This window comes from Diospyros lotus, chromosome 2, assembly GCF_014633365.1.
Source record: "Diospyros lotus cultivar Yz01 chromosome 2, ASM1463336v1, whole genome shotgun sequence".
NCBI lineage: Eukaryota > Viridiplantae > Streptophyta > Magnoliopsida > Ericales > Ebenaceae > Diospyros > Diospyros lotus.
In genome coordinates this window covers 24,060,991-24,133,079 of record NC_068339.1, presented here as the reverse complement: position 1 = coordinate 24,133,079, position 72,089 = coordinate 24,060,991, and the positions used below count along the sequence as shown (strand labels likewise).

Below are 72,089 nucleotides of genomic sequence, written 5' to 3'. Positions count from 1 at the left end.
TCTCTCTCTCTCTCTCCCTCCTTTTTTTTTTTTTTTTCTTCGAGTAGAAGGGCATGAAAGATCTCAAATGTTGGGTTCATTTTAGGGCAACCCAACTCCTGTCACCGTGTCACGTTTAGGGACAGTAATTTTAACATGGCTTAACGACTAAATTTTATTATTTAACATGTACGTATGATATTTAAAAGAGGATAAAGTGTATAGTTAAAAGATTTAAGAGAATTTTCTAACCATGATCTTTATGTAGGTATATTTAATTCTAACATTTTCATGCATATGACTACATGTAGATACTTATTATAAACTATTTTTATTAACACTACTTTTTTTTTTTAAGAAATAAAAGACTATTACATGAAATTATCCTAATTCCTAACAATACAAGATTTAACCTACTTTTGTGAGTTTTCTAGTATATTGAGTATGCATGTTGTTTTATGGTTTGTGTTTAATGCTTGTCTCATGGCAACTAAAAGTCAGTTTTGTCTCTCATCATCTGTTTGAATCTAAAAGTTATCGCATTAGAGTATTCAGTGGTCCGATGACACTAATAAAAAGGTTAGGATGATGTGTCGAACATACACACACACACACACACACTAGCCACTAAGCTACCATCTACATGAAAGTCGTAAGAAAATGCTTTTCGCGGGGGGTGTGGGGGGCGGGGCCAGGTAACTTGGTTACACGACAGTGCTTGATTAGCATGAAATGGTGGGCAGGGCAAAGATGTTGGGGGTGGTTAAGAATCATTGGATATGCTGCTGCTGCTGCTGCTGCTGCGTGGTTTGGAGATTTTCTTCATTGATTTCGATTACATTACATTACAATCATTTGATATGCTGAAAAGTTAGATGTGGACCAGTTTGGTCCCAATCCGCCACTCAATTAGTCAAACGCCGCCGTCTGGGTATGTATAAAATGCTAAATATAAATACTTAAGATATCGATAAAGTTCTCGTTTGGAAATAATTTATTTTTTTTAAAGAAAATGTTTAGAATATGTTGGGTTGTTTATTTTTTAGCTCTAATTTCATAATCAAACATATCTTAATGTGTTATATTTCATAATCTAATAGTACAGTTTTTTTTGATATTTTCTAATTCATAATATAACCTAATAGTTTTCATGCTAATTGCCAATTCGCAATTTGATATTTATAATGACATATTAGTTATCATATAAATCTATATGAGGGACAAATTAATATTACTTTGGATGGGATTTTTATGGCATTGTGAAAGGTAAAGTTGGATGTCCAAACGATGGTATCTGTGTATTATTTGAGATTGTTAACTCACTGCCCAATAATACTCTATTTGGAATATTATCAAAAAAGTTGAATGATAATATCATTCATTCACTGTAGTGTAGTGTAGCATCGTTTATGGCATTCATCCTCTAAACACATCTAATCTCAACAATGGTGGAGAGTGCAATGAGATTTAATGAGAGGAGGAGGAAGACTTTCTAATACTCAAATGCTTAAGAGTTTTCTTTAACACACAAAAGCCATCAATCATGATATTTTTTTATAGTAGTTTTTAGAGAAACATTTTGAGCAATCCATTAGAGTGTTTCTCTGATGGATTAGAGTGTTTCTCTGATGGATAATATTAAGTAATAATTGATAATAATATTATTAGTTATATAGCGTCTTTTTATTAAAAAAGTTAAAAAATTATGTATTATTTTTTTTATTTAATATCTCTTTTAATAAAGATGTAATATATAATTAATAATATTATTATTAATCATGAATTTTATTTTTTTTATCTTAAGTGTTTGGATTTTCCTTATCTAATTTTGGAGAAGACTGATTTTTTTTTCTCTAATTTGAATTTCAATAAATTACATACGATAGCAAATATATATACTTTTAAGTCCACATGCAATTAATTTTTATTAAATAAAATATTTTTAACTTCACCAAATATTGATGCGCTCTCACTCTCAAAAATACTTAGGAGTTTTACTTATTTTTACCATTAATTAATCTAAGGATGCTTCGAACTTAAAAGATTCGAAGCCACGAGGGGCATTTATTTTACGGGCGGTAATCCCCATTCATTCATTAATTTTCATTTACTTTCACCAGCCCAAGTAGTACCGCCTACAGCCACAGCCTTCTTCTCTCACTCGCCCATTAATGTCTCTGACATCAGATTTTCACTTCGGCGTCCAACCATGAGAGGTCAGTGCCTAAGGATTCTTCTTCATCTCACTAACCCATTAATCTTTCTTTATTACTGTAATTAACAAAGCCCTCTCTGAATTCCCTCATTTACTTTCCAGTATTGTAAGTGATTGTTTCAAAGTTTGAATTGTTTTGTCGTCTTTCCCACACGACCCTCATTTATGGAAATGGTTCTGAGAATGGTCGATGCAAAAGCATTGGTTTTAGTGCATCAGAGTTCGAAATAATGTTATCTTTTTGTGGATTTCCTCTTAATCCTTTCAAATTTTCTATGGATTGAGGTTGTGTAAATGTGTATCCGTATTTATTGCGTGAGTTGGTCCAAGGAGGAAGCGAGTTACAGATATGGTGAGTTTTCAAAGCGTGTATGATATTAGGGAAAATTTCTGTCCTCGCTAGTTTTTCCTGTTTGCGTTGCAGTACAAATGCTTAAGAAAATGCGTCATAGAAAGTGATGGCTTTTCCATTGCAAAGGTTTTCTGCGAAGATAAAGGGAATTGGAGAGGCAAGTTCTTGAAGGTTGAAAGGCAAAGGCTAAGAGAGAGAGAGAGAGAGAGAGAAGATGCCAGCGGTTTGGTTTGCCTTAAAGAGATCACTACAGTGCAGATCACAGCCATCAGATGTCTATGATCCAAGGGCTAATGGGAATCTTAGCAACATATTGACAAAGAAAACAGGCAGGTCTGGGTGTTCAAGGTCTATTTCAAATCTCAGAGATGTCATCCATGGAAGCAAGAGGTATGTGGAAAAACCACCAAGCTGTAGTCCAAGATCCATTGGGAGTAGCGAATTTCTAAACCCAATAACCCATGAAGTAGTCTTCAGTGATTCCACCTGTGAAATTAAGATAACTGGGGTTGGTGCTTTTCAAGAAAACAATGGCACTGGAATTGGTGGCGGTGGCAGTGGCAGTGGCAGTGGTGGTGGAAATGGCTCAACCTTTCTGGGTTCCCTCAGGCCTGGTACCCCTGGCCCTGGAGGGCACCATCTGGTGCCCCAGCACAACCCTAGGCTCTCCTCCACCCTTCCCAGAAACACACCTAAAAGTTTTTCTAGGAGGGAAGGCTCTGGATTCAATGGTATTCCTCCAAACCCTAGGGTTTCTTTTGCAAAAGATTCCCTTGGTTCTTCAACTTTGACTTGCCATAAATGTGGTGAACAATTTGCGAAGTGGGAGGCTGTTGAAGCACACCATCTCTCCAAACATGCTGGTAAGAGGAACCTTCATTGATACCCTGCTTTTCTTTTCCCTTTTATTAATTACATGAACTAATAGATTTAACTACTTGTTCTTATGTTGTTTCTTGAATTGATAGCCATGTCATCGTTTTCTCTGATTTATCTGGCCTACTTTATATTTTCATATGTATTTTGACTAGCATGACAGGTTAGGCAAAAGATTTTTAAGCGCAAAAATGTTCGTTTCATTTTAGTTTGTCCTTTCTTTTAGTACTGGAAATCAACTTGTTGCAGTGGTCAATTTAAACCTTTTTGATACTTGATACTGTCATTCCACATAATAGAGAGAGGCTTTTCTGTTTGATACTGTCATTCCACATAACTTTCTAGCTTGCTCATCTTTGTTGGATTTCGTTTTGGATTAGTTCTCTAGTTCAAACTTAGATTGCCTTTTGGGATTGTTTTCTTATCTAAGGGACCTCATATATGTCCTCTTTTCTTTTGTGCAGTCACTGAACTTACTGAAGGAGACTCATCTAGGAAGATTGTAGAGATGATCTGCCGGACTGGGTGGTTGAAGTCCGACGGCAATTCTGGCCACATTGAGAGAATTTTGAAGGTCCATAATATGCAAAAAACAATTGCTCAATTTGAAGAATACAGAGAAACAGTGAAGATCAAAGCTAGCAAACTGCAAAAGAAACATCCCCGTTGCCTAGCCGATGGGAACGAGCTCTTAAGGTTCCATGGCACAACTGTTGAATGTTCTCTTGGTGTAAATGGCTCATCTAGCCTTTGCACATCGGATAGATGCAATGTGTGTCAAATTCTAAGACGTGGGTTTTCAGCAAAGAAGGAACTCAAAGGAGGTATAGGCGTCTTCACTACCTCTACAAGTGGGAAAGCACTGGAATCTATCCAAGTATTTGATGACAATTCATCGGTAAGGAAGGCTCTAATAGTATGTAGAGTGATCGCCGGTAGAGTCCACAGACCCTTGGAGAATTTTCAAGAAATTGCTGGTCAATCAGGATTCGACTCTGTCGCTGGAAACATGGGTATTTATTCCAACATTGAGGAACTCTTTTTGCTGAATCCCAGGGCCCTCCTTCCTTGCTTTGTGGTAATTTTCAAACCATGAAACTGCAAAAATCCAAGTGCTTATTATCAGTTGGAAGACATGATCAAGTAGCTAGTCATTTTTCTTCTTCCAAATTTCCACTAGAATAGTTCCTGAAAATTTCTGGTCTCTCTCCCCACTCTAACAAGAGGATTTCCCTCTTCATCACCCTTTCATTTTGCTCGAGAATTGTGCAGTAACCCAAAAATTTTCTAGGGAAAGGTCAACTTCAAACTTAGCCAATGAATTAGGGAAGTGCCTATTTGTGGAAGATGAGTTATGGGTGCTTGTGGGGATATTACCGTCGTGGAGTTGAAGACAAAAAATGGATTGGATGGCCATTTCCATTGCTTAGCAGAAAGGAGCATGTGGTCCTAGATGTTGTTGGGTCATTTCATTTTCTTTGGGTACTTTAGGTAAACAACCATTTGAATCAATGTGAGGAAGATGGTGATCTCTGTTCTTGCTGTGTGCATATATCTATATATATTTGTCTTTTGCATACATGGAGGATGATTGAAAGCTTTATGTCCCCATCTTCATTCGGATTTCAAATTTTTATGCCCCAAAAATTGTTTGTTGTGATGGCCAAGGGCCAGAAGCGGTCTCTGTCCAGGCTGGACTGGCTCTGCTGCAGCCTCCATAACTGGGACACATCAGGGACCCCTTTCTTTCCTTTTCACCCTCTGTGAAGTCACCTTCATTGGCCCCTCTCTATGAGAGTTTTGTAACTGCAAGCACATGTATGTATTCATATCATCGCCTTTTTGTTTTATGCACTTTGGCCTACAAAATCAATCAATCTGATCCACCCTGGTTCTATCCTTGTTCATAAATTCCTTGAGAGTGACATAAACGTTTAAATTTCTCTTTCTTTTGACACTTTTACTTAAAACAGTCATATAAAGATTTGATATGCTATCATTGCTATAGCACCATTAATTCAATTTAACAAAGTTAGAAAAAGGAAAACGTTAATGAAAGAGAAAGATTACATTGTGAACTCTCTCTTAAAAAGGATTTAGTAACAGTAGTTTTTATTGGTCTAACTAAAAAAAAAAAAAAAAATCCTTTTAACTTGTGTGTTCCAAAATCATAAAATATGGTAAATCATTATTTTATTTTTCTTTCCTTATTTTGAATATTCTCTATGATTCAGTTCTTATTATTTCTCTTATTTTGAATAAATTCTCTTAAAGGCTTCTGAATTTTTTCTATCACATCCATGCCCTAGTCTTTGATTAAAAGAAGTGACTGTGCCCTAGTCCACTACATGACATGTGGATATGTGGTTAAAGTGCCGTTAGTTTCAATGTAGACTGTTTTATATAAAAACATTAATTTTATATAAAATATTTTACACAATTATTTTTCATCTTTTTTTTTAGTATTTGGCTTATATTTAAAAGAAGACTTTTTGATGAAAACTTATATTCTAAAAAAGTTAATAAACAAGAAAAACATAACCTCAAATAAAGGCAAATGTTAGTTTTGCATTTTTATATTAGATATATACATTGAAACTATATATTTTAGATATTATTTGGGAAAATATTTTACTTGCAAAATATGATCTTAAATAGAAAAAAATTTATCTTATTTGGCAGTAGATTTTTTGTTTTCTAGAAAACACTAAAAAATTTGATATTGTTTTATTTGCAATACATTTATGTCAAACAAGTTGGGTTGGGTCGGGTCTGTCTGACTTGTCGTTACCTGGGCCAACGCAGAATTGACCCATATGTTATGAGAGAGGCCTGGCCCAATCCATGAGTCCACATTTGTTGGGTCGAACTGGGCAGTTGCTCATGGGCCTTGAAAAGTTGAGTCCGTCAAGCTGGTTTGTTTTTCAATATTTTTATTTTTAAGATACTTTCAACTTTTACAAATTACATCATATTTTAAAGTTTCAAATGCTTTATAATTTGACCTAGAAATGGCAAAATGGGCTTGGCCTGACGGGCTGGCCCGTTGGGGCCTGGCCTGGCACCGGGCTAGGGCCAGCATTTTGCTGGCCCATTTAAGGCCGGGCCGATTTGGCCCGGCCCACTTGGCCCGCTAATCGGCCACACAACCCCCCCCCCCAAAACAGCCCTCGCTCGTCCTCGCTCACCGGTCGCCGCCCTCGCTCGCCCTCTGTCTCGCCCTCACCCTCGTCTAGCCCTCGCCCTCACCTCGCCCTCTATCTCGCCCTCTGTCTCACCCTCGCCCTCTGTCGCCCTCGCCCTCACCCTCGTCTCGCCTTCGCCCTTACCTCGCCCTCTGTCTCGCCCTCGCCCTCGCCCTCGTCTCGCCCTTGCCTGCGCCCCTCGCTCTCGCCCTCTGTCTCGCCCGCGCCCCTCGCTCTCAGTCTTTGGGTTGGGCCGTTTGGCCCGCGGGCTCGTGTAGGGCCGGGCTAGGGCCAGCAATCTGCTGGCCCGTTTTTAAGCGGGCCAATTTGGCCCGGCCCGCTTGGCTCGCAGGCCACTTGGTGGTGGGCCGGGCTCGGCCCGTTTGCCATCTCTAATTTGACCTATCTATACATATGTAACTATGAAATTGAAATATGAAATAATTTAGAGTGTAAAAAAAAAAAAAAAAAAGCCTTCAAGAGGCTTGCTCCTTTAAAATATAGATATTTGGAAATTTGTTTTAGGCCATGAGGAGATGTTAGCTTTGTGAAGTGGGTGAATTTTGAACTTTGGGCAGTGAATAGTTAAATAATTAATGGAAAGAAAGATGATATTTTATATTTAAAAATAAGGGCTAATAATATGAAAAAATTAAATATTTTTGTGTTTTTACGATTTTATTCAAACATTTCAATTTTGATAATAGACACTTGATTTAGTCGATTAGTTACAATTTTAGCCACGACTTGAATCTGATTCGAAAAGCATGCACGCTTGCTAATGTGGCACGCCACCTGATATTTTAAAATATTTTGAGTGGACTCCACATTGACACGTGTGAAAAAAAATAAAAAAATAGACATATATATGTGTTATATATATACACACACACAGAAGGAATCTAGGTGGAGGATGAAAACAGTGACGAAGGAGGACAGTAGAAGCTGATCTAAAAGCTGGAGGCGACAATGGAGGCCAATCTAGAATTTGAAAATTTGATGGTTGATCGTTGACGTCGATGGGACTAGCTTAAGTGACTGATGGTAAGGGCGAGGCGGCCGTCAAAGGATGTCATTGGTCGGTAAGAGCAGAGAGCCGTCAGTCGTTTTTTGTGAAGAGACTGTGAGTAAGAGGAAGCCCAAATCGATCGTCAATCTAGTTTTCAGATCAATCATTGTCGCCATGAGCAAGAGGAAGCCTAGATCGATCGCTGCCTCTAGCTTTCAGATCAATCGTTGCCATTGCCATCCTCCGCATGCTTCTCTCTCTCTCTCTCTATATATATGTATGTATGTATGTTAAATATCTATATTTAATATAATTTTTTTTTTTTGGAACTCATTCAAAATTTTTTAAAACGTCAGGTGACATGCCACGTCAGTAGGCACACATGTCTCTCGAATCATATTCGAGTCATAACTAAAATTGCAACCAATTGATCAAATCCGGCATCTATTGACAAGATCCAAACGCTTAGATAAAATCACAAAAATATAAAAATATTTATTTTGTTCATGTTAATAGTCCTAAAAATAAAAAGGCATGCAAAATGCCAAATATTAAAAAAAAAAGTGTTAAATGTTTTAAAGTGTGTCTGCGCAGTCGAACCAACCAAACCAAATCAACCAATCAACAAGGACAGAAAATCAAATGATTTTCACTTTTTTGTTTTTGTGATTGAATGCAAATCCATGTTGATTTTCAGTTAGGAGAGATTCCATGAACTGAACTACTGGATGGCTCATTGCAACAGCAACCCATCTCTCTCTCTCTCTCTCTCTCTCTCTCATGCTAGAAGTGAGCCTTTCAACATCCATATAGAAGCTGTGATGAATAATGTCAAAGTTGTTAAGCTTTCTAACAAACTGCGACAAGAAGATTCCACTCTCTTTCTCTCTCTCTCCAAACAACTATATCGTGAGAAACTGCTTTATTACCAAATCATTCTGAACCCACAAACCAAATTAATAGCAGCATCTCCTTCATTCTCAGAAGAAGCTGAATTCATGGATCCATACATGGATCAGGAAGCAAACAACAATAGTGGCAGGAGGAGGCAGATTGACGACGATGATGATGACGAGGAGGAGGAGGAGGAGGAGGAGGAAGAGGAAGAGGAGGAGGCTGCAGGCTACAGATCCAAGAACCTCGATGCAGAGAGACGCCGCCGCCGTAGAATCAACGACGGGCTTCTCGAGCTCCGGGCGTTGGTTCCGATCATCACAAATGCAATCTCTCAAAACCCTTCATCTCCATCTCTCGATCTCTCTCCCCCCCCTCTCTCTCTATATCTTCCTCTCAGTTTCCAGTACTCTTTTAACAATTACTACTTGTTGGATCAGGATCATATCAATTGTTCTGATTAATTTCAGATGAAAAAAGCAACCATAATTAGCGATGCAATCGCGTACATTGAGCAGCTGCAGACGTACGTGGGAGATCTCAGCACCCAACTTCTTGAAATGGGGGCAGCTTTTGCAGAGGAATCGAAAGATGGGCCAATGGATGCCATTGATGCTGCGGAGGAGACAACGATGAAATGGGGGATAGAGGTTAGTTGATGGCATGTGTGTTTGTGTGTATATATATATATATATATTAATTATATATATATAGGATATCAGAATTTAATTGTTTCATAATCGATCTAGCTAGCATGCAGACGTCTTAATTCTTCAAATTATGTGGATAATGATAATTAATTAACTAGATTTGGTGTTAATAATTTGTTGCTGTTTCATATATAGCCAGAAGTTAAGGTGGGTAAGATCGAGAAGAATAAGGTTTGGATCAAACTAGTTTGTGAGAAGAAAAGGCGAGGATTCAGCAAGCTGATGGAAGCCCTCAGTGTTGCTGGCTATGCGTTCACTGATATCACTCTCACTACATTCCAAACGGCAATTCTTGTCACTGCCTCTTTGACGGTAATTATATAAGATTGGAATTTGGATGAACAACCCCTCGATCGACCATTAAAAGTGTTAATTTGTTTACTCAACCACACATACATTAATGCCGATAAACTATGTACTGATTTGATGAGATTTAACTGGTTTAGGCTTGCCATGGCGGACTGGTTGAGGCTGAGCAGATCAGAGTCTTACTGCAAGAGATTGCTACAAGTATACAGAGCAGCAAGGAATGATGAGAATGAGATTACATTATTAATGTTGCATCACAATTTTTATATATATATATAGTTTTCAGATATTTAAGTTCATGTATTATGAAGTAAATTCGAGGGAGGGATGCCACCAACTTAGCTGTGATGTTAGTTTGGTGAATCAAATATATGTCAGTCAGTTTCCTCGCTGCATGCTGCCTTATGCTGCAACATCCATCCATCCATCCATCTGGGTCGACACTTGAACTAGAAGAAACCATCCTCACTCATCATGCCCCAGCAACAAGTAAAATAAATAAATAAATAAAAAATAATAATAAAGATAGGGTTGGGATTCAAATGATATCCCATTCAACTTTAGTAATAGTGACAATGCTAAATGCTACAATTAGTTGGACTGCATGCGACCTTAATGGTTATTTTATATCACGCGACTTACTTTATTTGGTGAAATTACACTTTGATATATGAGAATAAATTTATTATCACGTGGGTAACACCAGTCTGCTCTCTAATGAATATAAACAATATTCTGTATTTTTATTAAAAGTACATGTGTTGAAATAATATATTTTATATATTGTTTTATAAAGTTTGGGAAATAAATTATTTTATTATATAAAAATATTTTTATCTTATTTGTAAAAAAAATGCTAAATACTAAAAAATGTTATAATATTGTGCTACGAAGCACGGAAACGGCTCAAAGATGTCATTTCGGCATTTTCGAACCGTTTCCCGTTTTGGAAATGGTGAAAACGTCTCGGAAACGTTTTTGGGCAGTTTCTATAAATTGTGAAATGTTCTGGGGCTGTTTCGCAATTTACAAAAAATTGTGGGAAACATGTTTCCTGCTGGAAACGCGTTTCCGACGATTGCGGTGAAGCAATCGCCTGCAGAGGGGAAGATGAGGGTTGTCACTCACGAGATCTACAACGACCACAGAGAGGCTAGGCGACGGGCCAGATCGGAGGATGTAATGGCGAGATAAGTGAGGCAGCGGTTGACAGAGAGAGATGAGAAGAAGCGATCGACAGCGAGGGCGAGAGGCGAGACGGATTGGCGGTTAGAGGCAAGGCGATGGTTAGAGCAGCGAATCGATGTGTCGACGACTCAACGTTAGGATGCAAGCGGTGAAAAGAGTCGACAGTTGGCGACGAGATGGGTCGGCGATGAGAGCAGCGGACTCGGGTTGGCGGCGGCAACAACTGCTCCAAACCTTCAGCTTCAACAAATGGCTGCAATCTGCAATTTTGATTAGGGTTTGCAACTTATAATAATATTTATATTATATAAATTATAAACTAATTTCATATACACCCTTATTTATTTTATTCTAACACTTATATTTTTAATTATTTTTCACATATACCCCTATATTTTTTAAATTTACAGTTTACTCTGCATTTTTGTTTCCTACCTTTTTGAAAAAAAAAACCATTTTCCCATTTTCATGCAACCTAGATATTGTGTGCCTATAAACTCCTGGAGTAACTTAATCTTAGCCACACCAATATCACTTCCATCTTGTAAAATTGTAATAATCCCAATACAACCCTTTCAAATATCTTGGGCCCATGTAGGCCTTGTCCACACTTCTTTTTAATTAACTTGGGTCAACTTAAGCCCAATAACCTTGTCTTAAACACTTCAGGACCAATACACAAATCTTGAAAATACCTGGGCAATATGGTGCATCTCTTAAAAACACCTTGCCCGCGCATAGGCCCCCAATCAGCTTCTTTCAAACACCGTGGGCCATGTATGGCCCACTAAGCCGATTATGTATTTCTTCAGACTTGAGAGAGAGAGAGAGAGAGAGAGAGGTCACTGAGCGTGATTCTACAGTACAACAGAACAAGCTTGAGACATTATCGTGGCATATGGTAGAGAGAGAGAGGTAATTGAGCGTGATTTTACAGTACAGAACAATCTTGAGACATTCTCGTGGCATATGGTAGAGAGAGAGAGAGGTCATTGAGCTACAGTACAGAACAAGCTTGAGATATTATCGTGGAATATGGTAGAGAGAGAGAGAGAGAGATCATTGAGCGTGATTCTACAGTACAGAGCAAGCTTGAGGCATTCTAGTGGCATATGGTAGGCCCACGTGGCCACAACTGGGGGCCCATCAAGTCGTAAGAGATATAAACCCAATGATTCTGCCATGACAAGAGATGGCGATTCTCAGCCAAGAGCAACTCCAGCACTATCTTTAGGTTCTCTCCTAGTCCTACATGATACCCGACGATTTCAATGGTTTTTGTCTCCAAGCGTGCTCTTTCTTTCTCACTTTTCTTTTATTTTTTTACAAGTCATAATAATAATAATAATAATAATAATTTCATTATCTCATTACGATCCAATTTTAATTTGATAATTTAACTATATTATTATAGTGTGATCATGTCATATATGTAAAAAGAAAAATAAATAAAAACATTGGTTCGAGTTAAACACATTGCTCTTTTGATTGTGTGTGTGTTTTTTTTTTTTTTCAAGTAAAATGTATAAAGAATATCATGAAAAAATTAAAAAAAAAAAACAAGAATTTGACATTTTCTTAAATAATATAATAAACCCAAGCCATAAGAGTCATCTTGAATCAATTGCTAGTTTAAAGTGAGATCATACCTAATCTAGTAGTAGCATCACTGAGTGATTTGGATTGGAGAAAATATTTGAATATGCGTTTAATCATATTAAAAGTAATGATTTTTAACTTTGAGACAAATAAGATACCAAAAAAGTTTATTCCAGTCCAGATGGTAGGCTACTACTATTACAAATTCTTTTAGTTATATATATTACTATGTTGAATTAACCTAATAAGAAGGGTAAAGAAGGGATGGATGATGTTAGTCTTAAAGTGGTGCTCTTTTTCTTCTTCTTCTTCGTCTTCTTCTTTTTCTTTTTTCCTTTCCATTGCGTGCTCTATAGTTCATCCCATTTTCATCATTACTGAAATGGGTCTTTATGATCTTCTTCTTCTTCTTCTTCTCCACGCTTGATTATGCTAATTAACACTGGTGGGTTAAAAATGAAGCAAATGATCAAAGGGATTATTCCCATATCTCTCTCTCTCTCGTCTGTAATCATGGAGGTCGCTGGGGGCCAATGGTGGTGGGGCTGTTGGGTGTGGGGGCGAATAGAAACACAATGTGGGGGAGTTGAGGAGGTTGGTTCGCCACTACCCATTGCCTGCTGCTGCTCTTTAGGTCAACCACCACCACCACCACCATTACTGCCGTATTATTTTGTTTATTTGAAATAACACGTTAACGTTAATAAATTAATTTTTTTTTTGATATTTCAAACTAAGTAAATAATGCCATGTTCTAACGACAAGAGTTCATTTTACATGATTACTAATAAATAAATAAATAGGTAGATAATAATTAGTGTATAATAAATATATCTTAATTTTTAGATAATATATATTTATTGCACATTAGTTTACAAAATCAAAAACCCCTCTAATTAATCAAAAAGTACACTAAAACATGAAAGCTAGGGCACTATCACCGACGCAATCCTTCTGAATTTGCCAAAGCAGGAAGCAAGCAAAAACCAAGAAGAAATGATGAACCATAAAAATCAAGTTTAATTAGGGTTAACCCTCCAATTCATCTCTCATGTTTAACCCAAAATAATTAAACTCCATACACAAACCACATTTTTTAGATACCAACAAATAGGAAGAATGAGTCATTAGAGCAACTAAAAGCTTAAATTTAAGTGGGGCTGTTAATAAATTGAGATTTTGTTTGATTTATTTAAACTTCTATTTCTTTTACAAGCACAGTATTCATAAAGGCAGGCACAAGATAACGTCTTGTCATCCCTAACCTACTCGGATCCTAAGATGATAGATAGGCGGCCTACGCCTAGTCGTTTCAGAACCATTTTTCCGCAATGATTTTTTTATTTTTATTTTTTAATCTAATTTTTGGTTTCTTGGTTTGGGTCTGAAAGGATGGCCGAACGGCCAACAACGTTTGATCACTCCCATGCGTCCAAGAACGAGAATCCGATGCCAATTTCGGATCCGATTCCTGGAAGACAGGGAAAGAAAGAAAGAAAGTTGAGAGAGATAGAGAGAGAGAGAGGGACATGGGAATCATTCCGCTTCCGTATGGGTCGGTGGTGGGCATGAACCATGTGACTAAATCAAATCATCTTTCACATATTCCCTGTCTTCCAACCTCCATTTTCTGTCTGGTTCCCGAGAAAGCCCACCTTGCCCATTTCTCAAGAACCTTCCAAATCCTTTCATTCCAGCTGCCTGTTCAACAATTCATTGTTCCACGTACTTCTCAACCCTTGATAGAGGGATCAGAACCAAGATGCACCAAGTCGTCGTCGTCTGCTCCTCCTCCTTGGAAGTTTCCCTTCCATCAATGGCAACAAATTGCGGACGAACCTACCCAACGCCTAGAGAAAACTTCATTAGGTGTAACATCACAGTCACGGGGCCGGCAGCTAAAACATAAAACAGTATTAAATGTTAAAACCTGTGAAGAGATAAGAAAACCGAGTAGTCAACTAACTTTGCTGCCACACGGTTTCCCCTGTTGTGAGAAATTATTTAATAAAAAAATCTCAAAAGGAATCAAATCCCGGGCGTGCGTGGATTTAACATTGACAACATGGCTCCAAGCTCAAGCAAATCCCCTGAATTAGAAATACGTTTGCGTCCGTATTCAACGCCCACTACTTGTTAAAGGTACAATAGATTGTGGGGATTGATCCTTCAGACATGCAATACATAATAAAACGCATATAAGTCAGCAAAGCGCACACATATCTGCGTTCTTCGGCAGCACGGCTGGATAAATATAACCATATGCATCCATGTAGATAAAATGAGTGCACTCTACAGCTACTGCAAGTTTCTCACGGGAAGCAAACATCAAGCAGAGTTGTAAGTTGTAACAATACGCATCCACCGGCTAAGGTGTCTCTTTTGTAACTAAAAAAAGAAAAAAAATCGTGGGTTCAAGTTGTGGTGTAGTCTAAAAAGATAAGGCTATCACAAGTTTTGGGGAAATGGAGTGGAGTGCCAGATTTCAAAACAAATAGTGAAGATAACTGTCATCTGAACATAAAAGTTGTCATTTGGACTTAAGCTAAGCAAAGGGGATCCTCCTCAGAGACTATTAGTGAGCAGGAGAGGAAAATGTTCCAAGAAAACAAAGGCCAACAAAAACATACACACAGATAAAACATCCTACAAACTCCTCCATATAGGAAAACAAGCGACCTTCTGCTTTCCCGTACTCAATAGTTTCAAACAGTTGTTCAAGCGGTTGCGCGTAGTTGTTGTTTTCTTTTCAATTACCACACATTTCAGACTCTCAATAGTTTCAAACAGTTGTTCAAGCGGTTGCCCATAGTAGTTGTAGTTTTCTTTTCAATCACCACACATTTCAGACTCTTATCAGGGTTGAGAACACTTATAAGTAAAGCTTATAGCCACTTGCTTGCTCTGGGCCTTTCTTCCATTCATTCTGTTATCTTCTTCCGATGAAGAATATCAAGTGCAGAGAAAAATAAACTGAGACTTCCAACTAACAAATCTGAAACAGGAAATGCTTTTATTGGAATATACAAGGTAGAAAAACAACTTCACCACAAAAACCTAACCTTTCTGTACAGAAACTAATAAGCTATCAAAAAAAAAAAAAGAAATCCAACTCACCTACAAAGATGGAAGACGACACAATCTCCAAAAACAACCCAATTCACTTCCATCTCAATCCAAAATCTCGTGTAATTCAACCGATCAACCCCCCATTTGCTTCCCCCGTAGAACTTGAATTAAACTCGAAGCATTTCTCCTAACCTTTTCATTGTCATCTTCCAACAACCCAACACAAAGCTCAAAAACCCCTTCACTCAAAACCTCCAAACACAAAGCTTTGCTGGAACTACACAGCGAATTTAGCGTCAAAAGGGCATATTGAACGCCTCTTGAGCTACCATTTCTCAAAACGTGAACCAAGATTTGTATGCAATTTTCGAATTTTACCATCTCTTCTCTACCTTCCCTGCATTTTGCCAACAAACCCAGTACTTCAACGGCCCGTTCGAGCCCCGACCTGGCGATGACAATCAGAATGGGCACTGCCCCGCAATCCACGGCCCTGACCCGATTGTCCGGAAATGAGCATATAGCGAACAGCGCCGTGGCGGCCTCTTTCTTCTCCCGTGCGTTTCCATCGCGTAGGAGCGAAACCAGGGCCCGAATCGCGCGCGGGTACGACCCGATCGTGGCTTTGTTCACCTCCACGACCGCCAAGCTCGTCAGCAGAGTCGCCGCCACGGCCCGAGCGTCGGAGTTGCATCCGCCGCCGCTTCTCAGGGCGGCGACGACGCGGCCTATCGCCCCTTCTGCCACCAAGCCCACCTTGTTATCGTCGTCCAGGCTCAAGTTCAGCAGCAAGCTCAGCGCCTTCTCTTGGAGGCTCGGCTCGTCGGACCCGACACAGTTGAGCACGGCCGACACGGCCCCCGACTCGCTCAGCCGTCGGCGGAGACCCGAGTCGCGCTTCGATAGCCGAGTCAGCTGCTCCAGCGAGGCCAGCTTGGATTCCAAAGCCGAGGACGGAGAGGTGATAGTGGAGATTAGGGATTGGGGCTCCGGGCAGGGCTGTGGTCTGGGGAGGGAGACGTGGGTATAATTGGAAATCAGGCTCCGGAGGGCGTGGTTGGGGATGAGAGAGGGGGGCTCGGAGAGGGGCAGTTTCGTAATTGGGCAAGTCCGGTGGCCGGAATCCAGCCACCGCTGGATTGACGCCCGATCGAAGGTGTGACCCGAGGAGAGTATAACGGGGTCGGACATTATCTCCAGCGAAATTGGGCACTTGAAGTCGTCGGGAAACTGGGTCGCCATCGCCTTCTCTCTCTCTCTCTCTTTCTCTCTCTCTCTCTCCACTTGGCAGAGGATTTTGGTCCTGTGAGTTCTATTAGGTCACCCACTGGAACGGTACGCACACTTTGTAGAAGAAAAGAAGAACATGAGGTGGAGGGTACTCGGCTCAAGTGACCAAAACGCCCTCTTCAATGGCAGAGTATTTTTTATTAAGAATAAATAAATATTATTAAAATAAATATCAATTCAAGATATTTGCAAAGTTCATGTTAAAATTATCGATTTTGACACGTGTTATGTCACGTGAAAAAATTAGATCGCATGACAAAAATATCAAATAACTCTAAAAACAAAAGGCTCAATATTTTTAAATAATCACAATCACATTTATCGTTTATATTTTAAAAATTAAAACATTTCAAATTTTAAAAAAAATTAAATATTCAGTATAACTGTCATCTGAAATTTTAAATATCCCTTTAAAACTAGTATTAATAAGAGTAGTCACAAGTGCTTTCATATCAAATATAAATTTTTCATTTTATTAATAATTTTACGTGTGAAAATAGATACTATATTGATAAGGGTTTGTTTGAAAATAAATACTAATACTATATTTTTAAACAAATCCTAGAAATATTTCTATTTTAATAATATTTTATTTTATTTAAGAAAAATTCTAGAGGGATTGCAGGCTGGAGCAGGAAGGGGTGTTTCGGACATTGCATATGAGGGCGTACTCGCTTTCAACTTTCATGGGTTTAATCGGTTACTTTGCCGGAAACAAAGGGGAATGGGTGGATGGGTCCTTGTCAGGCGGCTAATCGGATAAAAGGTTATCAATCTGTTAAACTTGCATCATTAATGACAAAAAGCAAGATGTAGGGGCATACTTGGGAATTCAATGTGCAGACGTCAATCCAACAGTTCGGTTATGGAGTTACCGAAATACCCCTAGGTGAACTAGTGGGGCCTCGCCCGTCAACTGTCTAATTTATCTAAAGTCCTGAATTGCGGGCTAATCTAAAGCCTAAAGCAGCTAACCACACCACACGGACGTAAACTATTGGGAAAGGATCGTCCTTGTGTGTTACTCACTTACACCGATCTTGGTTTGCTTGCCAATTTTCAACCGTTCGATTTATGTGATTACTAGGGGTGGGACCCATATTTGAAAGTAGGTTTCATCCTGACCGTTCATCGTTGGACCCTTTTCGCATAAACCTATGCAATTTAATTTTAATATTTGAAGTCCCTAGAATTTGTTAACTTGAACCACAAGGTGTACCTGTAACCATGTGTCCTTTCTCAATCCACAATTGTTTAGAAATATCAACTCCATAGATTCGACTTCCTTTTCCGATACGCTCTTTCTATAGTTTTATTTTTAAAATTCTTTTAGGTAGTATTTTTTAATTAAGATAAAATATAAAAAATATTTTAAAATTTTATTTTTTAAATATATTTATTAAATTTTTCTAACAATTATTAAATATATTTATCTCTCTCCCTACAAGATAAAAATATCTTATAAAAAATAATACTTATACTTTTAATGTATTTTAATAAATAATTTAATAAAAAATTTAAAATATTTCTTAATTTTATCTTAATTATTTTATATTTTAGTTTAGAGAGTATTTCAATTTTATCTTATTAATTTTATCAAATCCTATTTTAAAAAATAAAAATAAAAGATGACATGCAATTCTAAGTGACATATTTACCACCCCTCTTCTTAATCTCATTATGCGTGGGGCAAAAGAATAGGATTGTATAAGATAAACCCATAGAAGGAAATTTGTTGTATCTTTTATTTTGAATTTTCAAAATTAGTTAATTGTGTAAATAAATGACTATATTTAAATAGATGCTATTATATTTAGCCACGTTTCCAAATTTGACCCAAGAATAAGTCGATCAAAGTTACCATACCATGAAATAAAGTCACAAAACTCAAGTTGTGGGTAGTGACTATACGTATCTTATTCGGTGATTTGAGTTTGGTACAATTGATAGGTAGTCAAACAAAACCAAGGCCACTTGTGAATATCTTGTTGAATTAAAAGAAGGAAGGAACGAAAGAGAAAAGAGAGGCGTAAATGGTGACAATAATGACTTTTTCCAGAGAGAGAGAGAGAGGGGTGGAAGGAAAAAGGACAGTTGTCCTTTGGGCTTGCATTTCAACTTTTGTGGTGGAGGTTGATCCAAGAACTAACTAATAATTTGGTTAAACAATGTTTGGAAAATTAGCTAGGTTACACTTATCCACTACCAATTAATTAATAATTCGGTTAATCAATGTGTCCACTACCCATTAATTAGAGGATAATTTGAATATATGTATGTATTGAAAAAGGAAGACTATATATATATATACACGCTTCCTTAATCTTTAAGATGAAATCAAAACAGTTTTATTAATTATTAGTAAAAACGATAAAAGAACAACATTAACAACATATTTAATGGAAATTCCTGTAATTAATTAATCCCCCATTCCTCTCTTTAGTGTTGCCTGTCCTTGGGGTTGTCTTTTTTGGATGTGTCACTGAAATTTGGTTACCCTTACCTTTCAATCATCTCTTTGTTAATCAGAAAAATAAGTTTTTTTTTTTTAATTTCATTTTAGGGAAAATCCAGATGTTCAATTCGTTAGAATTCAATGATATGTACTGTCAACATCAACATACCCATCAATTTAGGTTTGTTCATGGTGCTCGTTTGCGGGCAGTCACCTCTGTGTGTGTGTGTGTGTTTTTTTTTTTTAAATCTTTCCAAGTAACTAATAAATAATCATTTTAACCTAATTTTAATGAAGTTATTTTTAAAATATAAGAGATTAATTTTATACACCACATAATTCCCAATGCCTCTTTCTTTTGTTGAGTATCTCAACTCCACAGGGCAAGTAACCCAACTAACTCACGGCCTTACTTGAGGCAGAGTGCGGTTAACATGGCTGATAATTTTTGTGTATCGATGGGGGTAAATAATTCACCTTTCCAATCAATCCAAGGTTCCATGTGGATTAAAGCGGCGAGACAAATGGATCACTGGATAGAAGATACATTGTGGGAGTCTAGCCAAAGTACTAGAAATTCGCCAAGTGGCAAAAACAACGATCTTTGCAATTAATAAGCATGGTTTAGTAGGTATGGCTCGAACCCTTTCGCCCATGCTTAGGTCACGTCTGGTAATATCCCAAATGGCGTGCATAGTGAAAATCACAATCAAGTCATCCCATGTGAACTATAAAAATACTATTCTTTGATGGTAGATATGCATTAATTCTACTCCTACCCATTACCCTACTCGATTTTTTTTTCAAGTAGAGTACTAAGTTGATCGTTAGAGCGTACATAAGAGGGAGAATAGCCCCAAGTTTGCAAGAAATCACTTGGTGTTGTCGTGGGTCCCACTTTCTAACAACATCAATTGGTGCTCACTGTGAGGCCTGATCACAAGTTTTAGCATTATTCCAGACTTAGATCCTCTCTAGTAACATGCCGCCGCATCTAGCACCTTCTACATAAAGTCATCAAGATCCCCACAAGGGAAGGCGCTAGAAGCTCAAGTTCTCCAGCCAGTTATCGCCAAGGTTGGGTAGTTTTCGGGACAATAAGGGCAGGGCTTGGTTAGTTGGCTTATTGTGAATGTTTTTGAGCTTGGGATGAGGGATACCTCTTATGTTTCTAGCGAGCGAGGTTTTGTGGTGTCAAATAAATTTTGTACCTTTAGTTGAGGAGGATATATGGATATTCCCTCTCCTAGGGAAATGATTTAACCCAATTGAGGGGACGATTAGAGAGGGGGTTGGTTTGGCATTGCAGCCTTACTGTAGCATGGAGTTAGATAATGAGAATGCTTGACAGTCTAATGGTAAAGGTTGTTTGGAGATTGATAAGTCCACTAGTACTAGTTCGGATGCGAGGCAACCTCAATTAAAATCAAAATCCAAACTTAAGAGGGAGCATAGGAAAAAAAGGGATTGAGCGAGGAGTAATAAGGGTCCAAGGAGCTTGGACATAGAATTGCAAGATGTTCCATGATGCAGGTTGTATCATTTAATGTGAGGGGTTGAATCAAGCCCTAAAACAGTGGGAAGTATGGACTCTCGTTGTTAAAAAAAAGTTATCTATAGTGGTGCTCCTAGAGACTAGTTCGGGAGGATCAAGTGAGGGATGTTTTTGGCTCGATTATGCCATTTTGGCAATGGTGATGCTTATGAGGGATGTTTCTGGCTCGATTATGCCATTTCGGCAATGGTGAAGCTTATGTTTGCCGATGACCTACTTTTGTTTTCTCATGGGGACCTCTCGTTGGTTAGCATTTTGAAGTCTTTCTTGGAGAAATTATCTTCCTTGTCAGATCTTTGTGCTAACTTTGCGAAGAGTGATTGCTTTATTTCATATAGGGATGAACCCTTGAGGGAGGAGCTTTATCTTGTGTTGGATTTAGGAGAGGTGCACTGCCTATGAGATATTTGGGGGTTTCACTATTGTCCACTAAGTTGTCGTATGGGGATTGTAAGCCTATTTTAGATAAGGTTAAGAATAAGGTGTGCTTGTGGCGTAACCGATTGCTATCTTTTGGTGATCAGTTCCAACTAGCACATTTCGTCTTTTCCATGATTTACTTATACTGGGATTCTGTTTTTCTTTTACCCAAGCAGGTGGTTAGGGAGCTTGAGTAGATGATTAGGAATTTCTTATAGAGTGGGGTGATCAGTATATTTTGCACTCTTATTTAGTCGTTCAAGCTTAACATTTAAATATGCAATGAATATGATTGTTACTCATTTTGGGCTGAATTTTGTCAATATAGGTACACATCACATGCAAAGCGGAAATGAAACAAAAAGACACGATTTCGGTGCATGATAAGAGTGGAAATAAAACTTGAAGGCATGGCTAGCTATCAACTTGAAATGAAGTGGAGAAAGTAAAAGTGGAACAAGAGCGAAAAGTAGAAGGCGAAGAAGAGAGAAGCTAAGGAAGAAATCTAGTGGCCTACAGCGGTATGCATTCCGCTGTAGGACCGCTGTAAAAATTAGTTTCTAGAACTCACGGTCTTACAGCAAAATGCATACCTCTGTAAGACCACTTTCGGAATTGCTATCTAGAGCTCACGGGTCTGCAACAACAAGCATACTGCGGTAGGACTGTGGTAGAGTTCTAAACTTCAATTCAAAACGCGATTTCGGCCCGTCTCTGTCTAATTTAATGGGAAACGAGAGTTTTCACTGTGCATGACTTTAATAACCTAAAAAACACTATATAAAGACTTATTCTCGAGGGATTTGGAGAGTTTTGGATGGAAGAGGAGTCGACGGAAGATTGAAGAGGGGTGAAAGAAAGGAAACTATACTTTTGGTTGTATTTCTCTTTCTCAATCTCCACTATGGACTTCGACTCTTTTCTTTTTCTTTTGATTGTAAGAATGCATTGCTAAGTGTTTATAGCCAGGGTGAATGATGAAACCTCGACTTCTAATGGTTTGATTTAAAGTTACTCGGTTTGTTATTTTCTTATTCATTCGGGTTGATTATTTGTTATGTTCATAATGCCACTTTGATGCTTGATCACCATTGAAATGCATTTGTGATTTGTATTGTTTTTGAGAGATTCAATATGGATTAGACATGGTAGCAAATAACGTAGGGTCCTATAATAAGTAGAGATACTGTTATGCCTTGTGAAATCATTTTGTGATGATCGTTGTGATTGAATGCATGTTTATATGTTCGAAGGTTGAGTAGAGATAGTTAATCTCGTATATATACATAGAACTGAATGACTATCGAGAGAGACTTTTGGTTGTAATTGGATCATCGATTTTCAACCTAAGATAAGGAATAACAAGATCCGAGTAATGAATAATTGAATCATAAAAGGCCGACGGTAGATTCACAAACCTTAGTGCTTTATCCTTGTGAGTTTTAAATAAAAGAAATTGTTTTAATTGCATCTTTTATTAGTAAATTAGTTTTCATTATAATTGAAGTCATTGTTAATGTGTGTGTTAGGTTAAGATTAAATCAGTTAGAGTAAACGTCAAAAGTTAATTCTCGTGGGTACGACACTCTATTCATCACTATATTACTTGTCACGATCTGTCTACTTGCGGGATAGAATAGGCAGACATGGGGGATGAGCTAGATTCCCATAAGGCGAAGGTGGCTTGGAGAGATGTATGTTGCCTGAAGGAGTATGAATTTAACGACCCGTTAATAGGTCTAGAAGTTTATTAATATTTTAATTGTGAAGATTTGGAGATTTTCCCTAATAAATTGAATGTTGGAAAATATTTTTAAGTGTCAAAATTTATGTATTTAAATTCATGAATTGGGTTGCCCATTTGGGCCAAATGTTTAAGGTCCATGAATGTGATGAGTTTAGAGAAATCCCATGGGGCTAAAATGAATTGGGCAATTAGTAAAGTGGGCATGGGCATTATATATATATATGTGCATATCTTGATGTGACAAAATTTATATAAATAAATGATGTATTAAATTAATGGATTGGTCTTTGGAAACTTGGATTGAGCCCAATGTGAGATTTTGTATATTGCAAGTAGTATGGTTGTGAAGCCTATTGGGCTTAATGTTATGTTGAGGCCCTTTTGGTGGGATAATGGAAATGGGCCATTATAATTAATTGAGCCAATGAGTTGGGCTTGGGCCTATGTAAGGGTATGAGTGGATTTTTGAATTGGGCTTAGGCCCATGTGTAAAATATGAGAGATGGAATTTAATAAATGAAATTATATATATATATATAATTGTATTTTGTGGATTAAAGAAAAAAAAGAAAAGAATTGTAAAATGCAAAATGACCAAATGGTCCTTGCTTTATTGAAAAAGATAAGGGCAATTAGGGAATTTCATAAATGGTTATTATTATAAATGAAATTATGAGTATTATGGAGTAGAAAGAAAAATGAAAAAGAAAAGAAAAATAGGCAAAAGTCTAAAAGGGGTTTAATGGCTTGTGGTATGTTTGTAAAGGAGAGGGGGCAAAGTGGTAATTTGGCTAAGGGGGTGGTTGGAAAGCTGCTTGGCGCCCATCTCTCCCCCATACTTTTTTCTTTTCCTTGTTTTCTTTTCTCTTTCTTCCTTCCTCTCCCGATCAGCCATTCTCTTCTTCTTTCTTTCTTCTTCTTCCATTTTCAATCTCCATTGAAGCTTCAAAGATGAAGTTGCAGCTGGGTGCATTCTTTTCCATTGGGTTTTCTTCATCAAAGGCAAGTTCTTCTTGCATTTCTCTTTTTGGTTATGCAAGTTATTATTTCTTCTATGTTTGTTTCGTTGCAAGATTATGTTGATCTTCCTTGTTAATAAAGCCTTGGGCCATTTTCTCATGGGTCAAGTTGGTTTCCTTCTTGGTTTCCCTTGTCTTCAAATCTTCTATTTTATTAGAAGATCAAATCATGAGTTTATATTGATTGGTGGATTATTTTCTCATTTCTTTAACTCTTGTGTTTTATCATTGATGGGTCTTTTTGTGAGTTTTCATTAGGGTTTAGTTCACCCTAAATTCTCAAAGGAATGACACTTGATTGATTAGGAATGTTAGAGGAGCAAGATTTGGTGTATCTTGCTTGGGATGTTGATTTTTGTGGGTTGTCGTAATGATTTTTAAGTTTCAGGCCTTTGTTGGTCGACCAAGTTTTTCTGTCGGTCGACCAAGTATGTGTTTTGTTCTTCGACCAAGTAAGTATTTTGTTCTTTGGTTGGTCGACCAAGCATTTCTATTGGTTGACCAAGTATATGTTTTGCCTTCTGTTAGTCGACCAAGTGGTTCAGTCGGTCGACCAAGTGTTTTAGTCGGTTGACCAAGTGGGCTGTTAGTCGACCAAGTGATTTCAGTCGGTCGACCAAGTGATAATATAAGCCTCTGTTAGTCGACCAAGTCTTCAGTCGGTCGACCAAGTCTTCAGTCGGTCGACCAAGTGATTTCAGTCGGTCGACCAAGTGACAATTTAAGCTTCTGTTAGTCGACCAAGTGTTTTTACTCGGTCGACCAAGTCCCTATTTAGTCGACTAACTCTCCTTCATCGGTTGACTAAATCCTCAGTTGGTTGACTAACTCTTTTATTCGGTCAACCAGCAGAATGCATTGATTCTTTCTTTTTGGTCCGATTCTTTTCTAATGCTTGAAATTCTTCCCCAAAGCTCTTGTGATGTTTTAGTTGGCTTCAAAAATCATCTCGTGGATATGTAAGTGTTCCAAAAATGGGGAAGTTATTTAATGGTGGGAATTAAAAAAAATGAAAATCGTGAGTTTTAATGGTGAATTCATGTAATCAATTTATTTGACCTTGGAAAATGGGTATGAAAAAGAATTCCAATGAATAATGCCAAATCATATGATAAAAATATCATTAGCTCATGTGAAGATATAACCTTCATGAGCACTTCATGACATTATCATTTATGGTATGGAAATGAATCTCAATGAATGATGCCAAATCATGTGATGAAAATACCATTGGCTCATGTGAGGAGATAACCTAGAAATGGCTAAATGTGCATGATGATTATGAGGAAAACATTGCTAATAATGTAGCATGTTTGATATGCTTACTTGAAACCTACATGAGCATTGCATGGAATTATTATTTGCGCACTTATTATTTTGCGCGGCGGTTACGTACTGCGGGTTGAGAAAAAGGATATCCTAAAAAAGCGCCTGACGCGGGAAAGGTGGCCATAGACCCGGTCGGTGATGCTCAAGCCAAATGAATGGCTAAATGATTTTTTCTATGTATATGTATGCATGCATGTGAATGAAAGGCCTTGAGGGCCGATATGCTGCATGAAATGATGCATAAAATGCATAATGCCAATGGCATGGAAATGATCATAATGATTGAGAAATGAAATGATTGAGAAATGAAATGATGCATGAATTGCATAATGCCAATAGCATGAAAATGATCATAATGATTGAGAAATGAAATGATGCATTAAATGCATAATGCCATGGCATGGAAATGATCATAATGATTAAGCAATGAAATGATAATAATAATAGGGATCTAATGGGAAATGCTACTCGTACTTGGGGAGTCGGGTCTATTCCATTTTGGTTTATCCATGCCTTAACTCTATTGTCTTTATTTGTTGCAATATATACTTGCTGAGCCTTGTGGCTCACCTTGCTTATTCCTGTCATTCCAAGTAAGGGATAAGTTATTGCTAAGGGCGAGTCCAATGAGGCTAGAGCCCGGGTTTAGTTGTGTACAGGGATGTCCCAGCCTCAAGATCTATGGGTGTAATGTTGAGGGCAGGAAATAGAGGGTTCAATGTGTAGTTAGAACCTTAGTGCCCTTTTTATTTAAAAAATGTATGGGCAGTAAGCCCAAGATGATAATGTAAAGGGTGTGTAATATTTAATTTGAGCTCCTATTGATAGTGAGCAAATGTAGAGATGTTTTTTTTTTTGCTCCTGATGATCAGTGAGCAAGAAAAAAAAAAAAAAAAAGGAATTGGTGTTTATATTGAGTTATTGTTCTTGTATCCATTTCGTAACGACCTCCTTTCGGATTTCCTATGCTAGCAGGATGATTCGGGAGAGGGCCGCTACAAGGAAGGCTTAGGTCTGGTGCCTCATTTTTTCCCATGGTATTAGAGGAAGCTACTTTCTATGTCTAGTACAGTTTGTGCCAATTTTAGTTGGTGGGTTGAAAATGGTTGTAAGATCTTCTTGTAGCATGGCCAGTAGCATCATTTGGGGATCTTGGTTGATAGGTTTTCTCGTCAATTGGCTATTAGTGATGTGGCATAATGTTAGATTTAGATGACGCCTATCATGTGTATTAAAATACATATGATGTATCTTTGTATATATTTATAAAGACAAGTTTTTCATCATTCATTACTCTAAGTTCATTGATTTCTTATTTGATAGTCTTATTTTTAAGATATTAAGAATATGTGACATGATTCTATGGTAATAGGATTCCCTAAATATTCAAGGTCTTTAGATTAATTGGATGGGGACTCTATTAATCAATTATATATGGATTGACACATAGTTTACTACCTTGATTAATATGAGATACTAATGCATAAGGGTGATGAGTCACATACTATATAACATGCGATGTTTATAGTAAACTCATGGGTAGTTATTGGAGAACAACAGACTGAATGTGACACCGATAACTAATCATATGGCTTGGTGGATAATGATCTTATCATTTAGTTGCGGTTATGTAACTGATTCTTTGAGTTGAATTGACACAGTTGTCTTGTATATCGATGCGCAAGATTTGCTAATGCGTCGAACAATCCAATTGTGAGGTGGGGATGCTTATCTATGTGGTCTTGTATTACTAGTGCATGGAGGTAGGTGCTCAGGGATAAGATCGGTCACCTTCATTAAAGTGAGGTGAACGTCCTATGTGGTCTACTGTTAGTGTGATGGGAAAGTCCTTGGCCAAGACAATATGATTAATTAGGAAAGAGTTTCTTAAGATGTCATCTAGTCATGCTAATGAGATTAGACATATGGTTATCGAGTTTGTGAGTTTATCGTACCATGACTCTTGTTAGGTATGGACGTTGAGTGATAGAAGGATTGTATTACACAGTAATCAACAACTATAATAGGTTCATTATGAAGTTAGATTTCATTGCCTTCTATATTGTTTTAGACCATTGCTAGGTGTTTTCTAAGACTTTTCAGAACGTCTTGAGAATATGGAGAGATTCTCGAGGCTAGTCGAGGTGATTCGGTCGGCATAAAAAAGGGTTTTGATGTTATTTGATTGCTATTAGATAGTAAACCTAGAAAGACACAAACTATGTAACGTGGTGTTTGGTATCAACACTATGCACCTATCATGTCCCTGACATTATTAATGGTTAATGATGGGTTTTGATTATGTCATTAAGTGTTAATGACATAGTTTGTTAAAAATCAATGAATCAATTGCTATTTGTTTTGGAACTGCAGTAAAGTGCAACTGGTTCAGCTCAAATGATCAATTGGCTAAAAATTGTGGACATTTTGAGGAGGCTAGTCGATTGTCTTTCCACCCGTTAGAAAATGATTGACTGCCTAGAATGAATCGGTCGACCATTTTTGCTACTTGAGTTCAAGTTAATGGATTCCATGTGTCAACCAACTAAGGGATGTGGATGGTAATTTTGGGGGGAATCAGATGTCTCTTTGAGGCAGAAATTAGGAGAGGATTTGTGAGTGCTGCTTCATTGGCTTCTTTCTTTGTAATTCATGCTTCTGCTTCTATCAAATTACAGACAACTTAATTGTTAAGCTAGGTGTGTTCGAATAGTTCGAGGGATATAGATAGGTACTAGTGACTTAATGTCCTTTGGCTAGCACGGGACGAGGGAATTGATACTAGATACCTTGCTAAGTATGGACGGACTAGGCCTTCTACAATTTCAGGAGGATTCAATCTCAGTGTAGAAACAGTTTCTACACCTACCTGACATTGGGCTATAAGTATGTTATTTGTTGTATTTCATTTGATAAAATATCATATTACTTAAATATCCAAGCTGTGTATGGTAAGTGTATAATATGGCTTCTGCTGTGTATATTTGATACGCAAAAAATTTTAAATTTTACCTACACCACCATATGTTAATTCCAACACTGCCCCCACAGTTGGCTATCTCTGTTTTGACTCAGCTTGAGGAAGCTCTTTCACCTTTTTTAGTCATGATTCAAAACCATATGTGTCACAACCCAATTTCTAATAAGTTATGATCGGCACTAATCCCTAAGCTTAGCGGCCCCACTGTGGATTAGTAAGCCTCTTCTCTAGCTTGATTTGCTAAAAACATTAATACTACTGATAAAATATAGAGACACAGAATAAAATACTATATCAACTTTCCACAAAAATATTTCAATATCTCATATACAATAGCTACAAAAAAAAAAAAAAATGAATTTCTATCATCCTGCTGTTATAAATACATATACAGTCCCATATCTCGAACTTTTGGCACAATTATGTACCACAAAAATAAAGTATAAAAGACAGACTCAACAGTATGTATGCGTCTCCATAGGGCATCTTGTATCAAATCAGGAATCAAAAGAGGTCTGACATCATACCAGAAGATCTGATGGACCAGTATTCAAAAGAAGAATCTCCTGAAAATATTTTTTTTAAAAAAAATGGTGAGTCTTGTGGACTCGCGAGTATAAGGTATGCCATGTCCACTAGGAGAGTATACAATAAAAATGCTAGGGTGAACATCATGGGTATGATAACATAATAGTAAGATGAACAACGAGTATATGTATCATAAGTTTACATAATTTGAGGTTCAAGGAAAACATAGTGTAGGAAAAATAAGTGCCTAGAGACAACCCCCATAAGTTGCTCATCTAACCACCTAAGCCTCCTATACTTTTTATATGTGATGCATACACTGAATCTAACGACACACTAGTAGAAACAGGCCTAACATCTATACACATATGCACACAAGTACATATACTGACACATACATCATCATCACACTATAATACCATAATAGTCCACGTGATAGCAGTGTTGAAACATACTATTCGTGTCTCTCATGGCCTTGGCATGCTAAGCCTCATAATACCATGATCTTTTCCTGCTGTGAGTCATCAAGGAATCTACTAGTTAGTCCTCTAATAATAATGCAAATGATACCTTACTTAATGCACAAATCATAACCATTTCTCATTTCATGTGGTGCCCAAAATGCACCATATCATTCAATATTTCTCACATACTCAAAAACAAGAATCAGTTAGGGTATCTTTTTGCTTATGTCTCTCTCAGTAGGATGAAAATATTTCATGCATTTTAGAAACATTTAAAAGTATTTTTCTGTGATTCGCATATAAAAATCATGTACAAGTTATGCATGGAACAATATATACGTGCACAAAATAAGGTAAATATAACATATCTTGTCTACTCGCCTGGGAAAGGATGACTCAAGTCTGAGCCTGGGGAGAAGATTGAGTAAAATCCTAGAAATCCAAGCCTACAATAAATAGAATGGGGTGGTCACATTTGGGTAATAAAAATAGCGACGTAATAAAAATTACAGAAAATCCTAACCATTACCTAACACTATGAATCAGTTATTTTATACCTTAGCTCGCATAATATTTGAATTTGATGCCATGGAATTCGTCGAGCTTAGCCATCAACTACGTCATCATGTCTCGTCTTGCATACTACACGTAAGTGTATAGTGGAACTACACACTCACTTATATGCTGCAATAAGAATAGTATATATATATTTCTATATTCACCCATAAACTAGATTTCTTTTAATATAGACAATATTTTTAAAGTTTTTCTTTTTCAAAATACATATATATATTTGTATTTATAACTCAATTGGTAAATTTTTAAAAACATAATAATTAATTAATAGTGATTTAATAAATGGCTTAAAAGAATGATTTGCAATGTGTTAGCCCTAGAATAAAATGAATCCATCAGAAATTAGGATTTGGGATAAACCCAAATCATCGGCCTCGAGTCATCTAATATGGCTTCATCCTTAGAACTTCAATCAACAAAGTGACTCGCTAGTCACATCGCCAGTTCCAAGAGATCTAAGGAGAACCCAAATTAAACTGATGTCGATATTTTGAGTAGGACCAACCTAACCAAGTTATCCTAGGTTCATGGACAAGCGACAAAAAGGGAAAATAAATTGAGTGAGCCATCCTAGGGGCTGCCACAATTGGGTCAAATCACGCCCAACACATTGGGCCATTCTATAAGCCAATCGGGCCCCGCCATCCTAGGCCCAAATCCTTACTTGACATGCGAAAACCCCAAAAACCCTATTTTCTTTTCTTTTCTTTCTTTTTTTTTTTCTCTTTTTGACATTCTGCCGCTACCGGTAGGCGAAATATGGTTGACTAGCATACTGAATCGAAACCCTCGCCATGAACATCAACATATCTCAAAATGAGAGCCATTAGACGGTTAGATCTTAACAGATTTAGAAATTAATTTTTGGCTAATACATGGACGAATTCTGGCCATCGCCAACCATCTACCGCCAGTCATTTTTCTGACGATTGGAGTTTACCATGAGGTGCACAGCACCCAAGCGACCAACATACCCAAAAATGACAAAGATCGGACGGCTAGATTTTTGTAGATCTAGGGTTAAATTTTCGGCAAAAAAAAAAAAAAAAACTCACTACCAGTTGCCATCGGCCACCATGGCCAGCAATTTCTGGCAATCTGAGACCTCCATCCGACACCCCCGAGTAATCCAACCATCATATCCCAAAACCAAGCAAATCCAATAGCCAGATCTCCGTAGATCTGAGTTTAAACAACTGGCCAAAAACCCAACTGCACCTATATATATACATCTCACGAAACAACGGCAAGACCAGCAAAAACCATACCAAAACACTTACCTCTTTGTAGATCAGGGGCTCTTAAATGATGAAAATGAAGTTGGATAGGGGATCGAATGGTCGGATCGTAAGAACCACCAGGATCAGAGAGAGAGAGAGAGAGAGAGAGAGAGAGAGAGAGATGATTTCCGCCAGGGGGGATGGGGTTGCTTGAGCGCCTCCCCCTTTTCTTTTTATACTTTATGTTTATTTTTGGCTTATATATATATTAGCATATACCCGTGCCTAAAGGTACGGTGTAAATAATATTAATGCGCGGAGGGGGGGGGGGGAGGCAGCCATCAATAGCAAGTGAAGGGGCATTGGTGGCTGTTCGTGATGGTCGCTGGGTTAGGGGAACGTTGGTGATCGAGGAGGGGTTGGTGGCGGCCATTAGAGGTTTATAGGCGTAGGGGGGAGGGCGTTGGTGAACGCCCATGGCGGACGTTGGGTTTGGGGAACAGAGATTCCCCGAATCCAATGTTCCCCGAACCTCGTGAGTCGGGGAACCTAGGTTCCCTGACTTTCAGGGTTTGGAGAACCTTGATTCCCTAAACCCATCGGTCGTCAACCCTCTCTCATTCCCTCCCCAACGGCCATGGCGGCCGCCAACCCCTCCTGTAGCGATGGCGGCTGCCAACCCCTCCTGCAGCCATGGCGCTCGCCACCTTCTCCCCTGCCAACTACTGTTGATGGCCCTTCCCCCCGGCACCATTGATGGCCGTTTCCCCCATTCATGGTCGTGAACACACACACATACACACGCAGACATATACATATTCTTACACATACTGTTAATATTTACACCGTGCCTTTAAGTACGAGTATATGCTAGTATATATATATGTAGAAAGAAATAGAGAGGGTCGACCATTATGGGTTAGTGGGTCTGTGAGAGAGAGAATGAAAGAGGGAGAGAGAGGCAATGAGTGTTGGGGAGTGAGAGAGAGGGATGGTTTTGGCTGGGAGGAAAAATATGTTAGGTATTTGATCTCAACCATAGGAAAAATATGTTAGGAATCTCAACCATACATAAATTTTCTACTTTATTATATAAATTTGATTGTTTGTGGAAGACTTGAACTCCAAAAGAATTATAAAGAAGACAACAAAAAGTGGGGTATTTTTTTAAACACACATCTCGACTTTTAAATTAAAATTAATTCGGTCAAATAATAACAATCACATCAATAATAAAATTAAATTAAAATTCTCACTATAGCTTTAATTTATTATAGAATTATAAATTGATGTCCCATGAGTTGGACTCATGAACTCAAGTAGAGTCACTGCGCATGGGCATTCAAGTCTAATCAATAATTTATATTTGTGTCACAATATCATATAGAAAAAACATAATTATAAATAACAAACTTTAATGATCATAACATAATCTTTTGTGCATATACTTTGATAGTTAACCTTAAGGACTAACATTGTGGCAATGAATTAAGAATTAATAATTAATTTATTAGAAATGAAAATTTAATAACTGTGTTAAAATTGGACGACCATAGGACCTGTGTGAATCTAGAGGATAACATATATTGTAGGAGATGAATATGATGGACACAGTCCTGGCAACATAAAAGGGGGCAATAAAAGTAGAGGAGAAATTTCTAAAAAAAAAGGAAATATTCAAAAGAAAACCAAGATAAAACTATTATTATTAAAAGATTACAGATACAGGACATGAGCTAAATTACGCGTGGGAACAACACAAAGGGTAAGAGATAGCCTAAAAGGGAAAAGAAGAAAAGATAAAAAGCTTTCCCTTACACGAACACACAGACACACCAAATTGCTGAAAATAAATTATGCATCAAGAAAATGGGATTTTATTGAAATTTTGCAAAGGCACAATAGGATGATGGAACCTACTTCAAAATTTGAACAGGAAGATGTAAATAATATTAAGAGGCTGAGTGTATATATCTTCTATTATATATATATGTGCCTCTGTGTGTATATAAATATTAAGATTCAAAAGTCGAGGAGGATGGAACGTACTTCAAATTTTGCAAACTTTTTATTTTTTTTTTTGCAAAATCTTAAAATATTAAGATTCAAAATCTCTAGAGGAGGATGGAACCTAGCGTATAGATACACAGAACATAGGCACACACCCATTTACATATATATACACATGCCCATTTACACAAAACACACACACCCATTTACACACACATATACATGTATACATAGAACACACACACCCATTTACATGTACAAAGAACACACACACACCCATTTACATATATACATACACACCCATTTACACATAACACACACATACATATATTACTATACACAGAACACCCATTTATTATATAGATATACACACACATATACATAAACACACATACATGAATAATATATACACACGCGCGCAGTTAGTATATAAACACACACACACAACATGGCATAACAGCCTTATGAATATACCCAACATAAATTTCTGAGAACAACAAAGATTTTGTTCACAACAAAAATTCAATAGCAAAGAACACGTCAAAAATTTCTGAGTTCTGGCCGCAGCAACCAGAAACAACAAAAGAAACAATAAATCCAAGAACAAAAAATACATAACAAACATCACATACCTCTAAGATCAGGCCACAGTAGCGAAAACAGAGAGAAATGAGTAAAAACAACCTCCCGATTTCCGACAACGAGCTTCTCGACGCCCAGCTCTCTCTCTTTCTCCATTCCCGATTTCTTCTCTGGTGCGTGCGTTGGGCGTGCGTGAGACGCAGACCCCTGTTCCTGTGCGTCTTCTTCTTCTTTTCTTTCGTTCTTCCAGGTGCGCGGTCTTCTTCTCTCGGAAGGTTACAGACAACGAGCTTCTCGCTGAAAGAGGAAGACGAACAGAGAGAAAGAAAGAGATAGAGAGGGTAGAGAGAGAAAGGGAGAGAGAGAAAGGAAGGGTAGGGAGACAGAGGGTAGACAGGGAAGATGGGCGGGAACACACAAATGAAGGGTGTAATCTCAGCCATTCATCTCAGCTAAATTAATCTCAGCTATCAAAATGTCTATACATTTGAGACATTTCAAAAACCCTATTTCCTTATTATATAGATATTATTTTATTTATTTATTTATTATTATTATTATTATTATTATTATTATAGAATTGAATTATTATTATTATTTATTTATTTATTTATTTATTTATTTTTTCAGATCTTTACAATATGCTTGACCTTTCTTGAGTTGGGAAACGTGATGAGTTGTGGTGGCTTCCATTTGCTAATGGGGTCTTTTTTGTTTGATTTGCTTTGCAGAGTCTTTTGATGCAGTGCCCGCATGTTGCTTAGCATCGTTTGGTTTCGCATAGTCTTGGAATTCCTGATTATAGGTTTGAGTTTTGGTTAGAAATTAAGGAGTGTTTATATACTTTTTGATTGTATTAACCTGCTTTTGTCTTTGTCAAATAGATATTTTTTTTGCAGGATGAATGCAAAACATCATAGCCACCTATTTTTTGATTGTCCTTATTCCCGACAAGTGTTATCCTTCTTTCGTTGTTGAAAAAGTTTGGATGGATGTGGCAATGCGAGACAGGGGTGTTATGGGCAACGATGAGATGGAAAGGTAAGAGCCCTCGGTAGGTAGCTAACCGTTTAGTTTTGCAAGCTTTGGCATATTTCTTATGACTTGATGTTTCAGAGAGGAGTAGTTGGCCTCTTAGCTGGCACACCAGGTACATTATGCTATTTGGGCACAATTGATCACTATCCCCTTATCACTTTAGAGATGTGCTTTGCGACATTTTTGGTGACTTCCTGTTGAATAGGGGCCTCATATTCCTTGATTCCCTATTGGTGATTATAATTAAGGTATCTTTCTAGCTCTTTCCCCCCAACCTCCCTTTCTTTTTCTATCCGTCTTCTTCTTTTCCTTTTTGCCATGTCTATAGCTTGTTGGTAGTTCCACTCAGCCAGATTTCCTCCCTTCATCGAGTCGACCATCCTAGTACCTTAGAGTTTGACAATTTGCTCATACTCCAAACTTCATAGTGGAATGGGCCGAGTTGTCTCAAGTGGTAAGAGGCTTGAGGAATTGACAATTCCCCATCTCCTCAGGGCTATTATATGGCTCTTTTGGTGGTTTATGTCAGGCCTGTTTCCTTCTTCTACAGACTCGGCCCAACAAATTTAGGGGCTTTAGGCAAAAAAATTTGTCGAGGCCTTCTCACTAGTATTATTTTTTTTTATAAAAAAATAAATAATACACCTTTTTACACAAACATTTCGTTTCTTTCTCAAAGTAATTTTCACAAACAGAGCATAGGCATACACTAATATACTAGAATCACTACAAAAAAATTGATTTTTTACGACGATTTTTTTGCGGCGGTTCTAAAAATTGCCGCAAAACATGGTATTTTGCGGCGGTTTCTTTAAAATTTTGCAGCAGGTTCAAAAAACCGTCGCAAAATTCAGTAAAACATGTTTTTTTGCGGCGATTTTTAAAAAACAGTCGCTAAATTTAAAAAATAATTAAATAATAAAAAAATTAAATCCATTTTCGCGGTAGTTTTTGAAAAACGCTAAATTAAAAAAATAAATTTAAATAAAATTAAATAATTAAAAAAAATTCCAGAAAAAATAAATTTAGCGGCGGTTTTTAAAAAATCGCCGCTAAATTAAAAAAAAATTAAATAATTTAAAATTAAAATTAAATTAACATTTGCGGCTGTTTTCAAAAACAGCCGCAAAATTCCAAAAAAATAAATTTAGCAGCAGTTTTTGAAAAACAGTCGCTAAATTTAAAAAAAAAATTTAAAATTAAAATTAAATTAACATTTGCGACAATTTTCAAAAACCACCGCAAAATTCAAAAGAAAATAAATTTAGAAAAATCGACTCTAAATTTAAAAAAATTAAATAATTTAAAATTATAAAAAAAATAAAATAATTCATTAAAAAATTAAATTTAGCGGCGGTTTTCGAAAGCCGCAGCTAAATTGAAAACAAAAACTAAAATTAAAATTAAATAAAAAGCTGAAATATTAAAATTCATTATTTTCATTAAAAAAATTAAATTTTGCTTAAGAAAATAATTAAAAATTAAATAAATATAAAATCTTAAAAATAAATATAAAATTGCATTTAAATTTATAGCAAAATTCATTAAAAATATAATTTAAAAAAATAAAAATAAATTTAAAAATTTTAATATATAAAATTTTAATAATTTTTAAAAAATATATAAAATCTTCTTTTTTTCTTTTTAATCAATTAATTTATTTAATTTAACTCAATTAATTTATTTTTAATTTATTCTGTTATTATTTTAAAAATAATCAATTAATAAATATTTTTAACATATATTAAAAATATAAAATATAATTCTGAAAATTAGTTGTTAGATTAGTGTATAATTTATATATATGCATAGATGTTAAGTATGTCTTCGCAGATCAGGCGGTTCGCGCGCGTGCATGCATAAGCGGTCTTAGGTTCGAAACTTGGGGAGAGTATGGCTGGATTTAATTTCCAGCATCGCCACGTGACGCGCGCACAAGCAGCCATGTGGCGCGTAGGGGCGGGTCGGGGGCGGGGCGGGCTGGCATGTGCGGTCCATAAAAAAATAATATTTTAATTTTTGAAACCGTCGCTAAAATTAAGAATTTAATTTTTTTATTAATTTTAGCGGTGGTTTTGAAATTGCCGCTAAAATTAAAATATTATTATTTTTTAAAATTTAAAAAAAAATTAAAAAAAAATTTAATTTTAACGGCAGTTTTGAAACCGCCGTTAAATATTCCAGAAACCGCCACTAAATGACTTATTTAGCGGCGATTTTTAAAACCGTCGTAAAATTTAAAATTAGCGGTGGTTATTCCAGCGGTTGCTAAAAATCATCGTTAAACGCTCCGTGACGACTGACTTAGCAACCGCCGCTAAATGCAAAAAAAACTGCCACTAAATGTTGATTTTTTTGTAGTGAATCAGTTAATCAAATAACCAAAATGAAAGACAGCAAATCACAACTTCACAACAAATCAAAGCCAAAAACACACTCCCACAAGTACACTTATAAAGCCTCAAAAATAACAAACTGAGAAGTTAAAGCTGAAGAAGAAACTTGTTACCGCAGCGGCGACACCAGCGACCGATGTGACTTTCAAAGCAGGGGCGCTGCTGTCTGGTGCCTTATCGGGGGCCTGGGGATGCGTCTGTAGCTGTAGGCTCACCGATGGGAGAGGTTGTTTCGCTGTTGCTGCTAGGGGTGAGCAGAGTCGGCCCAACAGTCACAATATAATAATACAGATCACAGGTGACAGATGCTGAAGTGAAGCCTAAAGGCTGAAGCAAACAGTGAGTGTACTGTGTGCAGTGACCGTCGAAGCGCGTGCGCGCGAGAGAGAGAGGGGGGGAACGAGGGAAAAATTAGAAAGGGAAAGTGGGTTTTTATGGGATTATGGGAATTGGGATTTGAGAACAATAGTAATGGTAAAAAATTGAGAAATGGAGAAGGGAAAATAAAAGGGTTTATTATGTTTTGTATTTAATTTTTTAATAAAAAATCTATTATTAAATATATATATTATAAATTTTTAAAATTATGGGCCTTTTAATTTTGGGGGCCTTATGCCCCGCATATATGGCTTCATTGTTGGGCCGGCAGTGTTCTTCTATTGAGTCACCAACCTAGTACATTGGAATTTGACAATTTGCTCTTATTTCTACCTTCATAGTGGAATGGGGGTGTTCTTAGCGATGGACGGTCCAAGTTTTGATGGTTCCATTTTTTTGTTTTTCATTCGAGATGTGCTGTGTTTCTCTCTAGGTCTGTATCTTTATCGGGGTGTTCCTGGATGCCATCTTTTTTCTGATGTCCTTCCCCTGTTTACCTGTTTTTTGCCTCATTTGTTTAAAGGCTTGTTTAAGGGTAGTCTGCCGCACCATGCTTGTCCCAAACTTCACCTTGGAGGCACTTTGTGTCCCTAGCTGTGACCAGCTGAGCTGCCACACCATGCTTGAGCAGCGTTTGGTTGTTCTCTTTGTATTGTCTTGTCCGTGGTATATCCCGGCAATTGTTGTAAATCCTTTTGCGCTCATTTTGTTTAATATATTTCTTTTTTACAAAAAAAAAAAAAAAAGTTATGTGCATTAAATCGTTTATTTTTTTGGTGCCAGAAATAAAGTTCACTTTTTTATACAGAAAAAACGTGACTTAAAAAGAGGCAAACACCATTTATGAGAATTTATTTCCCAACGATCCAGTCTCGGTTGATGTAGAAATGACATTAGGGAGGGTTGGAGGCGAGATGCCTTTCTCTCTTGTTCTCATTTATGCATATCCATTCATATTCCCATCTTTTTATCCCTATTCTACATTAGATATATATATATTTTTTAATTTTTCATATTCATTTTCGTTCAATAATGGTTGTTACCAATTAAGTGGATAAATCATTATCCTTAATTATATATTAAATTAAGCATCAAATTTGGTGTTACCAATTGATGGAATCGTTTTCTATTCTTTTATATATTTTCCTTTTAACTATATGAAGCAAAAACACAATCAAGAAAGCTATTTTATTTGGGTTTATAACCTTCAGGTCACATAAAATATTACCATTAAATATCAAGGCTTATCTTATCTAATTAAAACCAAACGAAGAAGCACACAGCCTCCAAGCAGATTAGTTTTTGTAGCACAATTTATGAGAATTTATTTTCAGCTATCGAATCAGAGGATTCAGAAGAACCCATAACTATTCATATTCTTCTCTTTTTGTTCCTGTTTTATTTTGTGTAATATTATTTTCCCCCTTTTTGTTCCACAATGGGTACATTTAATAAATAAATTTCCTGATTTTAATGTGACTCTTAATTTAAAATATTTTATTCTTGTGCTTATACATTCATAACATGGACCACTCCTCTCCACAACATATATATATATATATATATAAAGGGTTTTTAAGTCGAGAAACTAGGGTTCACTAATTAAGAGAATGGTTTTGGATTTTGATGGCTTTCTTGTTGGGGTTGGTTGAATAAGAATTACATAATTGAGAGCCTGCAACCTGACTCATATGGTTGAGGTTGATTTCGATAAAGGATACTGGGGCCAGCCAGCCAGCCATTGACTATACCTATTGTAACCCAACCCAATCATCGGCCCAACACCTTGTTGTGAAATTTTATGAACAATTCGTCGGTCAATTTCCTCCTCCAATCCAATCCAATCCAATCCATGTAAACAATGTCTTGCAGAAATTAAGGAAAGATCAAAAAAGAATATGTTCATCTCCATTCTATACAATAGTCAAGCAAGATCCGGTGGAAAAGCTTCGCGCAACAATGCCCGAGCGTCGGTCATTAACTGAGGGCTCAATCTGAACATCAAAACGCAGAACTCCAACACATTCAGAGCACCATCGCCGTCCAAATCTCCTTCTCCGATCATGCCCTGCAACTCCTCGTCGCTGAAACCTTCCAGCCCAAGAATTCCGGCGTTTCTTCTCAGGCTCTCGCACGTAATCACTCTCTTGTCTCCGTCCTTCAACAACTCGAACCCATTGCAAAGCTCCCTGATCAGGCCTTCCCCTCCCAGCTTCCGGGCCATCGCCGGCAGCATGTCCTGAAACTCCACCGCCTTACGGGCTGCCATTGTTGCCGATGCTGTCAAGAAACTTCAATCGTCGTCAATGGATCGACCACCTCTTCTCGTCTGTGATTAGATGAAGTAATGAATTAATGGGAATGTGGGGTTTATATAGAAGATGAAACGTAATATATAGGTTGGAAGAGTTGGAGTAGGGAGTTCGAGGAAAGAGACGGAAAGGGTGCATGCCAACCAATGCCAGGCAATGAAGCTGCAATTGTTTTTGGTTTTCTTGTTTTTAGGACTTTCATGGAAACTTTCCAAGGTTTTTAATTAGATCGATCGATGGAAAGATATATTATCGACGACGACCGTATGAACACTGGTTTTGGTTTTGCCGACAACTAATCAATGCAGCAGCTATATATATTATCGATCGAATGGCTAAGGATGAAAAGGTCAGAAGTTTCTCCATCTTCCCCTTTTTTATTGCCAGATCATTTTCTCTGAAGTTTCCTTCTCCCATGGAAGATGGAACTTTCAAATTTTGCACAAGAAAGGTATCATACATACATATAAAAATTGCCATGTGTAACGTTCTTCCAGGACATCTCGTGATGCATCTATTCCGTCATTATAGAATATATTAAAGTTGAATATATATATATATATATATAATAGAGTCAGAATTTGCAAATTTTATGTATAATTAAATAACATTTCTAGTTTTATTATTTAGGATTACTGATCTTGCGCCATCTCTCGTTATCTGTGTTCTCGATTTCAATAAAAAAAATAAATTATAAAATTAAAAAAATTACCTAAATAATATAATATTATTATTAACTTATTGTGATCCAACCACTTAATCTGTACTATGAAAACTTTTGATTTTATTACTTCAGCAAATATCATTTTGTTATACTTTTAACTCCTAAACTTCCCAAAATGTCATTTTTTTCAATCCTTATTTAAAATAATTCTATCCATTATTTAATAAATAAACACCATAAATCAAATCAACCCTCTAATATGGATAAAATGAAATTAAGATAGTTGAAATTGTCAAATAAGGGGAGGAAATTTCCTTGAAATTCTTTGTTTTCTTAATCAAGCCGAAATTAGAGATGAAATCTGTCAAATCAAATCAAATCAAATCAAATCACACAATGGATTCCCCAATTGTTGAGCTCTCAAGTATTATGATCGAATTTAAGCATTACTTAGTCTTATATTAATAAATATTTTATTAAAGATGTGAAGTTTGATTCGATTTATAATATCTATCTAGAGTTGGTATGGAGTATTGTTATCTCATTAGCAAAATGGAGTCAAGGGGCCTGGGTCGTGTACCCCCGAAACATAAACAGATTAAGAATTAAAATGAAAAAATCTGTTTTCAAAATTTTAAATAGATAAAAAATCCTTATTTGTCCTAGTTTTTATTTATAAATATGCAAATATAATTTTTATAATTATAAATATAGTAATAAAAAATACCTAGTGTTATCGTAAACGTCAATTTTTTTCTTATCGATCCACATAAATTTTATTATGTGTGTGTGCAATCCTAATCCTTGAAAGTAGTTTTCTATTTGTAGAGGTGTGTAACAAATGATTTAAGCAATTTGAAAAGTATTTTTTATATTAAACTATAATAGATAGTATATCTATCTCTCAAACAACAACCAACTCATCATATATATTTAAATCACTGATCAAATTATAATTTAGACAATTTGATTTATAATTAACAACAACTTAACCAAAAAAAAACTTATATTTAAGATAAAACAACGTAAATAATTAACTATCCCATCTCAATACAAATAGGTAATAATTAATGATAGCAAGAAACATGGATGGATGCTTAATTGATCAAAAAATTAATTATTATACCATGTTAATAAATTAATTCTTATAGTCACTGTCGGGGCCAGTCAGGTTTTGGGCGTTTTATCAAAACTTAAAAATAAAATTGTTAACCCTCCAATACAATAATAGAATTTATTTGCTTAAGGATTAGTCTTTAGCTAGGTTGCATGGAAACAAAAATGAGAGACGTTTCTAATAAGAAACGAAAATGCGAAAATGACATTTTTAAAAAAAAGTAGGAAACGAAAACTCTAAATTTTAAAAATATAAGAGTTTTTTTTTATAAATATAACTTTTAATATAAAAAATAAAAAAATATTCAAACATAAATAATAAACTTAATTTTTATAATGTATTACAAACATATATAAAAATATATATATGTTGTTAGGTTCATATATATATATATATATCTTTGCATGTATATTTATGTTGCATCTTTGCATATGTATACATAAATAAATATATATGACTGCTGGGCGCCAGAAGCTAGAGTTGTGAGCATAAGTAAATATATATATATGACTGTTGTGTGCAACGGATGTGCGCAATCTGGGCGCAATAAACACGTTTTTGGTTACATTTCTTAAATTTTGAAACAGTCCAAAACTTTTTAAAAATTACACAAACGGCCTGAAAAACGTTTCGGGCCGTTTTTTCCATTTTCGAAACGGGAAACGTCGAAATGGTGCCTCCGAGCCGTTTCCGTGCTTCAAAGGTTTTCAGCGCCCAAAAATTTTGCAAAAGCAAAATTGTCAGAGAGTGCAGGGTATTCTTCGCAAAAATACTTTGGTGCTTTCAGGGGCGGAGCCACCTTGAGGCACAGTGGTGCCCCCCCGGGCTAGATTTTTATTTTAAAATTTTATTTTTTATAATGATTTATTACTAAAAATAAAAAAAATTATATTATATTTTACTACTAAAAATAAAGAAAATAAGTATCGAAGAAAGTAAGTATATAATGGTCCAATAGTAACCATCACAATATTTTTTACAATTTGCTCATAATTTTATTTTTTTACATTGATGATGAAAATAAAACTAAGTATTAAAGAAAATTGTGAAGTAAAAAAAGCAAACATGGAGGAAATTTATATTAAAGAAAATTAATAAATTAACAAAGTAAATGTTGAGCAAATTGATGTTGCACAACTTTCTATGGATCCTGGGCTGAGAACTACAGTAATATATTACAATGTTAATTTTCAAAATCAAATTAGAAGAGTTTACTTGCAAATAGGTATGTGTCAACCTTGAAATCAAGACGATTCATTCCAGCTTGGTTCAATGAATTTGGTGATTAATTGAAATATAGTATAAGCAAAAATATCGTATTTTGCTTATATTGTTATATTTTTAAAACAAATAATGGAGAATAAGGAAATAGTGACTCTTTTATGAAAAAATGGTTTAGTAATTTAAACAAAACAAATAGATTTTAAGTTCATGTTAGATATGCTACTAGTGCACACAATTAAACTTGAAACAACTATGAAACTTTAATAAATCAAGAGCAAAATATTAAAATAGTTTTCTTCAGGCAATTAGAACAAACATTGTATGATTATCGAATTCGTCTAAATGCATCAATTGATTGTGTTCGACTTTTTCTATGACAAAAACTAGTCTTTTGTGGTCATGACAAGTTTAAAAATTCAAATAATCAATGTAACTTTCATGAACAATTGCAATTTCTAGTATGAAAAGTTATAAGAAACAATTATATAAAAAAATATTTTAATATTATCATTATTATATTATTTTTAAAATTATATTTTTTGTATTTAAATTCACCCCCACTGAACCAAAATCCTGGCTCCGTCCCTGGGTGGTTTTAAGTCAAATTCTAGAGATTGCATATGGAAGTACAAAGCTCTTGAGTTGGTCAAAAGTGATTTACCTAGGAGAAGTGATCATATTTTATTTATAAATAAAATCATAGTAACCTAGTTTGTGGAACGCGATATGCCACTTTTCTCAAGATGCAATACGTGGGGTAGACTTTATCGATTCGCCACTTTAGGTCATGGTATACTTTGGTGTACCAAAATGGAACGCTTTTTAAATATATAAATTTTTGAAAAATATTTTAATTTTTTTAACTATATAAATTAGGTAAGAAAATTATGTTAAATATATTAATAATGATAAAAATACCCAACAAATAGATATTACTATAATAATTATAAAATTACAAGATTTAAAAAAATACAATGGCGATGCGGAGTCGCAATAAAATATTTTAGCTATTTAATGTTCAGTTGTTATAATTATTAGCTGTATATTTAATTGTTATATAATATTTTAAAATTATAAAATTAATTAAATATATATATATACACACACTCCTTAGAATACAAATTCTTCCAAAATAAAACTTTAAAATTAAAGTTATCTATTATAAATCCAAAAAGTGAAGGCACAACTCATGAGAGGCTAGGCTTGTCATGGCCCGCCTCCCCGAGTACCCACTAGCATAGACAATTCATGAGAAGATCGCTAAGAAATGGAAAAAAAGCATCCCAATATTATTTTCATGACATTTTACTCGGGGGTGGAGCCAGAATTTTGGTTTAGTGGGGGCGAATTTAAATACAAAAAATATAATTTTAAAAATAATATAATAATGATAATATTAAAATATTTTTTTTATAATTGTTCCTTATAACTTTTCATACTAGAAATTGCAATTGTTTAAGAAAGTTACATTGATTATTTGAATTTTTAAACTAGTCATGACCACGAAAGACTAGTTTTTGTCATAGAAAAAGTCGAACATAACCAATTGATGCATTTAGACAAATTCGATAATCACACAATGTTTGTTCTAATTGCGTGAAGAAAACTATTTTAATATTTTGCTCTTGATTTATTAAAGTTTCATATTTATAGTTGTTTCAAGCTTAATTGTGTGCACTATTAGCATATCTAACATGAACTTAAATTTTTTTTGGTTTAAATTACTGAACTATTTTTTCATAAAAGAATCACTATTTCCTTGTTCTCTATTATTTGTTTTAAAAAGATAACAGTATAAGCAAAATGCTATATTTTTGTTTATACTATATTCCAATTAATCGCCAAATTCATTGAATCAAGCTGGAATGAATCGTCTTGATTTCAAGGTTGAGACATACCTATTTGCAAGTAAACTCTTCTAATTTGATTTTAAAAATTAACATTGTAATCTATTACTGTAGTTCTTAGCTCGGGATCCATAGAAAGTTGTGCAACATCAATTTGCTCAACATTTGCTTTGTTAATTTATTAATTTTCTTTAATATAAATTTCCTCTATGTTTGCTTTCTTTACTTCACAATTTTCTTTAATACTTAGTTTTATTTTCATCATCATTGTAAAAAAATAAAATTATGAGAAAATTGTAAAAAATATTGTGATGGTTACTACTGGACCATTATATACTTACTTTCTTCAATACTTATTTTTTTTATTTCTAGTAGTAAAATATAATATAATTTTTTTTATTTTTAGTAGTATATCATTATAAAAAATAAAATTTTAAAACAAAAATCTAGCCCAGTAGGGGCACCTGCCCCCACTGCGCTTCATGTGGCTCCGCCCCTGATTTTACTAACATTTAAAAGTATAGAACTTGACATTCATACAACATCGTCTAGTAACATGTCTGGTATGTGCTTAACTGCCCATACAACCCAAAAACATAGGTGGCATGAAGCAAAATTACATCAAGACATTTGATTTCCTATGCCTTGCCAAAAAAAAAAAAAAAACACTCCCCAGGATCCTTTGCTTGAGATGACTCTATACACACTATGCATCTCCCAACATTAGGTGTGGCTAGACTCATCGCCCACTGCTGCTTTGCCCTTATTTGGATTGACACGAAGTAAAGAAAATGAGCCAAAGGGTCTAGCAAGTATAATTTGTGAAAAAGTAAAGCAATAGGAAACAATGAGACATAAATAGTCATACAATAAATTTATTTTACCATGTGTGGTTACACCATGCATTTCTAACTCAACAATACAAGCATCCCACATATCATATCACAACATGTCATATGCTACAAGGTAAAGTGAATGCACTATCATCTCGTGAACCACCATGCACCCTTGTCCTGACCTCATTTCAGGTGAGTCTATATAGCTGCAGTGAGACTTTAACCCACAATCTTACATATCATAATAACAGATGCTAGGGGACCCTGACCCACAATCTTACATGTCATGGGGTGCAGATGCAGTAGGACTCTAACCCACAGTCTTACACTTTCCCCTTTGTAGGATATCCTTTTTCTTTTTCTCCGCACAAAATAATAGGTGCGCTAATGTACATATAAGTATATCATGCATGCGAAACGTGTATGTGATCATGTTATGCCTCATCTAAACTTGAGCCCCATTTGATCATCTTGTCACTTCTCTTACAATTGTGAACTCTTTGTAGGCACATACTTGATATATAATTCATTCTCCTTGTATGGTATGTCACTTTAAAACAGGATTTTTATGATTCATTTTATAATCCAAATATGCCAAATTATATGTCAAATCAAATCCCTCGACGTCTAGTTTACAACCTAAAAAATGGATCTTGATTTTGATACCAGGACAAAAAGTTATGGCTAAAAGAGTTCAAGGTGCGTAGTGTAGTCCACTATGAGAGTTGACTTTTAATATATGGAAAGTCGACTCTTGAAAAGCTTAAAGTTGACTTTTGAAGCCAGAAACAAAACATAATCGACAGAAATGAAACACTAACACATTTTCTTTAAACCCAAATCATTTATACTCAATTTTTGCTCAAATCTAGTGTCAATCCTTAGGAAATATGGAGTAAATCAATACCCCAACGAAAACCACAAGTCTAGACACTCAAAATTCGATAACAAATGAAAGATTTATGTACAACCATATTTTTACGTAAAAATCAACCCAAACCAAGATACACCCAATTTTTAGATTTCAACTTGGTAAAATTCATTTATGCGACTTCCATAAATCCCCACAAAACTCGTTTCTACCATCCCCATGAAAGAGAGGGGAATTAAATACATAATATGAAAGGAAAGAAAACTTGCCTTAAGTTGTAGAAACCCGGTTGAAGCCAAAATTGCTGCCTCCAAGTTGATCTTTGATCCTTACTAAAGTCCACACCCCAAGCTAAAGGAAGAAGAAACAAGTAGATGAGAGGAAATTTGTGAGGTGGCCGAGAAGAACGAAGAAGAAGAAGGGAAGAAGAAAGAAAGAGAAGGAAAGAAATGAGAGGAGATGAAGGAATGAATTGCACGAGAAACCCCTCTCCCCCTCTTTAATTCTTTTTTTTTTTTTTCAATTTACCCATTTTTAAATATACCAATGCCCTCTAGACCCCATTCAATTTAATTCTTTTTAAATGGACATACATGCATGTACACATTTCTTTTTCTTTTTCCCCTTGCTTTTCTTTTCCATACACATAATTTATTTATCATTTCATCTCTTTCTTCTTTTTTTTCTCTCTCTCCAATTTAGTCATTTTATGGCCACAATCTAATACACGCAAAAATAACATCGAAAAATAATTTAGACCCACTAACGGGTCGTTACAAGACTATGCCTCTTTGCAGACCCATTTGTTGTCTCCACCTGCTACTGCAACTTTAAGCCTCTAGAAGTTGGAAGAAGGAAACAATTTAAAGTTCAAATACTTCTGCAACTTGAAGTATTCCATCGAAATTCAACCTCATGAGAAAATAGCTTATTGTTGAAGAAGCTTATTTTCTTTGTTGTTCATTCGTACTCACCTCTGTTTGGAGATGAGAAGATCCAATGTTGGGGAACTTGCTACAACCTTATCTTTATTAACTTATATCAGTTCTAATCCTCGTCATTATTTCACTTTCTTAACAAATACCATGAAATGTTGTAGAAATGAAGGAAGAAGATAACACCAGTACAAAGAAAGAGGAGGAAGACGTCATCAAAGATTCGGGTCTTCATTACAGGGGGAAATCGGACGCGTCCCTAAGCATTCCAAGATGCAAATGCATCGCATTCCAGTGCGTGCATACTGGAATGTGGTTCTCGGGAGGAGGGACTTATTAGGTAACTATGGATAAAACTGTTGGGAAGTGATAACAATTCATGATATATAGAGATTAGGATTATTACATACAATCCTTATTCGTTGTGGATTATTAGAAGAAGATCTTAGAGGTAATTGTTTGCATGATGGTTTTGGTTCTAGGATTACCCCGCAAGAGGGGCATTTAGGAGACTATCTAGTCTCCAGATGATAGAACTTGTAGAATTTGCTTAATAGATCTCTCAAAACTTTTATGGTTCTTTCCTTTACTTTTATCCATTGTTTTCGTGGGCTTGTCTTTGATGGGATTTTGGCAACTGGACTTGGTCCATTACCCATCAATTTCTTCCCATTTTTTTTCTTTGAGTCTCAAAGGAAAAAGTTTTTGTGTTTGTAAGGCCACACTTCGAGAGAGTCTTCCAAAAGGGTGCTGATGGGAGTAACTATTTTCTTTTTTATCCTTAGCATGAACCTTGCCTCATTGGATTTTTTTCTTTTTATCCAATTGACGGATTACACGTATGGTGGTGTGGGTAAAATTAATTTTTTTTACGTGCATCAGATATACACAGCGAAAGCTCTAAAGACACACTATACAGCTTAGTCATTTAAGCAATACATTATTTCATTACATGAAATACAATAAATAAATACCTGAAGTTCGATGTCAGGTTGGGGTATAGAAACAGTTTCTATACTAAGACCTATTCCACCTCACGTTGTGGTAGGCCTATGTTGTCCACACCTAGTGTGCAGTTCGGTACCGTTCTGGTCACCTTTTCCCGTGCTAGACCGAGGATCTCGTATAACCAACACTAGTGTCTTAATTTCTCATGTGACATTCATGCCCAATTAATTTAATGGAAACAGAGTAGAAATTTATAAAGGCAGAAATAGAGGAATAACAGAGAAAAGCCAGTGTAAATTCTTCTGTAAAATTCCTCCAAATTAACCCATCCAATTTCATCTATCGCCTCACCCCCATGCCTTTCCAATCGTGTGTCACATGGAATGCATTGAAGAGGGTTAAGGCGACACGAGGAGTTGACTGTTGTAGCAGTCAACTCCTCAAGTTGGGCAGTTGACTATCCTGCTGAATCTAGAAGATTTTGTAGCTTGATTCACTAATTCTTAACAAACCAAAAAACCCGAGACACATTGGGTGATTAGTGTCGATGCCAAATGTAACACTATATGGTGTGTAACTTTCTAGGTTCATTGTCCGCTAGCAATTAGATAGCGCCAAAACATATTTTGGCATTGGCTAATACCTTGATCCATCATAAGAATCTCTCCATATCCTGGTGATGATCCGAGAGCTCCTAGATAGCGCTTAGCAATGGTCTAGGACAATATAAAAGACAATTAAATCTAACTTCAAGTGAGCCTATTACAACTGACGATTACCATGTACTATAATCCTTCCATCACCTGACGTCCTGACTGAGCGAGAGCCATGGAGTGATAAACTCACAAATTTAGTAACTATGTGTCTGATCTTATTAGTGTGACTAGATGACACATCAGGAAACACCTTTCCTAATAATCTATCTGCCTTACCTAGGGATTGTCACCTCATTAATAACGAGGGTGACAGATCCTATTCCCAGCACTTGTCTCCATACACCAGCAATATGGAACCACATAAATGAACCTCCACACATCGCAATATACAAAAAAATGCCATGTGGTCAGTTTAAGAATCAAAATAATCGTGCCAGTTCAAGTCTAAGAATCAGCTACACTATCGCAACTTAGACAACTTGACCATTATCCACAATGCATGTGATCAGTTATCAGCGTTACATTCAGTGGATTATTCTCCAACAACCACCTAAAGGTTTACTAGAGACATCCCCATGTCATGTTGCATGTGACACGCCACCCTTCCCATCAGTATCTCATATAAAACAAGGTAGGAAACATTGTACTAGTGTAACATTTCACCTTGTCAGGCATGTCACTATAAGGGTATTTCTGGGAATCCTTTTTTTTTTTTTTAAATAACATCATCACGCGCGGTGCTTCATGAACAACCTTCACATGCACACATAGGATCCCGAAAACCCTACTCTTACCCTTTTAACTTAGCAAGATCAATAATCTTAACAACTAAACAAGACATATCATAACGCAGCGGATACATTAACATCAAACACCGTGATTCTTACATAGTATTTCCATAACAAAATATGTATTACAGATAACCAAAATGATAACAACGTTATCGTATAACTATTCATACACAAGCTGAAATACATACTAAAACCCCCAAAGGTTACAAGGACTATCAATCTAAGCACCATTGACCTTCAACCGGCCATGTCCTTGCCCTCGCAGCAGTCCCTGGCTGGAACATCGAATGTTCTAGGGGCATAACCCAGGTTAGATGACAAACATCTAAGTGACGGGATGAAACAGTTTACATAATGCATGAAAGACATACGAGCATGGCATTCACAGACAAAACGACACATGCAAACACGTCTATCTTGAGAAATCTCCCTGACATACTCAACCTCTAATGGAAAACACCTTCCACACACCGTTGGGGTTGACTTTGCCGCGACATACTTAATCTCTCGAGTGCTTTACCGTGTCACTAGTTCACCAGGATTAACCTTATCCCATTCTCAAGAAGACCCCATCCCGTCCCATACGGACCCAATAACGACATGAAAATCAATACCCCGATAATATGAAAATCACACGCCATGCACCGACTCTTTTGCAAGTAAAAATAGTTGATGCAATATACTACATGATCAACATGCAAATGATGCCCTACCGTGTCACTCGTTCACCTAAACTCACTACACGCACACTAAGACATATTCAAAACAAAGGTAAAACTAGAGTCAGACCACTCACCTTATTCGAAAAGTTGATTTTTTCCTCGTAATGCGTGCTAAGCCTCGAAATGTGCATTTTGAATAATTTCATGGCTTTGGCATGCTCCTTTAGCCTCAAATTAATCCTTAGAATTTTCTAGGATTTTTTCGGAAATTTTCTCCAATTTTTCATATTTTTCTTCTATTTCTTTCTTTTTTTTTCTCTTTTCCTTTCCTTTCCTTTCATTTTCTTTTCTTTTTTTCTTTTTTTCTTATCCTTTCTTTCTTCTTCCTCCCCTGCTCTTCTTCTTCCCTGCGTCCGACCTGCGCACAGCCATGCCCAGCCGCCACACCCCGCTAGCCGGCCATCTCCGCCCACATCGGCAGCTTCCTCGTCCTCCACGGAGCCCGCCGGTCACCGCCCACCTTGCTGAGCCATCGTCGAGGGCCAATGCTGGCTGCCCTGTTCGTTGCCCAGCCGCAACAGCTCGCGGCCATGGCTGTCACTTGCTGTTACGGTCCATCCCGGCTGCCTCCAATCATCCTTGCAGCTACCTCCGGCTACCTAGACCTCACGTAACCACTGGCCAGCCTCCTCCTCGTCGCTGCTCGCCTTCCGCGTGTGCAGCCATGGCCGCGGCTTGCGGCCATGGATGCTGTTCGCCTACCGCGGACAGCTTCGGTCACCATCTCAGCATTTCTCGTGGCTGCCTCCAGCCACAAGCATCGCTCCAAGCAATCCTTCTTGATTCCTCAAGCTCTCGGCCGCTCGCTCCCTTACTGCAACTCTCGGCCATCTTCCTCCTTCATTTCCATTTCTATTTTGCTTCATTTCCTCTTCAATTTCTACTCCTATTTATAGAGAAATCACCAACTCTTCACCACTTCAACTTGCCTTGGCCACCACCCTGGCAAACTTGGGCACCACCCTTTCATTCGGCCATGAAACTTCCTAGAAGCTTCGCAGAAGGCAGCTTGCACACTTGCACACACGTGTATATATATGTGTGTGTATATCTATATATTACACTATTAATATAAATAAATTACACATTAACCCCCTAATTTCTAACTTAATTTCATTTGAGTAAATCTCTAAGTACATTTAGATCCTTAATCCTCAATTTAATTTGCATTACAATATCGAAAATACAAAATTAATAACTTCAAAGCTACTCGATAATGGCAATTTCACCCCAGTGTCCTCATCGAGCTGTTGTTTCATCTCGAAACTACTGAAGGGTTATTCCTTACGAAAAATCGGAGCCCCCTTAGGCTTCTGTTGACTTCCCGGAAGTCCCCTATAACAATTCGGTTTCTGAACCTAATTTGCAGTTGCATTTTAGCTGTACCGAAAACTGTTCCCGATCCCACTTCTTTCATCACTAAAAATCATAATTCGAATCACTTGTTGATACTATACCATTTTCCTTAGCTATCTAGGGTTCGGGGTACTCCCTCCAACTGATTCAGTTGCCTAAAGTTGCGTTAGTGTACCCTATAGTCTCGAGAATTCCACTTGTACCCTTCATCAATTGTTATTTATAACCTTAAATCATTCCCGGGTATTACAACTAGTCCATACTTGACTAATCAGAGCCCCCATCTAATTAATCTAAGGACTATGAATCATTTAAAAAGTCCTATCACTAGAGAATCCTATCACACACAATCTCAACATCTTGAGAATAAGATTATCAAATAGGAGGTTTAGGGACTCATTCATACAACAAACTAGAGAGTTTATGAATGAAGATAAACTTGTATTTTACTGATATATACAAAGATACAATAAATGTATTAATTATAATCCCGTTAGACATCATCCAAATCTAGTATTAGGGAACATATCATTGACACCAATGACTGTGGTCTTTCACTACCTTTTTATCATATGACCCAAATTCTAGTAGCCTTTGTCGTTTCGTGTCTTAGGGTTTCCTTATAAAGAGGGGGGGGGGGGGTTCCTTATAAAAGGGGCCTTAAATTATTTCTTCATTTTTTTTTTTTACTTTTTACTTGAGCAATTCTTCCTAAATTCTTTTGAAGTAGCTTTTTTTCTTTCATACTTATCTCTTGATGACTTCTTTGCATATCCATGTTGAATCCATTGCATATTTCACAACTCAATGTTTTGACACTTAACAAAACAAATTTAAAGGCTATGAAATGAACTCTCAGGGTTTAACTTTTTCAATTCTTATAGCCTAATATAGGAACTTAAGTGATACTCAAAGTGTTAAAAGTAACACATCATGAATCAAAGGCTAAACAAATAAATTAATCCAGACTTTAGGAAATTTTACTCGAGAATTTGCCCAAGCCAAAATATATCTGTCAAGTAACTTAGGCTAATTATGAGACAAATGTTATCTTACTCTAGTATTGAGGTATATTACTTGATTATTTTACCAAGAAATCAATAAGGTTGAAAACTTAATCGAGTATGTATCAAATAATGGATCATATGTCAATCGAGTATTGCTTATGGAAATCTAGATTAGCCTTCATTTAAAGACATTACTCAAGTATCAGAGTCCTTTATTTGAGTAATTATATTTAAGAAATTAAGGTTACACACTACAAAAAATCATTTTTAGAGATGGATGACCAAAATAACCAAAATTTCTTTTAGAGATGGAATTTTTTTATCTTTAAATTAGAAACAGAATTAATAACGAAAAAAAATTATATATCTGAACATTTTTTTGAATCAAAGACTGAAAAAATTCTATGTCTGAAATTGTTTTTCATCAAAGACAAAATCAGAGATGGAACTTATGTATGCTCTCTGTTTCTCAAATATTAATCGAGTTAAGCTTGTTGTCAATCTACTATTTGTATCGAGTATCTTTTTGAGCTAGTCGAGTAAAGTTTGAACTATCTCTGGCTAAGTTTATGTGATTTAAAGTCAATCGAGTATCAATTATTTATACTCGAGTATATATTCTTGTTAGTTGAGTAAGTCTGACCTAGTAGTCGAGTGCTTAATGCATAGTCTCTGTGACTTATGAGTTAATTAAGTAATGCTTAGTCATACTCGAGTAAGCTCTATATATAATTGATTACCTAAATTGACCAATTGATTGGATTACTGTATTAGTCAAGTATCTCTTTAACCCAGTGAAGTAACTGTCATCTGTTTTTTAAATTTATAGCTGTTAGGCGCATTCAATGCTTAACAGTTTCAACTTTTCAGATCATTTAATGCACTTCAGGCTATATGAGTTTTCTTGTATGATTTAATAAATGTTGTTTAATGTTGTTAGAGACAAAAAGTGGTAGTTGTGAGACAAATGGAACATTCAATTTAAATTCTGCCATCTCAACTAACATTCAATGCAGTCAATCTATAAATAGGAGTGGAAGCAGCTTGAAGAAGGTTATCGAACTACTTGCATGATCTATATTGACTTCTAAGGGCTTTAAAAATCTTCCTATATTCTATTCCTTCTTCTCACGTGATTTTATTTAAAATATTTCTATGAGAATCCTTAGAGAGTGCATCATTAAAAAAATCTTGTAACTCTCTTGTCAAGAGAAAAATATCTATGCTTACTATTCTATTTATCTTTCTCTTTAAAATTCTTTTCACAATCTATTGTGAACTTATAAAGTTTATGCCTTAGCCTTTAAAAGGCAGTGTTGTGGCTTAGCTTATTTGAAAAGGCAAGTTGTAAAGGTTATAGCTTATCCCGTGAAAAGATTGTGGTTGTGGCTGTTGGAAATGTATGCCCTAAAGACACGTTTTGTTTAATTTATGGTAATGATGTTTCTTTTATTCAGTTTATGGCACATATATTATTTGCATTTAATTGTTGGAAAGGTGTCCATGCTATTAAGTAAGTGATTCATGTGATGGGTCGTTCTTCACAGTTAGGCATGAATCATGGGTACTTAATAAGCAAGAAAATATTACTCTTGATCTTTTGATAGAACTGGGCATTCTATCATGATAAGATCATTGTGCAATAGATCCTAATGGAGGATGGCTTGCCTTAGCCAGTAAACAGTCCGTTTACTCTAATTGTACAAGCGCATTTGGAATATTGTGTTTTGCTTTCTTTATTTCATTTACAACTTTGCCGCTTTGATTACTCTTATTTAAGTTCATTTTTCTAAAAGGGTCAAAAGATTAATTCACCCTCCATCTTAAGCTAACTAGTGTATCATCCACCTTTGGCTATTCCTCTCCCTCTCACTTGTGTCTCATTCTCCTCTTCTTCCCCAACCAGACATCGTCGGTTGTTGGCTCGCCTTCTCTTCTTCTTGTTCGATAGTCCATTCTCTTTCCTCTCCACTGACTACGATCCCAAACGCCGATGACTAGAGTTTCTCTGATTTAAGGTAAGACTTAAAGTTCTTTGATTTTAATTTTCAAATCTAGTGAGATCCAACTGGTGGATCATTTTGTTTTAAGGGTCTGTTGGTCACCAGAGCAAGATGATTCTGATGATTAGTTCCACTAATTGGAATCTATCGTGGACAGTGGCAGGTGATGTTCTTTGACAAATGGGTAGCCTTTTTCCAAAAACTTAATTTTTAGATTTATTGAAATTCAATCATTGGATCATTTGGGTTTTTTAGTCACTAGACCAAGTCATTCTGATGATTGATTCCAATTGTTGGAATCTACGTGGATGGTGCCCAACGATGTCCTTCAAAAAATGAGTAACATTTAAAAAAAAAAATTAATTTTTAGATATATTGAGATCCAACTGCTATATCATTTTGGTTTTTGGGTATGTTGATCACCAAATAAAGGCAATTTCCATGATTGGTTCTGATTGTCAAAATTTTTCATGAACAGTGGTCAGTGATGCCCTTCTAGAAACGGGTAGCCTTTTCCCAAAAAAATAATTTTTAGATCTATAGAGATTTGATCGTTGGATCATTTTGGATTTTGGATATGTTGGTTCGAAGAACAAGGTGATTTCAATGATTAGTTCTGAATCATTAGAATCTACGATGGACGGTGGTCATCGATCGACAACAAAAATAGAAATTAAATCCCTAAATATAAAATTTGATCGATTTTGAGGCCAATTACAGAACCAAATTAGAGACAATTTTTTTTTTTTTAGATGAAAAAAATTCCATTTCTAATTGGTTAGTGATGGACCAATTTCTATCTCTAATTCCTTCTTTAAACCATTAGAGACAGAATGTTATGGGTTTAGAGATTAATTTTTTTCTGTCTTTAAATCCATTTTTTTTTTCTTATAGTGACAAAGTATCTAGAAAAAGTTAATATAGTAATGTTTTACATTGCTCGAGTAACATGTAAAGGAATAGTGAGCTTCAAAGAATTAGTCCAGTAATGTTGCACATTACTTGACTAATCTGTAAAGAATCTGAGAGGTTCAAAATCTTACTTGAGTAATAGGTATATATTACTCGAGTAACCTGCAAAGTTTTATAATATGCTTAAAATCTTATTCAAGTAACCCAAATATATAAATCGAGTAACTTTAGCTCCAAACGAGAAATTCAAAATTGTTCCATGCATTACTTGAGTAACCCTCTCAAAATACTCAAGTAAAATGGCCTGAGAAACTTAGAATTCAAAATTTATAGCCGTTAGGTAGCATTTAATGAAGTTTAAAACAATATTTAATGCTCTCAAATCAAATCTCTGATGCTTTTCCTTTTAATATACCTTTGATTTCTTGGGGATTACAAATTCTCATATGTTTTATTTGCAAAATAGAATGTTTTCTCTTTGATCATCCATAGGAAAGTAAGCTATTTTTGCAACCTGAAGTGTTGAAGGCTTATATATATATATCTAATATATATCCACACTAGTTGCATGAAAAGGATAATGAGAAGAAGAAGAAGAAGAAGAGAGCAAGAAACAAGTTGAAAAAGAACAAGAGCTTAAGTGAAAATCATCCTTCTCATTCTCAGAGAATAAGTTCTTCAATCTTATTCATTTTCTGTATTTGTGAGAAAATCTAAAGTGTCCTTCTACTTGTGTTGAGCTTATTTTCTAAGGACCCCTAGTATTGAGTTTGTTTTTCTCCATCTGTATTTCATTCTATCTTGTAAGGTTATTGCTCCATCCTTTAAAAAAGTGTTGTAAGAGGGTTATTATTTTAACCATTTAAAAAGCATTGTAAAATGGCTAGTGCTTGAGTTTGTGTAAAAGGCCAAAAATCATTTAAAATTAATTGTGTGGAAGATAGTGCTTACCTCTTCAAAAAGCATTCTGATAGTGAATCTGGAAATCCTTGGCAAGGAGTGAAGGTAGTGGACATAGCCAAGTTGTCGAACCATGATGAATATTAGTGTCATCTTTATTTGCTTTCTTCATTCTTATTTATCTTTGTTACATACTTTAGTCTTGCAAAATTTTTTGAAACTCAATTCACTCATTTCTTAAGTTTGAATACTGTACTGTTTGTATTTGATCTTATTGCTTCCACATTTTACTCATGACACAAATATTTTCAAAAGCTCAATTCACCCCCCTCTTAGGTTTTCTTATTACTTGGGCCAACACTCTTAGAGACTTTCTCGATCACTCGCAAACTCGCTTAGTTGTTCTTTCAAGCCTCCTAGAGACTTTTCTAAATCTGGTTAATCCTTTGAGTAAGTGATGGCTAGAATAAAACAAACAATGAGGGTTGCCTTTTCGTGGGAGATAAGGGTGTTGTTAGGGAAAGGTTCTAGGTTTGTGGAGGCAAACCTCAAAAGAGTGAGGGCATGTTTTCCTTTCCTTGAAGATTTTTTTTTTTTTTTGGGGGGGGGCACCTGTACTGCTTATATTAATGAGGATTGTATAGGTGTCTATGTGGCTTCCTTAGCAATGGGTCTTAGGTTTTTCATCCCTTAGTTTGGCATTAGTTTTTTGAAGATGCATTTTTTAGTCCCAACCTAGCTTTACTTGAATGGATGGGCCTAACTGGAAGCTTTTTCCATTTTGTGCCACTAGAAGGGAATGGTGTCTTCTCTTGAGTTTTTTAGCTGCTTCTATAGGATTAGAGGGGTAGATAAGAGGGTTAGCTTTTTTACCCAACAAAGATTACTAGGGGTTAGCAAACTTTTTGTCGAACTCTTGAATAAGATAGATGATTTTGAGACCAACTGGTTTGTTGTAAAGCCCCTGACTAATTGGAGTGCTCATTTGCAATGGTGTTGGGATGATGAGTAGGTAGCTTGGGTGGTTCGATTTCCTCCTCCCAAGAGTGTTCATGTAGTTTATAGTGTAGCTATAGGGAAGTTAATATCTCTAGGCTTGACTCGTGTTCATGAGATTTTGACCCGTGAGAACATCAATGCTGTGGGATGGAGACTTTCGATTGTGTTGTCGGTAGGTCTCTCCAAGACTTTAAGTAATGGTGAGGTGTCCCCTATTAACCCTTCAGTCAAAATGAGTGTTTTTGGACTTATTGGGGATTTTTTGAGTGGTGGTGTTAAACTAACATCCTCCTCTTTTGATTATGAGTGGAGAAAGGTGGATGAAAGGAGTCTCACTTACACACCTTCATATCCTCACAAGGGCACGTTTATCTTGAGGGTATTTTTTTTTTTTTTAATGAAATGACTTTGTTTTTCACTTTGTTGCTTCTTTGTTATGTCTTGTTGCTTTATATTGCTTGTGTTTTGCTTTTACTTTGTTTTTCTTCTAAAAGGGGGATTATGCTTGTTCCTCGATCCTTTGAGAGAACTTGTTCTATCAAAGGATTTTTGTGTCGTATGTTGATTGGTGTTGAGTTTGTTCTTGAGTGTTTTGATGATGATTATTGTATGCAAAACTTTAATGTAAGGCATGTTAAGAATTCTTTGAGAATAAACTCAACGATTCCTATTATGTTATGTTCTCTTTGAATTATTAATATGTTTTGTATATGTAGAAATTTTTATATCCTTCTTTAGAATATTACTTAAGGATGTGCTAAGTCTATTTTGATAGAATACATGTTGAGGTTGTCGTGACAATATATAAGGTCAAGAAACCTTGATAAGTTTATCTTTTTAATATGTTTTATCTATTAATGTGTTAAATTTTTTTTAATCATATGTTTTATTGATATGTTTTTTATTATGCTTCTCTTTAGGGTCATCCTAAAGATAATGCAGGAGTGTTTTGTGGAGCTCATGATGATATGTTAAGTGATATATATGGAAACATTACTCAAGTCTAAGAGCAATCTGTTCTATATGTATATTCTTGATGTTTAGATGTCAAACATCAAATTATTAAGTGAATGATTATATTTGCAATTAGTGAATCTTAGGTTGAGTTCATAGAGCTTAGATTGTCTATTTGATGTTTAATATCAAATTGTTAAGCTTCTCAATGTTTTGAAATTTAATGGAATAACACTTGAACAACTCGTAATGTTGAATGTTTGTTGCTTGATAAGCAACATCATTCTAGTATGGGAAATCATTCAAATGTTGAATGTTTGCCAAGCAATACTTCCTAGTGTTGCTTGTTTAGTCTCTACTCATGATTAGGTTCAATGCATTTGAGTAAAAAAAATTTGAAGTTGATATCTTTCAAGAATTATTCAAAATATACATTAGTAGTATTTGTGTATGATGGCTGAGGTCTTATAAAATAGAAATCATTTATATGCAGGGGCGGAGCTAGGATACCTAAGTAGGGGGGGCGAATAATGATGATAAAAAACGTAAAACTTAAAGTTATGCAATAATGATTTATATTGATAAAAAAAAGTATTGTAATATGACGTTAAAATATTATATCAAACATCATTATAGTATTTCTACGTAAACTCAAACACATATTTCTCAAAACAATTCTTTAGTTTCATAAGCAAAAATATTGTACTTACATTTAGGTCTTCACAAAACCATAAATGCTCTCATCAAGTCTTCATATTCTGAAATCGCTGTATGATTTTTTCATTGTCAATCGTATCAAATGTTTCCTTCTCAATATATGTGACAAAACAATCATTCATCCATTGATCACCAATTCGACTGCACAAACGATTCTTAATGAGAGTCTTGGCTGAGAAAGTTCTTTCAACGGTTGCAGTAGAAACAAGAAGATTTAAAGATAACTTCACAAGCATATACACCAATGGATATACAACATTCTTTCTCGTTTGGACTAATTTATTTCCAAGACCACCAATCCCATTAACTTCCAAAAATTCATTATTAGATCGCACATCAATTATATAAGTCTCCAACTGATTCTTAAATGCCATAAGATCAACTTCAAAAAATTCTAATGAATAAAACTGAGCAAGACGAACCAACTTATCCTTGTCAAAAGCATGAAAAGAATTATTCGGATTCAAACATGCCACACAAAGAAGTAACTTAGTATTTGTCTCTCTGAAATGACTGTTGAGCTCATGAAGTTGTCTGTCTATCACCCAATAAAAGAGTTCAACTCTAGAATGATGCATATTAGTATGATGCTCAGCATCACGCCTTGAGCGCCTCGAAACAACATAAACATCAGCCATGTTCAGAACTATAATCTTATGTTTTTCACAAAAAGAGGAAAGCTCATCAAGTAATAATTCCCATCCATCATCCCTCATTGTTTGTAAATGTTGTTTGGATAATTTAACCAACGTCATTGGAAACAAAAAGAGATTAGATTGTGAAAGAAAATTCGAGGTACTGCGAATGGTAAGGACAAGAGTGCACCACTCAATTGAGTGATAATTTTGGAAAAGAAAACAAAATTAAGGAATCCAAGAGATCAGGGATTTGGACTAGTATTAATAAGAACCACTATAGCTCTCAGAGATGGAATAAGGAGTTCTAGCGTAGCGATAACTCCATCGGTGTTTGGTCTGTAACAATGGATCTGAGCCTAGGGACCAAGGCAGAGGATTTGTGGTTGGCTCGCGGTTTGGGGTGTGATACTTATGAGTCGGAGCAACACAGTGAACTGTGGAGACGGTCAGGTGCCAAAGTTTGGGCAACACTGAGGATGTTATGTATGGTTTAGAGTCCAAGTTTCAAGGGACCGGAGCATCGTGGCAGGATCCCTAATCATTATGGAAAGGGGTAAAAGCTTGGAAGGTGATCTAAGCAGGATAGTTGCTATGTGGATTATGATAGTCGATAGTCAAAAGAGAATCAGAACTAGGAAATCTAATCTTGATCGACGAAATAATGTTTGGCAAGCTGTTAACAGAGATTTGTGAAGGATTCTTCTAGGATAATTACGTTCACAAAAGAAATTCGTGAAGTTAAGGTTACTAAGAAGTGATAAGTGTGCTCGGGAAATTCAGGAGTTATGGTGAAACAGTAATTGTGTTCATAGGTCGAGGCAGGTCCTAACCAGGAATGGAACGATCCTTGATATAGGCGTGTGTTACAAACTTGCTTAGGAAAATGTGTTTCCTGAATGTGGCATTTGGAAGAAATTTAACTCTAGTTATTGACTTAACTTTTAGTTTCGTGTGTCTTTAATACGCACCCCAGGAATTATGGGCAATTGGCACCGATTTAGTTGTTTGAATCTTACCTTAGTGATATAAAAAGGTTGGAGCAATAGTAGATATATTTTGATACTCTCAAAGAACATGTGTTGATCTTTAGAATGGGACGAAATTAACATAAAGATATGGTAAGTTATAAGTCGATAAGTAAACGAAAGTGTTTATCCTTCCGAGAAACGTGTTATGATTTAAGAAAACATGTAATGAGTTGTTATAAAGGAAGAAATGAGTTTCTAGTTCCACTATGGAAGTTTTATTTGGGTTGTAAGATAGTAGGCTAAGTTATTAAAGTTATGCTAGGTGTTGCCGAAGACTTGGTAAGAATCAAAAGTTGTCCAATAAGGTTTTCATTTAAGGAAGTAGTGTGGAAGGTAGATCGCATAAGAGGGAATGAGATTAAATCTATTTCTAGAATTGGGGATAATAGGATCTTGTTTGACTCAATAGAGAGATTGTTTCTCACGTGAGACGTATATAGAAGAACATCGATTAAGTGAGATAGAGCATTTGGCAGTTCTAGGGTGAGGTGCCACGAATAATGTATGTGTCTAAGTACTTGAGATAATAGTATAATTATGGAATATTGTTTTGTGAACGTTGTATTGAAACGACACTAGGGTTCTGTGTTGAGACAAATTGATCTGAGTGATGGATAGTGGTTGGAAAAAAAAGGGATGGTAACATGCCAGGATGTTAAGTTGCCATAAGAGAAACTGTGTTCTTGATATACCTAAATGGATGATTTGCATGACCAGCCGTAAGAGGCTAGGAAATTAACTCTAAAGTTAATGTGCCATCGAGGTACTAATAATTGAGAGAAAGGTACGTTGAGTTAGCACAATGTTATCAATTTCTGTGCAATCATGGCAGCTGAGTTGGTGCAATGCTATCAATTTCTGTGCAATCATGGCAGCTGAGTTAGTACAATGTTATCAATTTCTGTGCAATCATGGCATATGCATTAGTGGGTTGGGAGAATTATTAGTCAAATAAAATGGGTTTTGAGGACACGATTAGAAGTGATATTAGGTTTTATGAATTATTTTGGGAGTCACGTAACCGCCTGTTTAGAGCTACAATGAGATATTCTGTAAAATAAGAAATGTATCTGGTAGGCGCTCGAACCATATAGAGACGTAAGTTAAGAATGATTGCCAAGAATTTGGAATGATACGTTTAAGACTTTTCAAATTGGGAGTCATTAGCGATAGCAGTGATACAATTATCATAGACCAAATTTCGAGGACGAAATTTATTAAGGGGGGGAATGTAATCCCCGGGAAATTGTTAAATGGTATTTGATGAAGGGTATAACTGGAATTATCGAAAGAAAAAGGCTGTAGGGTACACTATCGATGTTTTAAGAGACCGAATTGACCGGAGAGAGTACTCCAGACCCTAGATGGCCAAGGAAAATAGTATAGTATCGACAAGTAATACGAGTTATGATTTTAGGTGATGAAAGAAGTTGGATCAGGAACAGTTTTCGGTATAGTTATTAACCGGGCTGAGAAAACTGAATCTACGTAGGGGACGTCTGGAAAGTCAATGGAGCATGCTGAGGACAAACATTTTACGTGTAGAATAACCCTTGAGAGAATTTGGGTTAAAACGAAGAGATTTAAAGGTTAAAACGAGCAATCGGGCCAAAGTGTAATTTTCTAATTTTGCCCGAGGGAGGTCAAAAAGGTAATTTTTCAGAAGTTTCAAGGGTGAAATAAATAATACAGATCTTGTAGGCCTTAATGGTGGTATTGGATAGTTTAGGGGTGCATGGGAAAGACCAAAATGAGATTAGAAGAAACTATGGGGGGTCAAAGTGCAATAAAGGAAAGTTGCAGTGTGAACACAAACCCAAAATCTGCTACCGCACTGCCACCGCATGTGGCCGCCATTTTCGGCGATGGGACGACCAAGGGATGGCTGGGGGAGGTGGTATCAGGCAGTAGGAGGCTTGGGGACCAAGTTGTGGCCGTTGATTGGCCGTGAGATGGCCGATTTTCGAGTTTCAAGGATTTTGGCGACAAATCGATTATGATTTTGAGTGTTTGTGAGTGAGTGATTAAGGGGTTTTGAATCATTGTGTCAAGGAGAAGAGATTGGGAGCGTTTGGAAGCATTTTGGGTGAGTTTTGTGGCCGTATGAAGCTCAGCCGGAGACGGGTGGCGGACTGCCTCCGCTGACCTGCAACAGCCCTTTTGGGGCACTTTCTAGCATCCTTTCGGCTGGAAACCGGTGCTAACAGGATCGATTCTTCAAGGGCTTGAGGGGGGTGCCCTCAGATCGACCATCGAAAACGTCCTCGATGGTTGAAAATTTGGGGAAGAAGGTGGCGCGTGGCTGCACGCGCCACGCTCCACTCGCACCCACGCGCTGGGCGCGTGAGGGCACGTTACAAGGGAAAAATTGGTATTTCTTCTTCCAGAATTTTTATTGATTTATTTTAAGATTTATCATGTTAAAACATTTGAAAAAAATGTTTGAAGAGATAATTATTTTGGAATTATCGAGGTGAAAATTGGGAGAAAATAGAGGAAATTATGGAAAAATTGAGGAAAATAGATTTTAATGCTTCCTTAATTAAATATGGTGTTTAGGAAATATTGTGGCTCGAGGTTGAGTATAAGTGCAAGAGTTTGAGATTTGGCACGTAAATCGAGGTCGTGCACAAGGATCGAGACAATCCGTATACGTTTAGGTGAGTGGTCTGACTCTAGTTTTACCCTTGTTTTGAAAGTGTCTTGGTGTGAGTGTAGTGAGTTCAAGTGAGCGGTCTTACTAGAACTCGGGATGCTATGTTGATGCGTTTTATTTATGTATTTATGGCATCATTTTCATATTGATCATGTGGTATATTGCATCAACTGTCTTACTTGCAAAAGAATCGGTGCATGGCGTGTGATTTTCATATCATCGGGGTATTGGTATTCATGTCGGTGTTGTATCCATGTGGGACGGGATGGGATATTCTTGAGAATGGGACAAGGTTAATCCGAGTGAACGAGTGACACAATAGGGCACTCGAGAGATTAAGTATGTCGCGGCAAGGTCAACCCCAACGGTGTGTGGAATGGATTTCCACGGGAGGTTGAGTATGTCAGGGAGATTTCTCAAGTTAGACGTATTACATGTTGTTGTGTCTGTATATGCCATGCTCGTATATCTCTCATGCATTATGTAAACTGTTTCATGCCATCACTTAGATGTTTTATCATTTAACCTGGGTTATGCCCCTGAAACATTCAAACGTTTTAGCTAGGGATTGCTACAAGAGCGAGGATGTGGCCAGTTGAGGGCTAATGATGTTTAGTATGATGGTCGTTGTGTCACCTTGGAAGCGTTAGTATTTATTTCAATAATTATACAAACGGTTGTATGACAATGTTGTATCATTTTGTGGTTTGTAATACGCATTTCGATATGGGAACATCTTGTATGAGACTCGTGGTAGGCCACAATATTTTTAATGTTAATGTATCTGCTGCGTTATGATATGTCTCGTTTAGTTGTTAAGATTACTGATCCTGATAGTTAAACGGGCAAAATTGGGGTTCTTGGGGTTTGTATTTGCATGTGAAAATTGTTCTTAACACACCGCGCGTGTTGAACTTGAAAAAAAAAAAAGAAGAAATCCCAGGAATTGCCTTATAGTGACGCGCCCGTGCAAGGCGAGGTGTTACACAATGCTTGTGACAACTCACTTGTAATGCCCTAGACATTTTTCATCAAATGCAAGTTGAATACAAATTCAAAAGATTGAATTAAACTCAATAAAACACAAGTTTCACCTTTTTGCTCTGAACTTGTACCATCTTCTTTAACAATTTTCAGTACATCAATAACAGAGGAATATAAAACAATCAAGTTTATCAATATACCATAATGTGATCCCCACCGTGTGTCATCGGATGTAACACCCCGCCTCGCCAGGCGTGTCACTATAAGGGTATTTTCGGGAATCTTTTTTTTTTTTTTCAAACTTATCACGCACGGTGATTCCAAGAACAATTTTTACATGCAGATAACGAATCCTGAGAACCTTAGTCTTGCCTGTTTAACAAATAAGATCAACAATCTTAACAACTAAACGAGACATATCATAACGCAGCGGATAGATTAACATTAATACCGTGGCCTACCACGAGTCTCATACAAGGCGTTTCTACACCGAACTACGTATTACAACCTACCAAATGATAACATCATTAACTTACAACTGTTCATACATAAACCGAATTACATACTAAAGCCTCCAGAAAGATACAATAACTATCAAACTAAACACCATTGGCCCTCAACCAGCCACATCCTTGCCCTCGCAGCAGTTCCTGGCTGGAACATCGAATGTTCCAAGGGTATAACCCAGGTTAGATGATAAAACATCTTATTGATGGCATAAAACAGTTTACATAATGCATGAAAGACATACAAGCATGGCATACAAAGACAACGACAACATGCAACACGTCTATCTTGAGAAATCTCCCTGACATACTCAACCTCCTGCGGAAAATCCATTCCACACACCATTGGGGTTGATCTTTCCGCGACGTACTTAATCTCTCGAGTGCCCTACTGTGTCACTTGTTCACCTGGATTAACCTTGTCCCATTCTCAAGAAGACCCCATCTCGTCCCATGCGGACCCAACAACGACACAAAAACCAACACCCTGATGATATGAAAATCACACGCCATGTACCGACTCTTTTATAAGTAAAAAAAATAGTTGATGCATTATACCACAGATCAATATGTAAATAATGCCACAAGTACATAAGTAAAACGCCTAAGCATAGCATCCCGAGTTCTGGTAAGACCGCTCACCTGAACTCACTACACTCAGACCAAGACATTTTCAAAACAAGGGTAAAACTAGAGTCAGATTACTCACCTGAACTCATTTGGAATGCCTCGATCCTTGTGCAATGCCTCAATTTGCGTGCCAAATCGCAATCACTTGAATTTACACTCAACCTCGAGCCACAATACTTCCTAAACACCATTTTTAATTAAGGAAACATTAAATCCATTTTCCTTAATTTTTCCATAATTTCCTCTATTTTTCTCCCATTTTTCTCCTTGATAATTTAAAAATAATTATTTCCTTAACTTTTTTCCCAATATTTCAACATGATAAAATCATAAAATAAATCAATAAAAATACTAGAGGAGAAATTACTGGAATACCCCCATTCACGCGCCCACACGTGCCTAATGCGTGTGTAAGAGTGAAAGCTGACGCGTGATTGCACGCGCCACCGTCTTCTCCAAAAATCAGGTCGTCGATGGTTGCTTCGATGGCCACGAAAGTGGTACCCCCTTAAAGCCCTTGAAGAATTGATCTCAATGGTGCAACTTTCAGGCCGAACCAACACTGAAAAAGCCACCAAACGATCAGTTGCACGTCCGACGAGGCGAACCGCCTCCAACTCTCGGCCAACTTCGAATAGCCCTCAAACTCACACGAAAATGCTTCAAAATACTCCCAATATCTTCTCCTTGATGCAAGGATCAAAAGCCCTTTATTCACTCTCTCAAAACATCTAAAAACAAAGTCAATTTGTGCTCCAAAATTCGAAACCCTTGACCCCTATTTATACTAAAAATCCAATCACCTCACGGCCAATCAATGGACAATCCTTGGCCACCAAGCATCCCTTGGCTGTATACGACCTTCCCTAGCTCCTCCTTGACCGTCCCATCGCCGAGATCGGCCTCCATGTGCAAGGATTTGCGACGGCCATTTTCCTTCGCGTTCCCATTGCCAATTTTTCCTAAATTGCATTTTGACCCCTTGATTTGACCTTAAATCCATTCAATTCAACCCGAAATCACTTAAGGGTTGTTCTATACATAAAATCTTAGTCATTAATGCTCTCCATTGACTTTCTGGATGATCCCTACGTCGATTCGATTTTCCCAGCTCGATTGACAACTGTACCAAAAACTGTTCCCGATCCAATTTCTTTGATTACTAAAAATCATAATTCGAATCACTCGTCTATACTATACCATTTTCCTTGGTTATCTAGGGTCCGAGGTACTCCCTCCGACTAATTCGATAGTCCAAAGCTGCGTTAGTGTATCCTATAGCCTTATTATTTCGATAATTCCACTTATATCCTTTATCAAATACCATGTATAGCTTTAAATCATTCCCGGGTATTACATTCTCGCCCCTTAATAAATTTTGTCCTCGAAATTTGGTCCATGACAATTGAATCACTGCTATTGCTAACGACTTCCAATTGAAATATCATTGATACCACTCATAATACTTAGCAATCATTCATAACTTACATCCTAACATGTTCCATACTTACCAAGCATCATACTTATTTTCCAGAATATCCCGTTGTAGCTCTAAACAGGTGGTTACGCGACTCCCAATATAATTCATAACACTCAATATCACTTTTAATTATGTCATCAGATCCTATGTATTTGGCTCATGGTTCTCCCAACTCGCTCCTAAACCAATGTTTATGGTATGATTGCACATAAATTGATGACATTAAACTTAACTCGGCTGCCATGGTTGCAAAGAAATTGATAACATTGAACTCAGCTGCCATGATTGCGCATTAACTTTAGAGATAATTTCTTAGCCTCTGCGGCTGGTCGTGTAAATCATCAATTTAGGTTTGTCAAGAACACAGTTTCTCTTACGGCAACCTAACATCCTGGCATGTTACTATTTTCTTTTCAAATACTATCCATAAATCATATTAGTTTGTCTCAATACAAACCCTAGTGTCGTTTTAATTCTTTGTTCTCGAAATAACATTTCATAATTATACTATTATCTCAGGTACTTAGACACATACATTATTTGTGGTATCCAACCTAGTACCGCCGAATTGCTCTATCTCAACTAAGCGATGTTTTCCCTTATCTTTCCCACGTGAGAATCATTTTCTCTATTAAGTCAGACAAGATCTCCGATCTTCGATCCCAAGAATAGATTTAATCTCGTCCCTCTTAAGCGACCTCGTTTTTACACAACTTTCTTAAATGAAAACCTTACGGGACAACTTTTGATTCTCATTGGATTTTCAGCAATACCTAGTAAAACTTTAGTAGCTTAGCCTACTGTCTTACAACCCACATAAAATTTCCATAATGGAGCTAGAAACTCACGTCTTCCTCTATAACAACTCATTATATGTTTTCTCAAATCATAACACGTCTCGCAGAAAAAAAAAACGCTTTGTTTACTTATCGACGTATAACTTACCATATCCCCATGCTAACCTTGTCTCTTTTTAAAGATCATCTCACGTTTTCAAGGGTACAAAGATATACCTACTATTGCTTCAACCTTTCTATACCACCAAGGATAAGATTCAAGACAACTAAATCAGAGCCAATTGCTCACAATTCCTGGGGTGTGTATTAATAGGCACATGAAACTGAGAGTCAAATCATTATCTAGAGTTAAATTACTTCCAAATGCCATATTCGGGAAATAATCATTCCACCACTTGCTTAATTTGGGAAACATATTTCCTAAGTAAACCCACCATACATGTCTATGCCAAGGATTATTCCATTCCTGGGCAAGACCTACCTCGACCTTTGAACACAATTACCTTTTTCACCACAACTTTTGAATTCTCAGGCCCACTCATCAATTCTTAGTAACCTTAACTTCACGAATTTCTGTCGTGCATGCAATTATCCTAGAAGAATCCTTCCGCAAATTTCTGGTAATAGTCTGTCAAACACCACTCCTTCGCTCGAGATTTCATTTCTTTCTTTCGATTCTCTTTTGACAATCACAATCCATGTAGCAAATATCCAGGTTAGGTCATCTAGCCTTCAACCATTTCATAATGATTAGGGATTCTACTATAATGCTCAGTTCCGTAGGAACTTGGACTCTAATTCATACATAACATCCATGTTGCTACCCAAACCTTGGCACCTGACCGTCTCCACAGTTCACTGTGTTGCTCCGACTCATAGGGATCACACCTCAAATCCCGAGCCAACCACCAGTCCTCTGCCTTGGTCCCTAGACTCAGATCCGTTGTTACAGGCCAAACACTGATGGTGTTATCGCTATGCTAGAATTCCTCGTTCCATCTCCGAGAGCTATATTGGTTCTATTATTACTAGTCCGAATTCCTGATGTCCTGGATTCTCAATTTTCTTTTCTGAAAATATTACTTTATTGAGTGGTGCATCCTTATCCCAATCATTCTCAGTACCTCAGATTTTCATCTGTAATCTAATCCCCTTTAGTTTTCAACTTACCATGGAATCTCACATTCTTGTTGCTACCCTTACAGGTGCTATAATCATTTCTTCCAAGATCAGTAGAAATCCACCTAACATTATTATCGTATTCGAAAATTATACTTCTTATGTCCCAATCATGTGCTCTGTCTTATAACAAATCTAGTTCCAAAAGCTCTATCCTCCTGCATATGTTTTTGGCATTCTATTTCAACTTGACACCCCACTTTATGAATCATCAATCCTATTTCTCTCTTTGAATCTATTAGGATCAATTTCAACTTGTTAAGATCTAACCATGTTCCAAGATATCTTTACGAGCTTAATCAAGCTTTAATAAGTCCTATCTCATTGTTTAGTGCCTTAAAACTCAAGCCACGAACTATATGATTACCCCTTGGTGTGCATAATTTTTGGTCTGGCTACCGCACACCTAGTTAGCTCTTTTCTCCCGAGTTCTATCTTTCTTAAATCAACTAGGGTTGATTCAAGCTTTAGGTGTAAGTGTCTCCTCAAGTGGAAATATCATTTTATCTCCAAGTCTATACAGTATGTGAAAATTAGAAACATCAAGTCAAATACGAAATTCTCCTACCTCGAATTCTCTCTAATCTTCAAGATTCGTCCTAAATCCCAAATCTTTAGTCTATCATTGATCCCTATATTATTTACAATCCCTAAATATTTTCATAGGGTTTCATTATGCAAATCCTCTATAAGCCAATTTACGGTGACTATTCATAAGAAAAATAAATTGGAAGCATACTTAAAGGTTCCACTTAAAGAAAAATCTTTATTATCACTCAAAACAAACCAGTTACCACTAAGGAAAACTTTTGGAATACCCAAACAAGGATTTGATCCTCAATTAATTCTGATTTGATCTCTTCGTCTAATCCTAGGTTAATGTCCTCGGTATAACTATTTCTTCTATTAAAACTTCCATAAGACTCAAGGCTACACCTTAACCCTCGTTACCCTTGAATAACCTATGAAACCAACACATACCGTTTCCTTATGGAATCTTTCCTTATTTCCTTTGTTATCAATTCTAGTCACTTTTATCTCAATATTTTCATCATTATTTTCGGATTCCTAAAACCCTCAAAGAAAATGCTTATCGAACTACCTTGGGTTTCTTACTTCGGGTCGCTCCTTAAGATTCTCGATCTATACCGAATCATTCTTACCCGTGAATCCTTATACCATCCGATCAAAATGTAATTTTACAATTAAGTTATGTCATATCAGATTAACCGTCCACAACTCGCTTATTCTGAATAACCACCAGATATCCTAACATTCAGCGAAAATGATTTTGACTAATGATCTCCAATCTATGGTTTCCAGATCTTATGAATCCTTAGTTATGGTTTATTGAACCAACCTTACATTCGAACCATATCGTTGGATGCTAATTCCCAATCCAACGTTCTATCACTTAGCAAGGTCTAGTATTCTCCAATTTATAATTTCAAAGACTTTAACCGACAAACCTCGAATCCCTAAGTAGGAATTTTGTCTTTACGATCCACCAATTTCTTTTCCCCTAAGTCTCCATTCCGGATTTCCACTAATTGGCTCTAACTGAATCCGTTCCGCTTAAGTCTCTACTTTAGGTATCTAACTCATTCTTAAAATTTACATTAGTTGCAAGTCATTCTTATTTTCCCACCTCCCTTGACGAGTTCTCTTAGTAACCACAGTCGTTTCACTTATCTTGTCAGGACACGACATCACCATTGTTAACATGTCCCAATCGGGAGATAATAAAACGATTTACTATAATTCTTCCAAAAGAGATTTTATACTATGCTTCAAGTTGTACCAGAATCACCAACGTATTCATTCTTCCAACATTTTGTTGATCGTATATCTATGTCCTTTCGACGACTCTTATTACCAGCTCTCTCTCCCTTCCCACTATTGTGCCCAAAACATGAATAGAATTTGTCCGTCTTTTCTTGTCTCTGAAAGTATATTCAAGTTAAAAACCTCAAATCCCACCTCTCAAGCATCTCCATACCATTTTTATCTATGTTCCGAATGTCTTTTAGAATCCTCAACTGGCTGCACTCTCACCCTGCAATTAAAACACAATAAAAACAAATCATAATAAAACTTTTATATATTTTTTTTATTTTAGTGAGAGGTTTATACTCGCTAGTGTACGAGTGCAGTTGTAGTCTAAATTTAAATTTATATTTTCTCGATGAATCCAGGTCGTCCATTGAGAGATTTATTTATGGAAAAAGAAAAAGAATGTCACACACACGTACACGCATTTGGACAAATTGGCAACAAGGTTTTTTATGATTTTTTTTAGACAACAGATACTAGAAAATAACGTAAGGCAGAAATTGAAATAAACATTAAACGTAAAAATATGAATTTGGATAGTGCTTGAGTTAAGACAATTTCAGTACCAACCCGTTGATTCTCAAATTTTAGCATAAAAGATTAGCAACATTAATTTAATTTCAGATATGAGGGTTTGTTATTAAATGCAATTAGAGATGATGATAGTTCTACTTTAAGCAATCCCCATACATGATATGCGGGATTCTAATTTAAGCAACTACCATAAATCCAATTACAATTAATATACAAAATAACTAAATTAATCATTCGGGTTTGGGTATGATAGCGTTTCCAGTTCTAGTAACTCTCATACATGGCATGAAAGCTCTAAGTTAGGCTTACGCTCCAATCCAAACCTAGTGATTTCTTAATAATTAAGACACACTCATACTGAAATTTAAATTAATGTTACTCATTTAAAGCGTAGCTTTCTTTGGGAATCATTGGCGTTGGACATTGTCCTTGCCTTAACCCAAGATTAGATTTAGCTACTCATCTCCATTTGAAAATTAATTGACAAGAATTTAAATGACATAATTTGAATAACAGAATTTAAATGACGGGAATTAAAATAATAGAAACTAACCGTCCATTTAAGCGGTGAACAATTAAATGACAAGAATTAAAATTACACAAATTTAAAGGCATAAACTAACCGTCCATTTAGGCGGTGAATAACAAAGTAACAATAAATGACATAAGAATTTAAAAGAA

At 36.3% G+C, this 72,089-nt stretch overlaps 4 protein-coding genes across 9 annotated transcripts; 2 read left to right on the top strand and 2 right to left on the bottom strand.

Moving 5' to 3' along the window:
* The first annotated feature begins 2,040 nt into the window (after positions 1–2,040).
* On the top strand, positions 2,041–4,999 carry LOC127793852 (uncharacterized). 3 transcript variants are annotated; one of them, XM_052324605.1, is made up of 3 exons: positions 2,041–2,195; positions 2,673–3,409; positions 3,887–4,999. In XM_052324605.1, exons 2-3 carry the CDS (start codon positions 2,761–2,763, stop codon positions 4,516–4,518), a joined length of 1,281 nt encoding a protein of 426 aa, XP_052180565.1. In that variant the 5' UTR covers positions 2,041–2,195; positions 2,673–2,760; the 3' UTR covers positions 4,519–4,999. The 3 variants fall into 3 exon arrangements, with proteins under 3 accessions (XP_052180565.1, XP_052180566.1, XP_052180564.1); XM_052324606.1 differs by lacking the exon at positions 2,041–2,195 and adding an exon at positions 2,202–2,546; XM_052324604.1 differs by lacking the exon at positions 2,041–2,195 and having other exon boundaries at positions 2,202–3,409.
* A 3,373-nt stretch (positions 5,000–8,372) lies between these two features.
* LOC127795670 (transcription factor DYT1) lies at positions 8,373–9,911 on the top strand. The gene is made up of 4 exons (XM_052327484.1): positions 8,373–8,836; positions 8,981–9,160; positions 9,356–9,532; positions 9,667–9,911. The coding sequence occupies exons 1-4, from the start codon at positions 8,438–8,440 to the stop codon at positions 9,751–9,753; spliced, it is 843 nt and encodes a 280-aa protein (XP_052183444.1). The 5' UTR covers positions 8,373–8,437; the 3' UTR covers positions 9,754–9,911.
* Positions 9,912–13,483: 3,572 nt separating this feature from the next.
* LOC127796005 (U-box domain-containing protein 8) lies at positions 13,484–16,719 on the bottom strand. Of its 4 annotated transcripts, XM_052328027.1 has the most exons (3): positions 15,434–16,719; positions 14,247–14,483; positions 13,484–14,166 (listed from the first exon to the last, which is right to left on the bottom strand). In XM_052328027.1, exon 1 carries the CDS (start codon positions 16,625–16,627, stop codon positions 15,518–15,520), a length of 1,110 nt encoding a protein of 369 aa, XP_052183987.1. In that variant the 5' UTR covers positions 16,628–16,719; the 3' UTR covers positions 13,484–14,166; positions 14,247–14,483; positions 15,434–15,517. The 4 variants fall into 4 exon arrangements, with proteins under 4 accessions (XP_052183987.1, XP_052183985.1, XP_052183986.1 ...); XM_052328025.1 differs by lacking the exon at positions 14,247–14,483 and having other exon boundaries at positions 13,484–14,214; XM_052328026.1 differs by lacking the exon at positions 14,247–14,483.
* A 22,064-nt stretch (positions 16,720–38,783) lies between these two features.
* On the bottom strand, positions 38,784–39,882 carry LOC127795368 (calcium-binding protein KIC-like). The gene has a single exon (XM_052326999.1). It carries the CDS (start codon positions 39,639–39,641, stop codon positions 39,297–39,299), a length of 345 nt encoding a protein of 114 aa, XP_052182959.1. The 5' UTR covers positions 39,642–39,882; the 3' UTR covers positions 38,784–39,296.
* Between the last annotated feature and the right edge of the window lie 32,207 nt (positions 39,883–72,089).

Bases quoted from the DNA above. Each gene is read 5' to 3' on its own strand.
- LOC127795670 (XM_052327484.1), top strand. From the start codon at position 8,438: ATGAATAATGTCAAAGTTGTTAAGCTTTCTAACAAACTGCGACAAGAA. The intron at 8,837-8,980 runs GCAATCTCTCAA...GATTAATTTCAG, and splicing joins TGGTTCCGATCATCACAAAT to ATGAAAAAAGCAACCATAAT. The intron at 9,161-9,355 runs GTTAGTTGATGG...TTTCATATATAG, and splicing joins CGATGAAATGGGGGATAGAG to CCAGAAGTTAAGGTGGGTAA.
- LOC127796005 (XM_052328027.1), bottom strand. From the start codon at position 16,627: ATGGCGACCCAGTTTCCCGACGACTTCAAGTGCCCAATTTCGCTGGAG.
- LOC127793852 (XM_052324605.1), top strand. From the start codon at position 2,761: ATGCCAGCGGTTTGGTTTGCCTTAAAGAGATCACTACAGTGCAGATCA. The intron at 3,410-3,886 runs GTAAGAGGAACC...TCTTTTGTGCAG, and splicing joins CCATCTCTCCAAACATGCTG to TCACTGAACTTACTGAAGGA.
- LOC127795368 (XM_052326999.1), bottom strand. From the start codon at position 39,641: ATGGCAGCCCGTAAGGCGGTGGAGTTTCAGGACATGCTGCCGGCGATG.